The sequence below is a fragment of the Magnolia sinica genome, chromosome 18 (genome assembly GCF_029962835.1).
Source record: "Magnolia sinica isolate HGM2019 chromosome 18, MsV1, whole genome shotgun sequence".
Lineage (NCBI taxonomy): Eukaryota > Viridiplantae > Streptophyta > Magnoliopsida > Magnoliales > Magnoliaceae > Magnolia > Magnolia sinica.
The window spans coordinates 37,975,300-38,047,388 of NC_080590.1; the positions used below are offsets into that span (position 1 = coordinate 37,975,300).

General features: G+C 40.8%; 1 protein-coding gene across 5 annotated transcripts; it reads left to right on the forward strand.

Annotated features, from left to right (window-relative positions):
* Nucleotides 1–17,870: 17,870 nt before the first annotated feature.
* Nucleotides 17,871–48,445, forward strand: LOC131232552 (perakine reductase-like). Of its 5 annotated transcripts, none has more exons than XM_058228856.1 (9): nucleotides 17,871–18,017; nucleotides 21,853–22,020; nucleotides 25,879–26,082; nucleotides 27,924–28,096; nucleotides 29,833–29,929; nucleotides 30,102–30,255; nucleotides 44,672–44,861; nucleotides 47,209–47,284; nucleotides 47,388–47,711. In XM_058228856.1, exons 1-9 carry the CDS (start codon nucleotides 17,961–17,963, stop codon nucleotides 47,520–47,522), a joined length of 1,254 nt encoding a protein of 417 aa, XP_058084839.1. In that variant the 5' UTR covers nucleotides 17,871–17,960; the 3' UTR covers nucleotides 47,523–47,711. The 5 variants fall into 5 exon arrangements, with proteins under 5 accessions (XP_058084839.1, XP_058084840.1, XP_058084838.1 ...); XM_058228857.1 differs by lacking the exons at nucleotides 17,871–18,017; nucleotides 47,388–47,711 and adding exons at nucleotides 18,973–19,062; nucleotides 48,195–48,445; XM_058228855.1 differs by lacking the exon at nucleotides 17,871–18,017 and adding an exon at nucleotides 18,973–19,062.
* The last annotated feature ends 23,644 nt before the right edge of the window (nucleotides 48,446–72,089 follow it).

Genomic DNA, 72,089 nt, shown 5'->3' on the forward strand with positions numbered 1-72,089 from the left:
GCGAGGGCATCAGCCCACGAATTCTCTGTTCTCAGTATTTGATTAATAGTGCAGCTTTGAAGCTTCTCTATCAACTTTTTGGCCTCGGCCAAATAAGCTACCATCTTGGTCTCCTTGACTTCATATTCAGTTGAGATATGATTCACCACCAACTGAGAATCACATCTCACCTCGAGGGACTGGACTCCCAGACTGGCCACCAGTCTGAGCCTATCCAACAGGGCTTCGTATTCCGCCTCATTGTTAGAGGCCTTGAAGCCTAATCTGATTGCATACTAGATATGTATAGAGTCAGGCGCGTGTTGAGAGTCAAATATTGCATATCAGACCCAGTTATTACATAGATTTACAAGCATGATACCGTTTAATGGCCCGATTTAATCGTGTTTGTGATGCAGAGTGTATTTACGAGCACGGACTGGAAAGGATGCTAAAAGCATGGATTTAAAGCTCAGGCATCACCAAGACATTGGACGGGGCCCCATGGGACCACGATCGAGGATTTACACGTCAGAGATCAGAGAAAGTCCAGCCACTCATCTTAAACAGGCCTAAAAGACGTCCAGAATACAAGATCATAGGGTTCCCACCATCTGATCAGTTCGAAACTTCATACGTGGCCTGAGGACCATGAATTAACCGTACACATCAAATTTCAACCCTCGGATCCCAATAAAAGTGGCTCAACGGACAGATCAGTCACCAAAACAGTGATATGGGGCCCACCTGCTATCAGGATACGCTTTAAATTTGGTCCCCGCGGTTAAAATGAGATGGCAAAACGGATGGATGGATTGGATTTTGCATAAAACATCAAGGTGGGGCCCACTTTACATGGCCTGTGCACACGGCAGGCGTACGCCCGCTGTGCACTGGACCAGAGTCTCCCAGTCAACGACGGAGACCCGTCTCCCTCTCCTTCTCGAGCACGAACAACCAGCGGACGCACCAGCGTCCGCTGATCTCACGTAGTGGGGCCCACCTTTCATCCAGATCTTCCATCTGAACCGACCATTGAGTCCAGAGGGAGGGCGTGACCCTCCCCTAGGTGGAGTTTTTCCTGAAAAAAACGTGGATCGGATTTTAACAGTCCAAACGCAGGATGGACGGTAGGGAGAAAATTCTGTGGGCCACACCGAAATCAGCCCAAAACTGACCATTCCCAACCAATTTTTCGAGGGGAAATTAATGGACGGCGTAGATTTCTCCTCCAACACTGATCATGGGCCCACTGCACTTCACAGCGCAAGAAATTCGCAGGCCTGCGTCCGAGAAAATCAGCCGCTATTGGGCCGTTGTGCGATCGTGCTCATGGTCGGATATGTGATCCGGACCGTCCAGAAGAGACACAGGGAGGCCAATACCCTAGCCAAGATTTCAGAATTGATAGGTAGGTCGATATCATGTCGGAAATATACTCCAAACACAAGTCGTTTTGCGCTTTTTCTGCGCATACGAACTCAGCTGCATAAACTCAAGAGAAACCAACTCCAACTCAATGACGGACAGCAGCACACCTCTCCAGGGCCTGCTTACCTATAAGAAAAGGAAAGAAAGAAAGAAGAAGGGGTGGCTGAAACGTGAAGGAGAGGAGGACGTGAGCAACAGTTGGGCTGGGACGATTGCACAAGAGGAGTTTGGTATTTTTTTCTGTTTATTTCTTTTTCCTTTTATTTTATTTTACTTTGTTTAAGGGATCCAGCCGCATCATGCCTGTGTATGGCTGAACCTCTTAGCTAGGGCTAAGAGGTGAAGCCAGTAGCGAGATGGGAGATTATATTTTGTGCCTGTAATTTAAAATTCATAAACTGAATGTGATTTTAGTTGATTATTAAAGGAATATTTTTCTTAGTCTTTAATGGTCTGTTGTGACTGGAATTACAATGGGTTTGCAATGGCTTTGAGTATTTCTTTCCCCTTTTTTATGTTATGAAGTCAGGAAGCCCTGTTGTTCATCATTGTTCCATGGGCATGGTAGGATGACAGTACCCTTCCTGATCTTCATACATTGTTGGTTGGTTGGTAATTAGTTTAATTCTGTTGTTTACTTTGTCTCCTGGGCATGGTTTGGTGATGGAATCCATTCTAATTCATATACTTTTCATCTCTTGAAAACTAGATCAAATAAGTTCAGTTTAATTTCCATGATTCTTGATGCAGGCATAAGATCTCCTTGATCTCTAGAAGTGGATCCTCTGAATCCCTAGTTTCCTTCCTTTGAATTCCTTAAGTTATTAGATAATTACTCCACAATTACTCCGTAAATTCTATTTGGTTTAGATCACATCTTAATCTAGTTCCAGTTCTACTTGGTTTCAGATAACGTACAGGTATCAGTCCCTTGGGATTCGACCTCAGTCTTACCGAGTTTATTACTACATCACAACCCTATACTTGGGGAGTGAACAGCGCGACTAGGACTATCCCTGCTCCAGCACACTTGGAGTTGGACGACCCGTTCACGAAGAGGGTCCACTTTGGTTTCGACTCTACATTTTGATTAATTGGAGGAGCGGGCGCAGGAGTTGTTTCTACTTCGCTGCTCGTCCCCTTATATTTGGAGCAGTGAACTCTGCGATGAAATATGCTACAGCTTGACCCTTAATTGCGGTCCTCGGACGGAACTGAATATCGAACTCCCTAAGTTCGATCACCCACTTAGTTAGTTGACCTGACACCTCAGGCCTCTGGAGGACTTGCCTAAGGGTAGAGTCGGTCAAGACGATGATGGAGTGGGCCTGAAAGTACGGGCATAACCTCCGAGCCGAAACAATCAGGCAGAGTACCAACTTCTCCAGATGTGGGTACCTCGTCTCGACAGGTACCATTGCTTTACTCACATAATACACAGGGTGCTGCTTGGCCCTACCTCCCTGATCAACGCGAAGCTGACGGCCGAGGTCGAAACTTCCAGATACATGAACAAGGACTCGCCTTCTTCAGGCTTGGACAATAGGGGCGGCAAACCCAAATACTGCTTTAACTGATGGAAGGCTTGCTCACATTCCAACGTCCACTTGGCCTTCTTATGACATTTCAACTGCTGAAAGAAGGGGAGGCATTTGTTGGTGGATCTGGATATGAACCGTTCGAGCATTGCCACTCGTCCGGTGAGACATTGTGTAACGCCCTGAACTTTTCAATACCGAGTATTGAAAGTTCTCGAGCGTTACCTTAAGATTTAACCTATTATGTACATAAGTATAGTACCAATCTACCTAACCTAGCCTTACATCCTTGCCCTGACACTAACCTAACCGTTGTGGATGATTTCCATTCATAGATCAAGCCATCTAACCGTAAACTTCAAGGTAAGACTCTCCATCATGTGATCTAATGTACGTGGCTTCCCTTAAAGAAAATTGATGAATAACTTCCTATCTATAACAATTTAAATATACATTCTTGTGTAAGAATTTCTTAGAAATGGGCCTAAAACCATATGAAGCCATTAGATTTCACAAAACCCTCATATCAGCAATAATTATGAAAATGCCATTAACTTATACCCCTAAATTCTAGATCACTTGGTTCCTATGATCTACTTAATGAGAAATTTTATATCATGCTTATGTACCATAAATTAATCATATACGTCGAATTTCAGCCCTTAGATCGTTGTAAAAGTGACCCAATTGACAAATCAACCCTTTAATTGTAGATTTTGAGTAGAGAAACCTCGTGGGTAGTCGTAGTTCGATATTTTCCTTCATAAGAATGAATTAGATTGCCCATCACATGGACCAAGGGTGAAATATGAGGACCCACCTTGGTAGGCATTTCCTTAAGCGTGAAGTTATCTTTCGAGGCTTATCAACTCCTTATAAATCTAGATCTTCAGATTTAGCAACTTCTTGCCGTCCATCAAACCTCAAAATTGGACCACACCTTGGCCTCACATGACTACGATGTCATACAAAATTTGGACCCCGATCTATGATCCTACACCATTGGACGATGAAGCCAGTTCCTTCCTTTTAACATAAAATGTGATATTTCAAATCTAGCATTTTCCCACCATCGATTAACAACCAAGTTTCGTCCAACCATTCACCTATCTTGACTACACATTTTTCTCAAATTTGGGCCCTAATCATTGAACGTAGACCGTTAATTAAGATCAGGTACGTATTGGCATCCGTTAGAGAACTTTCAAGATAAGCCTCCAATCATCTACATATTCGTAACTACGACCTAACGTGACCCTATGAAACCTGTGGAGGGAGTGGATTTCCCAATAAATCATCACAAGTGTACCCACTTAATGCTACAGTAAGTCATGTCCTTCTAAGCCATCAACTCTTCTGCAGTTTGTGTTCAAATTCAAAACGGAACTACCTCCATTTCTTCCTCCTAGAGTAAGCACTTCAAGTGTATAAGAGTGAGCATCTTGAACATGTTCAAACCGTGTGGCCCATCTGGAACTCAGATCAGCCCCATATTTCATCTCTTGAGACAACTCGGCTTGGGAGAACTGATGAAGGGAACAGATCTCCCTAACAACCACTACAAGTGGGCCCCACTTGACCCAACGGACGGACCAATTGACCTTCTTCCATAGTCGCTATAACCACGGCCGAAAACAAGAATCCGTTAGTGAAAGGAATCCCACCATCGAAGTGTTTGGATTCGAAAATCTAAAGAAGAATCTGGACCGTCTAAACTCTATAAGGGAAAGGTTCGACTCCAGCCAAGAACACCAGAGAAACCGGAGAAGCTCCTGTGAATCCAAGAAAGAGGAATCCCTCTGCAATATGCACCCAACAGGAAGCTGTTTACTTGCAGGATGCTCCATGATTGAAACTAAGGAGAAAACTCCAATTTGAACCGTTCAAATCCAAGAAAAATGGATTCCGACCCTCTCGGAGAGGTCAGAATGGTCAGAACAGGGTTCTGTTTCACTGGAATTTCCGGATCATTCGAGCACCTGCGCAAATGGCGAGAAGTTCCTCCGCATCACAACATTGAAAAAAAATAAAAATAAAATAAAACACGACGTGAATCCTACATCTGAGATGTCCATCTTGTAGGACCCATGGACCTCTTAAAAACCTACCTGAATTCGACTAATCCCAACAGAAAAGAGAGAAGAGATCGCGGATTAAAGAACTCATTCGTAACCAACCTACACAACTGTGCAACCTATTCTTACAGGGCACGCCCCGCAAACGAGTTACGCAGGAACATTCCAGATTCACCAGGTAGTATAAAAGACCCATGCCAGATGCTAGGGAATACGCCAGCTAGAAAGAAATAAAGAATAGGGGAGAAAGGAGAAGGACAGAAGAGAAAGGAAAGAAAGAATAGAAAGAAAGAAAAGAAAGAAGGAAGAGAAGAAGAGCGCTGAGTCGACCCGCCGAGTGCTGGACTGAGTCAGGGCTGGGTTCGAGTCAGTTTGGGTCCTATAAGTGCTAAAAATCCTAGTGAGAAGTATTCACCAAGCAGAGTTATAGGATTTACTAGCTACGTTGAATAAGGTAAATTATGTAATTACCTAGCATCTTGATTCAAGTTCTACTTAAATAGTTAATTAGTTAATCCTAACCTTGTAAATCATGTGATATAAGATAAAATTGAATTTGAAGGAGTGTGGATGAGCCTCTAGCATCGGATGAGGACAATCCGACTTTAGATGTGAAGGTTTTATCCTTTAAGCTTACAATAAATTTAAGTCAATTTATTTATTCTGACTTCCACATGTATTTCTTGTTATCTTATCTGCCTTTTACATGCCTTGCCTTCATCCTGCCTTTCATGTCTTTAAGGATGTGAATTATTCTACCTTTCATGCTTATATGTAGTTATCCTTTCTATTGATTTAATTGACATCATCGATTACTTATCCTATGAAGATTTTGATGATACATGTGATATTTAGGAATTTATGTGAGGCCATGGATACAAGACTTGCCCTGCCTTACCAAATTTATTGAGTTGGCCCTTGCCAATCGTCTCTTTATTTGAGTTTGCCCTTGCCACTCTTTTTGTTATTGAGTTGGCCCTTACCACTCTTCTATCTATTGAGTTAGCCATTGCTACTCTTCTTTTGTTAAGTTGACCATTGTCACTCTTTTCTTTATTATTTTGGCCTCGTGCCGTCCATCTTTACGGCTTGGGCATGTGTCTTGCTATTCTAGAACCTCCATAATTCAGTTGATATTCTGTATGATTCAGATTCAGTTATATTCATTATGATTCACTTTATATTATTTATAAGTGCAAGTGATGTGTAAGATGTATCATGACTAGTGATTTAAATATTCTATCATGGATGTAATGCGCTCTGGGTAGAGACCCTCTTGAGGCACGTAAGTCCTTGAGCTTTCGGGTAGTGGTGCATAAATCGATGTATGTAATTCGCAAATGCAGTGTCACATCATTCCGGGATTAGATGTCGCAAATAGTCGCTCCATGAACAAATCGAGTCACGTAATTCACTTAGCCCATGTGTTGTGCGCTCTGAGGAGTTTTCGTAAATTCACGGTAGCGTTGGCCATGCCGGCGAATATCCGTATAGTGAGAGTGCGGGTCGAGCCGGTTATCTATAAATCGTATTCCACATTGTGCTGATCACTATGTATGATGAGCCCCACATACTTTGTTAGACATGCATCTCATGTAGGTTGTTTGCGCATGCTAATACCCTCGTGTTAGTGGAGCACGGGACGTATCAGACTCTTATTTTACCTGTTATGTATCTCTTGAATTATTGTTAATCTTAAAGGATAACCTTCACTATGAGTAGGGCATTAACCCTCTCCCAACCATACAGATTATACAGGTGACGTACAGGTTTAAAGACTTAGAGGGCCTGCTTCCTGTAAAAGACTACACTGAAAGAATTCGAAGCTAAATTATTTAATTAGATTTATACTTCCACTGCGAACTCGATGAATGTAATAAGCTTCTATTGGGAAGGCCTTGATTATTCCTTTTACTCTGATGATATATAATCAATACAGCTGATTTTATTGTTGTGAATGTTACCTTCATGAATGTATCTGGATATAAACAAACGAATAAAAAAATAGGGTGTGATTTCAGAGCATCCAGTTGTACATTATTAACACCCGGTTTCCTCGGGCACGAGTACATACTCTAGCCATGAAAATTCGAGATGTTACACATCGTATCTCTTTTGTCGTCCGAGGCGAGTTCATATCGAGGAGCACCTTAATCTTGTCGGGATTTGCTTCAATGCCCCGTTGACTAACCTGAAACCCGAGGAATTTGCCGGAGCCTACTTCGAAAGCACACTTCGTGGGATTCAGCTTCATACGGTATTCTCGGAGGATGAAAAAGGTCTCTTCAAGATTTGCTAGTTGATCAGATGCTCTTGACGAGCATGTCGTCAATGTAAACTTCCATGGTGCACCCTATCTGTTTGTTAAACGTCTGATTCATCAATCTTTGATACGTGGCCCGCGCATTCTTCAGGCCAAACGGCATGACCCAGTAATAGTAAAGTCCCTTGTCGGTGATGAAGATAATCTTCTACCTGTCTGGGAGATGCATCGCGATCTGGTTATACTCGAAATAGGCATCCAGGAAGAAGAGAAGTTCATGCCCAGTTGTACTGTCTACCAGTTGGTCGATCTGAGGTAGGGGGAAACTATCCTTGGGATAGGCCTTGTTTAGGTCCGAGTAATTAACACAGACCCGCCACTACCCGTTTGCCTTCTTGATGAGGACCACATTTGCGATCCAATCTGGATAGTGTACCTTTTCGATGAAGCCGATGCTGAGTAGTTTGGAGACCTCGTCGGCTATGGCTGCATATCGCTCGGCGTCGAACAATCTCTTCTGTTTTTACTGGCCTGTGATCTGGGTCCACAGTCAGCCTGTGGACCATAACATCGGGAGAGATTCCCGGCATGTCCTTATGTGACCATGCGAAGACGTCTCTGTGTTGCCGCAGGAAGGCCGAAATCTCATACCATTGCTCAGGATTCAATGACATTTCGAGCTGAACGGTTCTGCTCGGATCTGCTTCATTAAGCGGTACGGCCTCCAAGTCCTCCACGGATGAGTCCTCTGTACGTCCCTTGGGATCGAGGACATTGATGGTGAGGGCCTGCTTCACCGACCCTTTCTTTACCGCTATTGCATAACATTTCCGAGCCTCGTGCTGATCGCCTCGAAGATAGCATATTCCGCCCTCGTCGGGAAACTTCATCATCAGATGGTATGTGGACACGACCGCCCTCATTGCATTAAGGGAGGGTCTACCCAAGATGATATTGTGTACAGATGACACGTTAACAACAAGGAAGTCCAACAGAAGGGTGACTTGATGCATCCTTCTCCCACAATTATAGGGAGGGAGATGGGTCCTTTGCAGATCACCCTTTCTCCGGCAAAGTCATGCAGAAGGGTCTTCATAGGTCTGAGGCGTGACCTTGGAATCCCCATTCTTTCAAAGGCCTTCGAGTAGATGATATTAGCCAAGCTCCCGGTGTCGATCAGGATGCGGTACACCTTATGATTGGCTATGGTCATTGCACCACTAGGGCATCGTCATGCGGATGCTGAATTTCGTGCGCATCGTTTTTCGTAAAGGTCAAGCTACAAAGGCTGACTCGGAGCTCTTTCCTCGGCCTTTCGGTCATATGAACGTAGTGCTTCGGATCAGACCCCCGAGAGTAGGCCTTACGGGCCCTATTTAAATCTCATCCACCAGACGAACCACTAAAGATGGTATGGATTTCGACCGATTCTTCTGCAGCTTTGCTCGACTGCTCTTTTCTCTGAGTTGTTCTCTCTTCCTTAGTTTATCGGCACAGATGACCCTTACGAATGAGGGTTTCGATCTCGTCTTTGAGATCCACGCAGTCACTTGTATTGTGGTCGTGATCGTGATGGAATCAGAAATACATGCGCTTGTCCCGGTGTTTTAGGTCAACCTTCATACAAATGGGCCAATTCAGAAGCTTTTGACCTCTGATGTCTAGCAGTATTTGTTTTGTAGATGTGTTAAGGGGAGTATAGGCACAAAACTTGCCCTATGGCTTCCTGCTCGGCCGATGATCATAAGGAGCGTGGTTGTCCGATTTTTTACTGGATGACCGGGGTTCTTCGTTCCTCAGCCTCTTCCCTTTGGTTGGCGGCTCTGCCACTTGAACATTTTTGCGGGAGTTGGAGAACTCCTCGGTATCAGTGTATTTTTGAGCTCTGGTGACGAGCTCGGACAACGTCTTTGGCGGATCTTCCTAATGGAGAAGGTAAACTTCCCCTCTTTTAGACCGCTGAACATGGCAGAGAGCGTCATTTTGTCATCATAGTCTTTCACCTGCAATGCCTCCTCATTGAAGCGGGCGATAAAGTCCTTCAACGATTCTTTAGGCCCTTGCTTGATGGTGAATAGATGAGTAGTCGGCTTCTGACTCTTCTTACCACTTATGAATTGGGTAAGGAATAATCTGCTGAATTCTGCGAAGGAGCCGACTGAATTAGGCTTGAGTTGTTTATACCAACTTCGAACGGATCCACTAAGGGTGATCGAGAATCCCCTACACATCATTGTGTCTATGGTTGTCTGGATTTGCATCCACGAGTGATAAGCCTCCACATGTTTAGACGAGTCTCCAGACCCGGAGTACTGGATGACAAAAGGTATTTGGAACCTTTGCGGCATCACCTCGCTCATGATTGAGAGGTGAAGGGAGGTTCGGTCTCTTCCATCATCTCCTGAATGATGGAAGGAACAGATGAAGGTTGTTGATTCTGCTGTAACACTACAACTCGATTGTTAAATTCTGCAAATCGTGCCTCCCATGGATCTCTGTTTTCGACTAGTATCTCTCGTGGAGCCTCTACTTCAGGAGTCTTCCCCCCCCCCCCCTCTAGCTAGTGATGAAGATCCGTCGGTACCAGGGTGGAGGTGACTGAAGCATTCGTCGGAGCCCTGGTCGTCGTGTTCTGAGCCAGAACTTGGTTTTAAGTTGGAGGAGGATTCTCAACTGAAGCTGGAACCCGAGAGGATTGATGTTGTGACCCTTTGGGTCTCATACTTCGCAGCGCGGACTGGACTTCCACCACCGGTCCGACCGTTCCCTGAACGGAATGTGGCTGCTGCTCCTGTCGCTGTTTCATCTGATTAATTTCGTCGCGTAGGGCTTGTATCTCGGTTTGCATAGCTCGATACTTGCTCGCCAGGTTGCGAGAACGCTGTGAAGGTCCTAGAGCTGACTCAGCGTGAAGTAATGAGGAAGACTGAGTCTGATTATTCGACTCCTGTTCCACAGCTGCGGATTTCTTCTTTCCTCTTACCATTATACTAGAAAATAGAGAACTGACCTTTTGTATCAACTTCCCACAGACGGCGCCAAAAATGTTACTGACAAAATCTGGACTACCCTCCACTCGGATCTTTGAACTCCGAGCCGCGTATGAGTCCCGAACCTGCGCAACACTAGTGGGCAAAGGAGACCCTAGCTTACACAGGGGACCCTCCGATGCCTAAGTCAGGTCAGGGGAATTAGGGTCTAAGTTGAGTTGTAAAAGGAGAGTGCGAGAACTTGCGTACATGTTTTCTCCCCATAAGACGCTATTTATACCCTCACGCCTGGGACGGGCATATCCGCATAACTTGGCTTGTCTTGGGGCATTTGCCACATCCTGCGGATGATTCGGCCACCCAATCGTTATGTGATCGTGGGGACGTGGGCGGTTGAGTAACTGTTGTCAATCGTGCAGTAATGGGACACCTCATGGTTTCTCTCGTTGGTGGATTCCGATCTGAGTTCTGAATCAACCGCCTCGGCCTCAAATCGTTTCGAGCCGATAGCTTCGGCCTTCGATCATTCCAGGATACCGCTCTAAATTTCGAACGGACCAACTCGGCCCTAGATCATTCCGCCTGGGGCCTCAGAGCGAAGGCGTAAGGTTTGTCGAACTGGAGGTTCATCCCTCCCTAATACTCATAACTCCGAGTTTAGTCTCATATCTCATGTCGGCTTTGAATAACCTCGGACCTCGGAGTTGAGACGCATCCGATCTTCCCATAACACTAATGAAATGGGATCCAGCAACCCGATTAGGTACTTGACCCGGGCAACCTTTTAAAAGTCAATGGGGTCCATTCTGGCAAGGGTTTGATAAGTTAATGAAATGGCGCCTCAGCCCGATGTAACTCGGTGTTATCCAAAGCTTGATCAAATCTACTCCTTATATCATAGGATGTTAGGATAACAACGAGTTTCTTGAGACCTTAATGTGGTGTCATTTTAGTGGCGGCCGGACAAAATACTCTGACCCAGCAACCTTTTGAAAGTTGATGGTCCCTCTTCAACAACCCGATGGAGTCCGCCTACCTTTCGCCACGTGTCAACATGGGTAACACTAATGTGGTTCACTGACATCAGTACTATATTATGTTTCTAGAAAGCATCTTGACGCATCGCAGGTGGTGGATCGATTGCCAATGCCTTTCTCATGAGCTTCCTGTCGCAGAAGCAAGCTGTGGTCCACTGTGACGTTTGTGAGAAATTCACCCCGTCTATCCGTTTTGCCAGATAGTGTTGGGACCATAGCAAAAACTGAGGCTGATACAAAACTCTAGCGGACCTGTCCATCCGTTTTTCCAGATAATATTAGCAGGGGCGAAAAAAAAAAATGAGACAGGTACAAAACTCAAGTGCACCGCATTACATGAAGCAATAGGTAGGGAAACGCCTACTGTTGTACTCTTGGGGTCCTCTGTTATGTTTATATCCTATCCATACCGTTCATAAGATCATTCCAACTGAGATAACTAGAAACATGGAAAACATTAGTCTACTCTTAAACATCTATAGCCCCATGACCATTTCGGAAGCGGATTGGCTTGTGTACCGCACACGGCCAGTGTGGGTACCTGTCTGTGCAAAGACGAGCGTTGCAGCTCTGCAAGCTGCGAGTTGTGCGAATGGTTCAAAAGAGATCAAGTTACGTGCCCTTAAAATGATGTATTTATTATATCTATATTATTCATCCATCTTGTGAGATCATTTTAGAATGTGATACCAAAAATGATCTATATCCAAGCTTAAGTGGACCACACCAGAATAGCAGTGGGACTGATTTTCACTCTTAAAACATTTGTAGGGCCTGCCATAAAGTTTATTTTCCATCCAATCTGTTCATAATGTCACAGACCTGGCTGAAGAGGAAAAACAAATATAATATCGATCCAAAATTTTTGTGACTGGTAGACGTTCAATCCCCAACAGCTTTTTGCACTGTGGTCCACTTGATCTTTAGTTTGTCTTAATTTTTATTTCAAGCCTTAGGATGAGCCCGCCAAATGAAAGAACGGTTCGGATATAATACATATCTCATGATAGGACCAACAGAATTTGGTGACGTCAACACACCAGCCATAGCCATATGGCTGGTGTGCAGTACACCAGCCAATCCGCTTCTGAATATTTCAATGATGGACGTTCAATCCTCCCCGGTTTTTTTTTAATCGTGCAGCACACTTGAGTGTTGAACCTGCGTTATTTTTGCTCCATGTCCTAAGCATGATATATATATCACTGTGGGCCCTACCTGGCTTCCTGCAGAAGGACGCGGTGGATTTCTGAAAGCAAAGTTCCTGCACTAGGAATTTACTTGGGGCCCACCATGATGTTTGTGTGAAATTGATGTAGAGTGGGTTGCAGACAGTTTCATGGTTAAGATGGATCAGAAAAGGCTTGGTCGACGGCAGAAGTGATCCAAACCGTTAGACCTTAGATCGGGTGTATTTCATAGTCTGAAATGTGTCATCGGGCGTAAAATATATGATTTTGGAGTAGAACGAGCTACTTTAGCCACTCAACCTGGCTATGCTGGGTTATACAAGCCGGATTTGCGAAATATTCCCAGATCGACGGTAGTTTCCCTAGTTTAATTCCATTTTTTAGTAAGTTTTAGTTTGATTATAACTCTTCATCTGTTTGACTTTATGAGTTGCGTGCAACGCAAAAAGAGGTTAGAATAATTAAGAGAACAGCTTGGTGAAGCTAGATAGGACACTTACTTTTTTGGCCAAAAACCTTGCGCATAAACATCACAACCGTCTATAAATAGTAAGTTTACCATTTATAGTAAGTTGCGAATTGTAAGAGTTTTAGTTATAGTTTACTTCTGATTTCTCTCCCATTACTTGGTATTCCTATTTAAAGGGTTGTGAATTAGTTATTTTCATTTATCAATCAAATTACGAATTTATTAGAATTTATTTCTATTATTCTTTCTTTATTTCCTCGTGGATTCGATAAGTGTCTGTGAGAAGTCCAAAGAAACTCCGTCGATTCAGAGTAGTTATCCTTGAATAAGACGGTGATTAACCTCATCATGTTCATCCCTGCTTCAGAAATCCACTTTGTTCATTTGTTTTTTGAGACCATTTTAAAATATGCAACAAAAAATAAGCTGTATCTAAAGCCCAGGAAGGCCACATGAGAGGAAACAGTAAGCCGAAATATTTGCATGGCCCATAAGGGTTTTATCATGCTAAGATTTCTTTTTTTTCAATTCATATGGTTTGGACAGCATATAAACATCAAGGTTGATTCCAGGAAAATTTCAATAGTAGGCATTTCTTTCCTTGTTTTCCCTTTGGTGTGGCCCACTTAACTCTTGGATCAAAAACAAATTGGCTACTCGCCCTGCCACTAGCCAATGGCTAGTGGTCGGTGCTCTGTGGGCCCCACTATGATGTATGTGTTTCATCCATGCCGTCCACCTATTCTTTTAGATCATTTTATGTTATGAGCCCAAAAAGGAGGTTGATCCAAATCTCATGTGGACCACATAGTGTTGATTGAACACTCACCATTAAAAAATTCTTGGGGGCCATAAAAGTTTTGGATCAAGCTTATATATATTTTTTCCTTTCATCCAAGTCTGTATGAGCTAATCAACAGGTTAGATGTCAAATAACCATAAGAGTGGGCCGTAGGAGATTTTTAATGGTGGACATTCAATCAATATTGCTTTCCCATGGTGTGGTCCACCTGAGATTTAGATCTATCTCATTTTTTGGATCAAGATCTAAACTTATCTTTCAAAATGGATGGATGGCGTGGATAAAACACATACAATATGGTGGGGTTCACATAGCATCAACCACTAGCCAAACCGCGTCCCTTGGATCGAGCTTGTTTTTAGTTATGTCCTAACATGAGGTTGCAAAATGTACTCACAAGGTGGATTTCTCACCAACAAAATTGGATTGCTCACTGAGTTACTCAGTACGCTCTCATTGAACTAAGTAAACTCAGTTGGGCCCACCTTGAATGTATGTGGTCTATCCACATAGTCCATCCTTTTTTCCATCTAATTTAAGGTGCTGAGCCCAAAATCAAAACATATTCAAAGATCAAGTGAATCATACCATAGGAAATAGTGGAGATAGTGATTTGTACCATTGGAACCTTACTAGGCCCTATAATAATGTTTATTTGTCATTCAACCTGTTCATTAGATCATAAAAACATGGATGAAAGGAAAACACAAATATAAGCTTGATCCAAAACTACTGTGGCTCTCAAGAAAATTTCAATGGTAGACATTTAATTCAACTGTTTCTTGGGGTGTGGTCCATTTAAATATTGTATAAGCTTCATTTTCTTTGCTCAAGCCTTAAAATTATATGATAAAATGGATGCACGATGGTAGGCCACAGAGAGTTTTCTAGGCATGCTACGGGCAGTGAGTTACTCAGGACACAATCCAATACCCTCGCCAACAGAGTTTACTCAGTATGCGACGGCACAGTAACTTCTTGCGAAAAGCTTTGGCAGGAAACCATATCCCCGGAAAGTCTTGTGCAGGCAAATGCGTGTAATAAGAAACACCAGTCCTATAGCCGTTCAATTTGACTAATGTACGGCGATCCAAACCGTTTACTATGTAGGCTTTAGCGTTGACCGAGAATGCGCGATGAAGAAACTCACTAATCGGAACAATTTAGTACTTCCATTATTTAACATTTTTGTGTTGAATATGAACCGTCTCTTTCGCCGTTGCTTCGTGGACCATTGATTTGAAAGTGTAGGAAAACCACCTACTTCGTTTTATTCGTTCCCAGCAGTGGTTTGGTTCACTGAATCTAACACCAATGCATCAGATGCAGGCGAGCCGATTAGGTGTTAGTCGGGTAGCACCTTAGTGAGTGTTGCCCTGACCGTTGGGCTCACCTTTATGATTTGTAAGAGAATCCATGCCGCCATCTGTTTTTCCATCCCATTTTAAGGCTCGGTAGCGTGGGGCATCGCTACCGGGCATCGAGTTGAGTTGGACTGAGTTAGGGCTGACTTGACTCGATTTGGTTTTGTAATAAGCTTGACCCGAACTTGATCCGGCTCGATACCAAACCCAGCATGCCTTACTCGATCCGAGTCCAGTTTGCCTTCGACTAATTTGGACTGAGTTTTATCCGATTAGAAGTACGAAGTCGGGTCGAGTTGACATTGAGTCGGATTGAGAGATGAAGGAGGGAGAGACTGAGAGACTGGAGAGGAGGGAGATGAGGAGGAGGATGATGGTGATGGTGGTGGGTGATTGCCTAGCTTAGAAGATGAGGAGGATGAGGGAAGGAGAAAGAGAGAGCTCGGGCTTCGAAGATGAGGAGGATGAGGGAGGGAGAGAGAGTTTGGGATCAGGTCGGGATAGCGTGCGGCGGGTACGGTTAGATATATATAAAACCTGAGTCGAGTCTAACCGAATCTAATTCCGATTCGAGTTACTAGGTAACTCGAACTTGACTAAATTTAACTTCAGATGGGGTGAAGCTTACTTGGTTCAGACTGATTCAACTATTCAGTTCGAGTCGAGTCGGATCTCAACGAGTCAGACAAGTCAAGTTGTCCCATGCCCACCTCTAAGGCTTGGTTCCAAATATTAAGCAGAACTAAATCTTAGGTCAACCACACCATAGGAAACAATTGTGATTAGAGGTGTACACGAGTCGAGCCGAGCTAAGCTTTGCCCAGCTCGTGCTCAGCTCGGTCTACTTGAGCCCCAGCTCATACTCGGCTAGGCTCGGGCTTCGAGCTCAGAGCAACAGCTCGTGCTCGGCTCGGCCGAGTTCGAGTAGATTTCGAGCTGAGTAGCCGGTGATGTTGGTGAAGCCAATGGAGAGAGCCCCACCAGCGAGCTCTAAGCTTCCGAGCCTGCCTAGGCAGAGGATGAAAGAAATTCATAGCGGTGATTGGCAAAGCCATGCTCCAGAGATCTTGTAGCTCCTCTACAACCTGAAAATAGTGGAAATGGAAAACACCAAGATGAGATTTTCATGAGGTGATCATGACCATTGGTGAGGTGGACCATCACCCAGAATTCTTTATCAACTTTTCACTTGAAAATGGACAGTAACAGTACTGCTATTCTGACACCCGATGATAAATTGCATGTGCTCGTGTGGAATAAATTAGGGTTTTTAATGATTTTACAAGAGCCAGGGAAGGGTATTGTCGCATTGAATTGGGTTCTTTTTTTTTGCCATTGATGCAAGAAAGGGAAGAAAAGGCTCGAAAGGGAGAAGCAGGGTGGGATATGAAGAGATTTTCTAAAAGGTTTTAGAGGGAGAGAAGAAGACCCTCTGTCACTTTCAACGGCTTCTGTTGAGTATATCTTTTAAGATTTTATACCCTGTACCAAGTTACCGAGTTGAGTTGAGTTTGAGCAGTATTCGAGTTGAGTTGAGTTGAGCAGGGGCAAGCTCGAACTCGTTTCGATCTCCAAAAATCAGCTCGAACTCGGTTCGAGGCGAGCGAGTTTTGAGTTGAGCTTTTTTGAGCCGAGTTGAGCCGAGTTACCGAGCTTTGCCTGCTTGTGTGCAGCTCTAATGGTGATTGATCCCACACCATTAAAAACTTCATAAGGTTCAACCACATCTGGATGTAAGACAAATACTAAGATCAGCTTCGTCCAAAATTTTTGTGGCTCGCGGATAGTTTTTAATTGTCATTCACCACTGTTACCAGTGGTGTGGTCCAACTAGAAATAGAAATAAAGCTAAAATGAGCTTGAAAAACGGATGAACAGCGTGGATATGCAACACATTCATGGAGGTGGACCTCACACGATAAAGGTAACATCCTCTAACGTATTACCCGCGTAACACGTAATCCGCTCCTCAGATCAGGTACCGATACAATGGCCCCATTTACGTCAGCCGTGACGCGCGGCTAACAGGTCGAACGTGGTTTCGGCGGAAGTGGATTGCTCACTCTGCCGACGGAGATTGCGACTGATTGTGTAACCCAAGAGTAAAAGTAGATGCTTTTTATTTTTATTTTTATTAGGTTAGCTTGTTAGTGTACACCTATGTCAGTACACACACTCCACCGTTAGCCACCCCCACCAGGGATTGATACCAAGACCTCAAAGTGTTGAAACAAGGTATCTCCACTCAGTCTCAATGATAGATGCTTTTTTTTAAAAAAAATTTATTATTATTATTATTATTATTATTATTATTATTATTATTATTATTATTACAACACAGGGACACCACACCACCACACACTCACGCGGTAGTGGGATTTTACCATCTATGGGTACTTGAACTCTTGACCAGGTGTTGAAACTCCTGAGAGTCTACCACCGAAACAAGAGCTAGGACCGATAGTTTAAGATTCTACTCGAACTCTTGACCACGTGTTGAAACTCTAAATAATAGACGCTTGTTTCTGTAAAAGTACAATGAGAATTTCATTCTTAACCGTGCAACAAATGTCCACTAACCTATTATTTAGATTACCAAATGAGTGTAAATTTTTAGTAACCATAGTTTAGCTTGAATTACTTGTATGACACCGATGCAATTTCTAGGTAATATCTAAGTCCCTGTGCATCATCCATCAAACGCTGCCAGAGTATCAAAGATTTCCTTCTACCATAAAATTCCACTCTTGAGGGTAGCCGTTTCCCCCTCTTCCCTATCTTACTTTGCACACAGAGAGAGAGAGAGAGAGAGAGAGAGAGAGATGGCGGAGCCGAAAATTCAAATTCCGAGAGTGAAATTGGGAACTCAGGGACTAGAGGTATGCGAATTGAGATGTAATCACATAGAGCAGCTGCATGTGAACTTTCACATGCAGTCATTCCTGATCTGATTCATGGAAAAGGTGGGCCATACCATGTAGATCACCTTGTGCGAAAATCAGTATGATCGTAATGAGCTGATCTGATTCTCATATCATGTGATCATAATGGTAGGAATGGAACACCTTTTACACGCGTAAGATATTATAATTTCAAACTTCTTCTTCTTCTTCTTCTGCTTCTTCTTCTTCTTTTTTGGGTATGCTTATCCAGTACGGGATCATTTGTCAAATAACAATAGAGGGAGATGATAGAATTTAGTCGGGAGAACTGGAGTATGGTACAGTCATCCCTCCACAGCGAGATTGGAGTAGGCTAGGGATGTCAACGGGCCGGGCCGGGCCAAGCTCTGTCCAAGCTCGGCCCACATTGTTGAATGTATGTTCAAAGCGGACGCAGATTGCGTCTTAGTTCCTAATCCGCCGGTCTCTAGCCACGAATGGGCAGATGGGGGGCACCGTGATGTATCTGTTTATCCACGCCGTCCATCCCTTTTCTCATATCATTTTAAGGTATGAGACCAAAAAAGAGGCAGATCCAACGCTCAAGTGGACCACACCAAGTAGTAAGCTTGGTTTGCATTAAATGCACGAAGCATTAAGTGCAAGAGTCATCTGTGTGTGGTCCACTTGAGAGTTGGATCTACCTCATTTTTGGGCTCATACCTTCAAATGATATGAGAAAAGGGATGGACGCATGGATAAACAGATACATCACGGTGGGGCCCCACAGATCTGCCCATTCGTGGGTAGAGACGGGCGGGGTAGCACGCAATCCGTGTCCGTCCAAAGCCTGCTAAGGCTCATGACGGGCCAAAATAGTCCAGCCCCAAGTCCGTACTAACTTCTTTGCTGGCCCGAGCCCAAGTCCAGCCCGAGGCTGAGCCCGAACCAGGGAGATAGAGCAGCAATGGTGGGAGCTGAGAGAGGGGGGAGATGGGAGGCGTGGGTTGTTGAGCTGGGAGAGAGGGCGACACTATCTCAGGTGGGCCCCACCATGGTGTTTATGTGAAATCTACCCTGATCACCAGGTACGTCAATCCATGTTAGGCACAGGGCCCAAAAATCATCTCCATCCGTGATTCAAGTGCACCACACAATTAGAATACTTACCCTCCAAACTGTTTCCCTTGGTGTGGCCCACCTGAATCACATATGGCCCTGATTTTTGGGTCTCAAGCTTAAGTTTGGTATCGCATATAATAGTTGGAGTGGATTTTCTTTAATCCATAGTGGGTCCTGTAAAAATCAAGGGTGGACGTCTCTCCCAATTGTTTCATTTGTTGTGGCCCACCTTAATCACGGGTCAACCTGATTTTTTTGTTCCTACACTTATGATTTCACATCAAATGGTTAGAGCGTATTTTAGGGCTTGTTTGGATCCTCGTAGATGGGGCTAGTTATAGGTGATTTACAGGGAAATCATTTGCAGACTGTTTGGATGCTGATTTATGCCGTAAATCATTCACAGGCTGTAAATGATCTACAACTTTTACCCCCTTTTGATTTCCCAAAAAAAAAAGAGTTGGGATTTCATTTACATCCTCCTCATTTACAGCTTTTACTTCCTTTTGAATACCCACTTACAGGATATAGACAATTTACCGGCTATCCAAATACAAACATGCCAAACAGGATAGGGTGTAAATGATTTATGCCTGTAAATCATTTACAACTTAAACCATTTACAGGCATCCTAACGACCCCTTACATACACATCATGGTGGGACCCCAAAAAAATCGAGGGTGGGCATGGGTATCGGAGCTGTTGCCAGCTGCTTCCAGCTGATACATAAAAAGGAAAAAAGAAAAAAAAAAAAAAGGAAAAAGGAAAAGGAAGGTCTCAAGTCCAACCAGTTGGACTAGAAGTTACGGTCCACCTAGTAGATAACTTTCAACCTTTCATGTCCCTACTACATCCCACTCACTCAATACCAATAGGTTCTCCACATCACAAGGATTACCTTGATAAGAAGTTAGCTACATCCACTCATTGAGTGGACCACACTTGCATTTTACTATTTATCAATGGATATAATTAATTTTTTTGTGGTGTGGGTCACCTGATGAGTAGATTTGGTTAATTTTTGAATCAGGTGATCCTCACGGTGGGGCTAATCTATTGGAAGGATTGGAGTTTGCATTCACTTGTTAAGTTGTTAGTTATAAGTTGTGTTGTCAGTAGCTTGTGATCCAATTGGTAGTGGAAATTTACGTGACTCCGATCCTTCATTTTCGATGGGGCCCACCGGGAAGTTTATGTGAGATCCACTCTGACCATTAGATGTGTAATCCCACGTTTGGCTCGAGAAAAAAAATCAAGTCGATGTCTAATTAAGGTGGGGCAGACCAACAGAAACAGTTGGGAGAGAGACGTCTAGTACCCTTGATTTTTACAGGGCCCACCATGATGATTATATAAAGTCCACTCCAACCATTAGATGACACACCAAAACATAGGCCCTAAACTAAAAAATCAGGACCATATGTGATTCAGGTGGGCCGTTTGTAGGGTGAAAGTTGCTCTGCATATTGTTTCTAATTGTATGGTCCACCTGAATAGTGGATAGGGCATATTTTTAGATTCTGGACCTAACATAGGGTGACTCACCTAATGGTTGGGGTGGGATTTGATATAAACACCATAGTGGGCCCAATTTCCAAGTTGGTTGGGCATACTTGAGAGTTCCTTTCTATATTACAAAATTTCTGTTGCAAACAGTAATAGCAAAGGTTTGGCCGGATTCGGGCTGTGTTGTACACGGTCCAACCTTGGCTTGATTGAAAAATAGACTTAAATTTTAAGCTCGAGCATGACCTTTAGGCCTAATACTCATCCTAGGTTTGGCTTGAGGCCATGGTGTGCCGTAAAGGCCGTTACGTAAAGGTAATGGTGGCAACCGTTTCGCGTTTTGGGATCGTAATGGTCTTAATAACCGTTATGGAAAGAATGACCTATAACTGCCATTAACGGTTCGTTACGCCCCTTGTAAAGGTCGTAATAGCTCTATAATGGTTTGTTACGATGCAAAAATAGGTTTTTTGGTTGTTTTTTGTTTTTTTTTTGTTTTTTTTTTTTTTGTCAATGTTATAGGGCAGATACAAGTATTTGGCTTTTTTTTTTCAATAAAAAAGAGTCCGTAATGGCCGTTCTGACGTATATTGTAAATGTAATAGTGGTGGCCATTATGGCCACCATTACCGTTACGAAATACCTTGCTTGAGCCAGGCCGAGCCCGAAAGCTCGACGGGCCAGCCTTGCCTATTGATAGCCTTAGGCGTAGCAGGTGCATGGAGAAAAGAGGAGATCATTGTCTTTTTCCCTACAATACTCCTTGAATCCGCAAGGGCATAAATCTAAAACGAGAATCACAAAAGTAATATTATTGAATGAAGTGCTGCTTACAACATATCTAATGTGATTATACAAGTATAGAAGCCCTATACTCCTAATTTGACTAAAAGCATTTTTTGAATTTCTCTATGCAATGTTTATCCTCTATTCATGTCGCCTCTTAGTTATCCAATATTTGCCCCATATAGCATAGCCAATCTAATGGCATGCCAGCTTATGCACATAAGATATGTCACATCATAAGTGAAACTGAAGATCGAATTCCTTATACCACCCTTAAGTAACGATATCTCTACTGTTATATTCCTCTAGAGATTGTTTTTGATTGCCCCTTTTTATGTTCCAAGTGCTTTAGTTGTAGCTTTTTCTGTCTAATGTTTCTTGTTCATTTGCACCATTAATAATTTGTTTGCATTTTAGGTCTCCAAGTTAGGGTTTGGGTGTATGGGCCTTTCTGGAGTATACAATTCTCCTGTTACTGAAGAAGTTGGAATTTCAATCATCACGGATGCTTTCAAGAAAGGGATCACTTTCTTTGATACAGCAGATGTTTATGGAGCCAATGCCAATGAGATCCTGGTTGGGAAGGTATGGTTCTGATTATAGCTTCAAAAGGCATTTTTTGAATTTCTCTATGCAATATAATTTTATTATTCATGTTTTCTAACTGACGCATATAGCAACATAATTTTCTAGTACCTTTTGCTATCTTGATCTTCCATCTATTGCAGAAATTGTAGAAATCTGATAGTAAATTGATTATGTTGATGAAGAGTTAAATAATTCTCAGACTGGAGATCTTTCTTATAGTCAGGCACTGAGTCCAACAGATGCAGCTCAGTGGTTCGTTATAAATACAGTTGATAAAATGGGTGACACCGTGGATGGACCTTGCTTGAAAATCTCCCAGATTGGTTGATCCGAGCGTTCCAATCCTGGACTAGTTTTCTGTTGAATGCAGTGTTTAAGTTATCGGCGAAATGTCAATAATATCGACGATAATATCAATGTCGCCAGCGCTGCGACACCGAAATCCCCTTTTTTCGTTTCTTTGCCAGTTGTCGGCAAGAAATCGGAGATTTTTATTTATTTATTTATATGGGCAAGAAATCGGTGAGAAGTCGGAATATTCCATTTCTTACGGGCGATATTATCGGAATTGGGGAATTTTTTTTTTTCAATTTTCGTACCTGGTTAATCGGAAGTCAGAACAGAAGCTTCTTGATCGACAGAGCCGGTACGCGTATGGCAAAGGTAAGAAAAATCTCACCACCTCCCTCTTCGGTTTCAATTGAAAGCTCCACGGTGAGAAATCGGCGAGAAATTAGAGATTTGAGCGAGATTTACTTGCGATTTGGGATGATTTAGGGATTTCAAAGCTCCCGCAAAACTCCCGCAAAACCCCTCTCTAGGTTTTTTTTTCCCCCTCGAGCGAGAATCCCTCTCAGGCCTTTTCTCATGTTTTTGTGGGACGCGGATTAGATACTGAGAGGTCAGTAGCTAAATCGCTATACCAAGCTTTGTGGACCCCCCACGATGATGCATGTGTTGTATCCATACTGTCCATTAATTTGGAGAGATCGTTTTATGTCATGAGAACAAAAATGAGATAGATCTAAAGTTAAAGTGGACCCCACCATAGAAAACAGTGGGTACAGTGACATCCACCGTTCAAAACTTCTTAGGGGCCACAAAAGTTTCCGATCAAGTTGATCTTTTTTTTTTTTACTTCATATATCTCTATGTTAACTTATTAATAGGTTGGATCTGAAAAATACATCATGGTGGACCTTATAAATGTTTCAACGGTGAGTGTGACTGCTCCCGCGACTTTCTGTGGTGGGTCCACTTTAACTTTAGATCTATCTACTTCTTTTTCCTATGCCATAAAATGATCTCTCCAAATGGTTGGACGATATAGATGCAACACATGCATCATGATGGGTCCACAGAGCTTTTGACGTCACCGCGTCCCTGTTTGTGAAATCCGATTTGGCACCGACTTACTCAGTGCGCCCCTATCGTACTGACTAAATTCAGTTGGGCCCACCTTGAATGTATGTGGTCTATCTACACCGTCCATATGTTTTTCGATCTAATTTAAGGGGTTGAGCCCAAAATTGAAGAATATCCAAAGATCAAGTGGACCACACCATAGGAAGCAACGATGTTAAGGACTTCCACCGTTGAAACCTTCTTAGGGCCCACTGTATTGTTTATTTTACATCCAACCCCTTGATATGTTCATATACACCTGGATGGAGTGAAAAAACAAATATAATCTTGATCTAAAACTTCTGTGTCCCTAAGAATTTTTCAACGGTAGTAATTTAATTACCACCGTGTGGCCCATTTGAGATTTAGATCTTATAATTTTTTAGGGATAATGTTCTAAAATAATATGAAGAAATGAATGGACGGTATGGATAAATTTCATACATCACGGTGGCCCCTCAGTGGCCATCGGATCCTCCGCATTAATCTGCGCGTGGTAGGGGATACGGTGAGATCTCGTACTCAATGGAAGCGGATTGGCTGCTGTACCACACACCAGTGTGTTGACGTCACCAATTTTTGTGGGTCCATCATGAGATCATCGTAAGTCTTGATCCAAAAAATAAGACAGATCCAAAAATCAAGTGGACCACACTGTTAAAAGTAGCGGAGGATTGAACGCCCTGCCATTGAAACACGGGCGCGGATTAGCTACTAACACGTTGCGTAGCGAGACTAGTTACCGAAGTGACGTCAGCAAATTCCGCGGGCCCCACCATGATGTATGTTTTGTATCCACACCTTCCATCCATTTGGAGAGATCATTTTAGGGCAATATCCAAAGAACGAGTTAAATCCAAAGCTCCAGTGGACCCCAACACAAAAAATAGTGGGACAGTGACGCGCACCATTAAAAATTTCTAAAGGCCGCAAAAGTTTTAGATCAAGCTGATATTTATGTTTTACCTTATTTCATGTCTTTTTTAACTTTTGAACGGTTTGGATTTCAAATAAACATTATGATGGGCCTCAGGATAGTTTCAACGGTGGGAATCACTCTCCCCACTATTTTCTTTGGTGGGGTCCACTACAGATTTTTATTTGCCTCATTCTTTGGTTCATACCCTAAAATGATATCTAAAAATGGATGGACGGTGTGGATTTAACATATACATCATAGTGGGGCCCACAGAACTTGGTGACGTCACTTTAGTAGCCAACTCGCTACTCAACCAGTCAGTATCTAATCCGCGTCCCATTGAAACCCTCCTGGGGTTCACATAAATTACGTGGGTCCACCATGATATATTTTATCCACTCCGTCCATACATTTTAACAGATAATTTCATTAAGTGTGTACAAAATGGACGGTAAGATAGATTTTACTCTCACCGTACATTTTCGTTACATTAATATGACACCTTTGATCATCCAATGATGGTGATTTTTGGGACATAAGCAATCGAAGGGTCCCTCATTGTATCAGACGGTTGTTAATGGTCATAGGTGGGCCCACATGGGCTCTATAGACATGTTTTGCATTGGAATAATATGCATGAACACGCTTGCACTGCTGAGAATGATCCATGGATGGCGTGCATAACCCACACACATTTACAATGCATTTACTGGGTGATTGGAAAATCAATAACATATCTATTAATCGGATGGTTTGACTTCACCAAATTAATCGGATGGTACGACAACGCATGCCTTTTGGCCCCCATTAAATGAAAATTTATTATGTAATGCATTCTAATAATGATTTTTTCATTCCTGAATATGTAAATATGTGTATTCAGGCATGTACTGAAGTTTCACTGAAAAATTCCATCGTTTTTCCCATGTTTTCCTCTTTTTCCCCGCATTTCCGGTTATCAGCGATAACGATATTATATCTTTATCTCTGGCTAGCGAAATTTGTAGCGATACCGACAACTCGAACACTGGTTGAATGTGGATTCTGGTTGCATTTTTTCTTGAACTCCTATTTTCAGTTGCTGGGGTTCATGTTGCATGGTCCATTCACGGTTGGGCCCAACAAGCCAATGTTTGGATCATGAACAGTGTGGCCTACATATTGGAACTCAGAACCCAAAGATATTATATATCCTTCTTTGCTTAGGATGATTCAATTCTTCTTTGCTTAGGATATGCACTTGAATGGAGCCACTTTTTATTATTATTTTGAAGTGTGTTAATAATATGTTTAAGATTTGATTAATCGGTGCAAGTATATGAGGTAATTGAGCTAAGCTAGTAACTCATGATGATTTTGAACTGGGTTGATAATATTTGTAAGATTTGGTTAGTCAGCACAAAGTATTCGAGGTAATTGAGCTACACTAGTAACTCTTGGCTCCAACTAAACTTCAATTTTAACATTGGCTGATGGATATTGGGGTCTTTCAATTCCTCTTTGAAACTAAATGGGAAATTTGACACTTGCAGGCATTGAAGCAGTTGCCTCGAGAAAAAATCCAACTAGCGACGAAGTTTGGTATCACTGGGATAGAACCAACTAGATTGGTAGTTAAAGGTACCCCTGAATATGTGCGTACATGTTGTGAAGCCAGCCTTAAGCGTCTCTGTGTGGACTATATCGATCTCTATTACCAGCATCGGGTTGACACATCTGTACCAATAGAGGAAACTGTATGTTATTCACACTGTTCTTCCAATTGTAGATTTTCGGGGGATTTGAATGTTTGAACTTGGTTTTAACTTGGGCTTGTTTGGCATCTCTACTCTAATCCAATAAAAGCTTTTCAAATAACAACTACTCTAATAAGCTTCTTTTGTTCTAGCTCTTATTTTATAATAAGCTCGTTTGGTAAAATCATTTTTTCAAAACTGAAAAATCTGTTGGTTGAAATAAGTATGTTTGGTAAAACGTTCAAATAAGAGCTTTTTTTTAGTAGTAGTTGATGTCATTTAAAAAAAATTACAACTCCTCCATTATAAGAGTAATCTAGACGTTTGCTTTGGTGGATCTCACCATAGATGGACTGTGCCCCAAATGGCAAAAGAATGGATGGCTACAATCTTCGTGTTTTAAGACATTTGGGCCATCCATCATGTTGGACATTGGATATGAATCGTCCATCATATGGAGCCCACCTTTGATGTGGACCATCCATCGTGTGGGCCAAACCTTCAAAGTGGGCCATCCATTATGTGAGGTCCATCTTGGATGTGGACCATTCATCATTAGGGGGCTAACTCTTGATGTTGACTGTCCATTATGTTGGGCCCACCCTGATGTAAGTCATCTATCATGTGGGGCCGACCATCATTGCTAATTGTCCTTTTTGTGGGGCCTTCAATGTCCACTACTGATCACATGGAGTCCACATTTGATGTGTCCATCGTGTGGGTCCCAGCTTCGAAGCGGGTTGTCCATTATGTGGGTCCTACTTTTGATGTCCACCATCCATCGTGTGGGGCGCACCTTCTATGTGGATAATCCATCATGTTGGGCCACTTTGGATATGGGTCATCTATCATGCGAGATCTTGGATGTGGGCCGTCCATTAGATGGGGCCCACTTGATGTGGACTACTCATCATGAGTGGCCACACTTTGATGTGGGCCACCCATCATGTGAGGTTCACTCCGTCCACAATGTGGGCCCACCTTGATGTGGACCATTCATTATGTGGGGTCCACCTTCAATATGGGCTGTTCACCATGTGGGCCCACCTTTGATGTCAACTGTCCATCATGTGGATCTACCTTCAATGTCCACCATCCATCATGTGGGTCCCATCTTTGATGTGGACCGTCATTAGGTGGGGTCCACTTGATGTTGATGGTCCATCATGCTAACCAACTTTGATGTGGGCCATCTATCATGTGGGGCCCACTTTTAATGTGAACATGCAATATGTGGGCCCGCCTTGATGTGGACCATTCATCATGTGGGGCCCCACCTTCAATATGGGTTGTTCATTATGCGGATTTTGATGTGGGCCATCCATCATGTGGGACCCACCTTTGATATGAACCATGCATTATGTGGGCCTACCTTGATGATGCCAACCTTCCATCATTTGGTCCCACCTTCAATATGGGTCGTTCATCATGTTAGCCCACCTTAGAGAGATTGTAAAGAGAAGAAGAGGGCAAGATGGGAATTACTTAAAAAGTTTAAGGACAAACTTGTTCCAAAATTTATAAAAAATGTCCACCCAGTTAAATAAAATAAGCTCTTTAAAAAAAGTGACCTCTTCATCACTCATTTTTTAAGAACTTTTTTGCTAGTTTCTAAAAAAGTAAGTGGTAAAATTAGAGTTTCTAAAAAAATAAGTGGTAAAATTAGAGTTTTACCAAACAGTCTATTTTCGAAATAAGAGCTTAATTTTTTAGAATAAGCAAAGTTCTTATTGGTAGAGATGCCAAACGGCCCCTTAATCTCTCCTTGGCTTTTACATAAAACTCTAATGTTGATGGGAAATTTATAGTTGATCGGTGATTGAAGTTGAAATCTGATATAGATGGGAGAACTTAAGAAGTTAGTGGAAGAGGGGAAAGTAAAGTATATCGGGTTATCAGAAGCCAGTCCGGAGACAATAAGGCGTGCGCATGCAGTTCATCCCATTAGCGCATTACAAATGGAATGGTCTCTCTGGACCCGTGATATTGAGGAAGAGATAATCCCGGTTTGCAGGTTTGTTTGGCTCCAAATAAAACCTCCTACACCCGTTGTATGAAATAGTCTTTAATATTTGTAGTCACGTTTGGTCTTTTTGTGTAGCATACCTTTCGTTGATTGAAAATCATTCTTATAGGGTGGTGTCGTGGTGGTGAGGGATACCCCAAAAGTCTCACCAATTGGATCGTCCTAACCTCTCAGTCAGCCCCATATCCATCACTTGCAGACCATTGGTGGTAATTGTCCATTTTCATTGGATGGCTAGTAGCATTAACTACAGGTGTTGGGGCATGATCCATTCCATGTGGGTCTTACAATGCCCATTACTTATATTACTGAATTGTGGGACCCACCTGTGCCATTTCTTTAAAAAAAAAAAAGAAAAAGAAAGAAAGAAAAAAAATGGCTGTTGCTTTTGGTTGAGTATCATATAATACCTCTTGATTATTAAAGAACCATGGGAGTTTTTGTTTTCATATCAACTTCAACCAACATAGGGTGAGTCTGGATATATTTCTTGTGTCCTGTTTCTCGCACTGGTTTCATACTTCTTAGCTAACTAGTATAGCAACGTTGTAAAATGAGACATTTCATGCATCTGTTTCTCATTGTTTTCTGCATCCATTTTTTGGTCTGGTAACTATTATTTGGATGTTAGTAAGTTTGCATTAAGCAAGAGGGGGTTTTGCCCAAATGGCCATTCTGCTTGTTTCATCTATTAAAACAAACAAGGTCACTTGGCACTTTGGGCCGGTTTGATAGATTTTCTCTGTTCGTCTCTCTTTCTGCAAATAGGTTTGTCTTTTGGAATGCAATGGGTGGCATCAGTATTTATTTATTTTATGATATAGGTGGCATCAGTATTGCTTGGATTCTCATTTGAGCACATTTCCATATGGGGTGTTAATCTGTATTTCAAAATCAGGCCTTCATCTACCTAATTTACTGACAAAGACAGCTAGACAATTTAAGCGATGACTTGCTAACATTTGTATTGAGCAAAGCATGCAACCACAATCACTAGTTTTCTATATTAATTGGATGGTCATGGTTGTACATATTCTGTCCTCCCCAATATGCTGCTAGTGGCAGTTGAATGGCAAATGAGGAACTTATGCTGCGATCTTCTTCAATATTCTCCTTGAGATTTTTGTGTCTTGAAATACAAAGAAAAAAATATTCTGACAGTTAATTTGAAGTGGACCCTCCATCCAAAGGAAATGGAAATCTCAATTTTTTAGGGAAGCTCTTAGGCTATCCATCTAATTGGACTATTCAGAAATGCTTCTATCCATATTTATGTAGACACGTCCTTTTAGAGGTAATTGAAATCCAGTTTGCAGAAATGAATTCCTGAGTTTCTTTTTATTTTATTTTATTTATGATGATTTCAGAATTCACTATTTGATCATTTCATTCAAGGTATTCTGTATTGGTAACGGTGGCTGTAACGGTCACCACCGTTACCGATACAGGTATTGGTAGTAATGACCGATATGGGGGGTATAACGACCTTTACGACTCCTATAATGGTTCAAAAAAAATTTTTGCCTGAAAAAATTTGAAAAAATATCTTGAAAATTTAGAATACTATCCATAACATTTTACTGTTGTCTTACATCACTGGTGTCTTAATATTTCATTTTCTCGGGCATCTTTTTGCATGTTTTTACCCTTTCTATTCTTGTGGCTTCTTCTGAAATATGCATGTGATGTAATTTAGCATGCACATGGTACCTTTCGACACGCAGGGAACTCGGTATTGGAATAGTGCCTTACAGTCCCCTTGGTCGTGGGTTTTTTGGCGGAAAGGCTGTCATGGAAACTTTGCCTGCAAATAGTATGCTGGTATGGACATACACATCAGCCTTTCATTTCATTTTCATCATCATCTCCTTATTTTCATTTTTAGAGGATGCAGGCATTTCATTGTATGAACTTGGGAGTAAAGGACATCATCACCTTAGTTTCATATGAACTTGGATACTGTTCATTAATTTTCCGGGGTATTTTTTATTAGGTTACTCATCCCAGGTTCACTGGAGAAAACTTTGACAAGAACAAGATCCTGTACACACGCATCGTCACTTTGGCTGAAAAGCACAGCTGTACTCCAGCTCAGCTAGCTCTAGCATGGGTTCTCCATCAAGGAGATGACGTGGTTCCTATCCCTGGTGAGGGACCCTTTCAATTTTTCATTATCATTCAGCATCGATATTAACATGTGAAGAAATTACTGTTTATTATTTGAGAAAAACTTTGATACTCTGGCAGAGTATGATGGATGATATGCAGGCACTTGGAAAATACTTAGAAACTGCACACGTGGCATAAAAGTAGTCAAATTAACCTTCCAAATTATGGTATCCAGTGTAGATATATCATGAACCAAAAGTATAGCTTATTTGATCATTTGGCCATTGGATTGGTGGACATTTATTGGACAGTAGAAAATGAGAAATATCCAATGGTCCTATTTCCACAAACAAGTGTCCATGAATCAGAGGTTAGGATTGTTCAACCAATCTGGTCTTGGGATTGTGACTTGGCAACAGTGTGTTGCACAATCCAGTTGGTTTATTTGAGTTGAAATTGCCATGTGCTATTTCTAAGTGCCTGCTTATCAAGTGTCTATGCAGCCTGAGTATCATGTAACTCCTCTTATTGCTATTACCAGACCTTCAATATTTGATGAAACTATAATTACTCAAGAATCATGAGGTGCGAAAAAAGAATCTCAAGAAGAAAGAGCTATCTGAATATCCGACTTTGTAACTGGATTCCCTCAAGGTTGGGATACAGTTAATCTCCTTAGGGTTTTCCGAAAACCAGGCATTGTCATGGAGGTTGTTACACCACGAGATAGGTATACTAGAGCCTACTGGGGATTTGCATTCGTTCAGATGGGCGACTCAAAGGAAGTAGAGAGAGCGTTAGAGATGCTCAATGGTGTTGAGTTTTGTGGGTAACAAAATGTCGGTTCAGAAGGGCCGTTTTAGGCCAAAAGTTAAAAATAGGGAAGGGGTAATGGTGATGAAGATGGGGCAGAAGAAGCAGGGGGAGGAGCTCTCAGGGGGGAATGATAGAAGGAAATAGGGAGGGTAGAGAGGAAAGGATGGGTGGTTCTGAGGTAGGGGCTGTAGGTAGAGCTAAGGGGACAGGGATTGTTTCCTATAAGGAAGTTGTGATTGGGAAGAAGGGTAATCTTCCTGAAGAGGGTGGGGTAACTGGGGTAGAGGTTGGGGTAGCTGGGGTAAGGGTAACAAACATAGGGGATAGAAAGTGGATAATGAACAGAGGGGATTGGGGAAGGTCGGATAGTTTGAGTCAGGCCGGAGGCCATTAAGAGGGCTTGGTGCTCACTGCAATGGACGATTGTGGCCGTTAAGAAAAAAGGCACAACAATAAAGCATATTAGGAAATGGCTGGTTGAATCCCGTAACTTGGAAGTGCATCACTACTTGAGCAAACCCATAGAAGAGGAAGTAATGCAGGGGCATTTTCACACCGGGCTCGAGTGGGGTAGCCTATGGGATGCAGGGACATACTCGGGGTGGGTGACCCATTTGATTTGGGGCCCACGGGGGAGGTCTCGTGTTCGAGACTCCTCATCGGGGGTGATTAATGCGCATTTCACATCGGGTTCGAGTGGGGTAGCCTGTGGGATGCGGGGACACACTCGGGGTGGGCGACCCATGTGATTTGGGGCCCACGAGGGGGGTTCGGCCGAGGTCCTAACTCATCAGATGTGGGGCCTGGGCTATGAGATAAATGAATTAATTCGCCATACTCTAACAGTTAGAGCTTTTAGAGCAAATGGTTAATTGTCCTGCATCAAGAAGAGGCGTTGATTGAAGTGAATTCAGATATAAATATCGATCAACTTATATTTGCTGGAGCTTTGTGGAGAGATAGACCAGTTGAGTCGCTGAGAAGATGGTTGGAGCATTCATATTTTGGAAAGAAGACTCCTGGTTCTTGTTTCAGGGTATTCCTTTAGAAATCTGGTGTAGAGTGGTGTTCTTTATGTTAGCTTTGAGCTTCGGCGAGGTAATGGACATTGGCAAAGTGACAAACCTGGGGGGGGGGGGGGGGGAACGATGGCTGTCCCAGCTTTTGTTAAGATCGCGGTAGGATCGAAAGTGTTGGAGGTGAAGGTTGAGAGAGGAGAAAGGGGAGAAGTAGGAGATATCTGGAGAAGCTGTGAGAGCTGGATTTCACCTGGAAGCCACCTTTATTTGCCAAGTCGATGTGTTCGCAGCTTATATAAGGCGATAGGGTAGTTGAGGAAGTGGTGAATGAGAGTGCGATTTACAGCTCAGGGTGCCATGCAGGAGTTTTATTGGTCTCATGCTCCCACCCAAACCTAGCTCGGATGCTAGGTCTGGGTCCCAAATCTCTGCGAAATCCTGTAGATGGCAATCTTGGTTAGGCTTAGAGCTTAGTTCGGGACGTGCATTGCGGGGAGAGCAATTTCCTTTCCAATGACATCATTATTGAGGGAATTGTCGCTTCGGCTCTTGACATGTGGTAGAGCTTCGAAAGAAACGTGGAAGTAGATACTTCGTTTGAGTTGGTATGTGACAAGGTTCTCGTTCCTTCTTCGACACGTGCAGCGACACCGTTTGAGTTGGCATGTGACACAACTCTTGTTCCTTCTCTGGCACGTGCAAAGCTTTGATTTCCCGAGGCATGTGTGGAGTTATTTATTTATTTATTTTCCCTGGCACGCTTGTTAAGCAATTGCATGCGGGACACTATCCCTATTAGTTTTTAAAACTCAGAACAGGCTCTTGGTTGTCCTGAGCTAGATGACTAGAGGGGATTAGAGTCGGGGAGACCTTTCTCTTCCTATATGAATTTTCTTGTTCGCGGATTCTTCCAGCAGGCACCGATGAGAATGTAGACGAGGCAACGAGCGAGGGTAGTTTCCCTCAAGCAGATCAATGGGCTGTTTCAGAAGTTCTAGTTACAGAACAACCATAGGGAGCTTTGGAGGAGCTTATGGCGGGGGGTCCGAATATAGGGATATTTTTAGAAGATGCTGTCAACATCACTCCTCTTCGGGCCACTATTTCAATTGATGGAAGGGAATCAGATGCTCTGGTACAATATGCAATTTCTTCGGGGAGCCAAGAGCCACCTCTAGTAGATGCAGTAACAATAGAATAGTTCCAAACTTCCAATGGTCTAAAGACGTAAGGGTTGGGGGCTTGGTGGGGATGTCTCTCGGAGCGGACGGCGAGGACGTGGCCGAATTCTTTCAATTCGTTAAAAGTAGTGTCATGTCTCGAAATTCAGAACCCGAGTACGTTGACCTTGATCTCAAGTTCTAGGGTGTGAACTAATATTTCATGCATTCATTCATCACATTCTCATTCAAATCATCACGTTTCTAAACCAAACCATACTTTTTTTTTTTTTTTGAGAAGTAACAAACAATTTATCAGAAAGCTCGAATCAACGAGCAAAGAATACAACACTAGGAGGCGCAATCACACCCATCTATCTAAACACAAAGGCTATACAAATAACCTCCTCAGCCGTTGCTTGAACATTGTTGAAACAACAACGATTTCTTGCGCCCCAGATAGCCTAGAACACTACCATAATGAGGAGTCTACACCTAGCTTTACTGGACCTCCCAACATCTCCACCATGCCACGCCCAAAGAAGATCGTCCACCACCAACATCGGCATCACCCACGTTGACCAAAACAACAAAAAAAAGTGACTCCACACCTTAAAGGCAATGGGACAATGGATAAAGAGATGATTAATCATCTCCTCATTGCACATGCACATGCAACAAATATTTGGAAGAATCATCGCCCTCTTCTGCAAGTTATCTATCGTAAGGATTTGCTTTTGACAGACCGACCAAACGAAAATCGACACTCGAGCCTCCATAAAACTAATGATGAAACGGATGGCATGGGATACGATGTGTGGAATCTAAAACTACCTCGAATAACGATTTAACGGAGAACTTCTCGGAAGCATTTCTAGCCCACACCATAGAGTCTTCCTCAATAGGATTAATCTTGACATTTCTAAGAAAGTCTTGAAGGCTAGAGAATTCATCGATCTCTGTGACAAGGCAGCGTCCAAACCACCGCTTCCCCCATAACCAAGAAACAATCAGCTACCGAGATGAATCGGTCGGGGGTCAGCCTAGCAATTCTCTAAAACATAGCCTACAATTCCTAATCACCACACCACTTGTTAGCCCAAGAACAAATGCAAGACCCTTTTCCTAATGCGAAAGAGGTGCCCCTATGAACAAAATATTTAGTAGACGCCACCACTTTCCAAACGGTGGAGACCCGATAAAGCGAAGAGGATTTCATGAACCAACCGCTTTCTTGTGTCCCATATTTATTGGCCACTACTACTTTCCACAACTTTCCTTCCTTTGCTCCAAACCTCCAAACCCACTTTCCTAATAAAGCGGTGTTCATGTCCCCCAATGGTTTGATGCCTACCACTCCTTAATCGGCCTACACACCTCGGCCCACTTGAGGATATGAACTTTCTTCCCTTGACTATTGCCATTCCACATATATTGTCTTCTCAACTTTTCAAGCCTAGATAGAACCGACTTCAGGCATCGGAACAAGGACTGGAAATAGATGGGCATGTTTGAGAATGCTATCTTGATGAGGATTAGACGCTCCCCAAATGACATACAATGACCCTTCCAGCAAGCAAGCTTCCTTTCAACTCTCTCTATCACTCTGTCCTAAAGATGGATATGCAGTTTTCCCAAACAAAGTGGCAATCCAAGATAAGTGGACGGCCAGATTTGCACTTGAAAATATTTGCAAGATTTTGGAGTTGTTCCTCCCCTACATGAATGCCAAGAAACTCTGATTTTGTGACATGAACCTTCAGACCTGACACTGCCTCAAAGAAAATAGTCAGTTTACAGATATTGTCCATTGCACTTGCCTCTGCCTCACAGAATAGAAGTGTACCATCCGCATATTGAAGGTGAGAGATATGGGGTCCATTTCAAGCAGCCTTGAAGCCTTGGAATAATCCAAACTCCTCTCGTCTCTGCAACATAACACTAAAAGCTTCTCCCACGACTACAAACAAGTAGGGGGGTGAGGGATCCCCCTGCTCAAACCTCTAGAGGATTGAAAATAGCCCTTAGGCGACCCATTGATAAGAATGGAATAGGAGGGGGATTGGATGCAAGACTTAATCCAACTCATCCACTTCTGATCGTACCCCAACCTCATGAGCATGTAGTCCAAGAATTCTCAGTCCACATGGTCGCAAGCCTTTTCGATGTCAAGCTTATGCACTAACCCACTTTTATTTTTCCCAAATCTTACATCTATGCATTCATGAGCTATCAAAGCGTTGTCTAGAATCTGCCTATCTGCTACGAAGGCCCCTTGGTTGTTGGAAATCACATTAGAGAGCACTTCCTTGAATCTGGAAGCCAAAATCTTGTAAGGCGCTCCAATGAGACTAATCGGTCTGAAGTCTTTAAACTGTTCTACTCCTTCGATCTTAGGAATTGGCACAATGAAAGTAGCTCCCAATTCGGAAGATAAACGTCCCCGCTCAAAGAATTCCGACAAAAAATCCATCACATCCTTCCCAACAACACCTTAAAATTTCTGAAAAAACAAAATGGGGAAGCCATTCGGGCTCAGGGCTTTATCCCTACACATTGGCCGCACCATTGCAAGCACTTCCTCTTCGAGAATTGGTTTTTCTAGAGCCGCGATTGCTGTCTCATCATTTGCCTAAATCGAACACTGTCCATGTCGGTCTTCCCCACTTCTTGGCAGAAAGAAGATTCATGTAATAAGAAGTAAAAGAATAAGAGATCCTCTCCTTATCCGAGATAGTGGTGCAAAAGAATAAGAGATCCTCTCCTTATCTGAGATAGTGGCGCAAAAGAATAAGAGATCCTCTCCCAATTCGAGATAGTGGCGCCATCTAACAATAGGGACCCAATTCTGTTGTCCCTAGCCCTGGCACTTGCAAAACTGTGAAAGAAACGAGTGTTCTTGTCGCCCACTTTGAGCCAAATCGCCCTAGATCTCTGCTGCCACTTGATCTTCTTTTTGGTTTTTTGTGCATAAAAAGATGTCAATTCCATTATCTACTACTGAAAGGGCACCGCTTTTTTCTGCTAAATCTAGATCATGAATCTGATCAACCATCTTTTCGAATTCAACCTCCCTAGCCCCCACGACCTCTTTTTTTTTTTTTTCCCACCCATTGATCTTTTCTTTTAAGAGCTCGAGCTTCTTGCATATTTTGAACCCAACACAACCCTCCACCACAAAAGATTCCCACCAATCTGCCACGAACATACCAAATCCTTCCACTTCTAACCAAGCCGTTTCAAATCTAAAAGGTCTAAGTCCCCAATTGTCCTCTGATACTTGAAGGACAATTGGGTGATGCTCAGAAACCATTCTAGGCTGCCCACGTTGAACCGCAAGAGGGTATTTCTCAATCCAATCAACGGACACCAGAAATCTGTCGAGACGCCTCATAGTTGCACATTCCTGACCATTTGACAACGTAAATTTGGCTCCTTCCATAGGTAGATTCATCATCTGATGATGATTCACCCAATCAGAGAAGTTGGCCATATTGCTAATGATCCGCCCCCCCCGTTGGATTTCTCGAAGGAGAATCGGACGACATTAAAGTCACCGCCAATACACCAAAGGTATCCCCATCTATTTCTCACCGAGTCAAGCTCCTCTGAAGACAGACTGTGGGGATTTTTCGCACATGGGCCATACACAGATGCCATAATCGAATGGAAATCTGATGAAAGATCGCAAAGCAAAACTGAAACAGAAAAAGAACTGACAGAGGAGTCTATCTTTCAACATCTGTTGGTGTTCCACATGAGGATAATCCCTCCTGCAACGCCCACGTCATTAGCAGAAACCCAATCAAAATGCTTGACATTCCAGATAGACTCAATCGTACTTGGGGAAATGGACTGAAGCTTAGATTCCTGAATCATCACAATTGGCAATTGCTGCTTTCGAATTCTTGCACACCTTATTGACTTGAGTTGTCTTTACTTTGCATCCCAGGCCCCTTACGTTCCAAGACATAATTATCATTGATCACAACCCTTCCCTGGTCTTGACCTCTTGCCACCATTGATTTTAGCTGCAATATCGTAATTAATGGAGCACCCTAGACTCATCAGTTTTCTCATGCCTTTAGGTGATCTCTTACACCTCAGATTCTATTGTTCTTGCTGCTGTTGAGCTGCCTTCCCTTGCACGAACTTGAAGAAATCGTGAATGTCCTCGTCTTTGGCGTTGAATGATAGACTTGCTCGAACCCTCTCTCTTTCCAACACGTCTTTAGCCCATTGAAAATGCTTATCAGGAATGGAACTCCTAGAGCCTTCGACTGGATGTGCCACCCTAATCACTAAGAGGTCTGGGTTCTCCCAGTCAGCAGGATCCGAGCCTATCTCCAAGCAGAGAGGGGTGATAGACAAATGTGTTTCTAGGAGGTCTTCTACCGAGTAGCCAATGGACATCGTCATGTCAACTCCCATCCTCCCTTGAAGTGAAGGATCTTCAACTATTGCTAAGGTTCTGTCTGCCCTCGATTCATGAATGTAGAAGGATAAGTGACTGTCTAAATCTGCTGCAGGGGTGGAACTAGATGGAGAGCCATAGTAGAGAAGTCATCCATCCTCCTCTAGAGACTCAAGGTCTGAATCCCCATAACTCTCTAACAAGTTGAGAAGAGATTCCGAATTCCCTTCCGAAAAGTCCCCTGAACCATCAAATGAGTCCACGAAACACACTTGAGTTGGATTAAGGGCTTTGTCATGTGAGAACCTTAAGTCGGGTGTAAGAGTCAGAATCCACACGCCCTTCTTGCACAAGTTAACAAATGTCTCGAATCTGCACCATTGAGCTGAAAAATCTGCTCTCTCGTTCCTACACGCGTCAGCCGCAACCAATGTTGTCAAAATCATTATCGTATCGCAAATTGTAATAGGGGTTGAATCGTATTGAATGGCAACTCATATTGTAAATCGTAAGTTTATTTATTTACAAAAAATATATAGAAAAGAGATGAAAAGATACAAGTAAATCATAAAAGATTAAAAACGCATCAATCATCCATTTAACATCAACATGTACCAAAAAAGTAATACATATCATATTATTAATTGAGAAAATATATATGGTATACATATCATGATAGTAAATGATTCTTGTCTTTTTTCCTTTGTTTTCTTTTGAAAAATTTACCATAAAAAGCATACAAGAGCCCTTACAAATTTTGTTTTGTACCTTTCTAGAGTGTAGACATGTTAGAAAAAATGACATTCGATTCCATTGTGAATCAAAAGATATCTTGATTTCTTTGTTTTGGGTTTTTGAATATCAAAATTCCCAAATCTCCTCTTTGCTCTCTCTCTTTCTCTAAAGAAAAAATAAGACATTTTTAACAGGGGAGAGCATTTTTCATATTTTATGAACAAAATGGTACAAAGAAAAGGAAAAAATTGAATAAAAATAATAATAAATTAAATTTTAAGTATTTTTAGGCCCATTTTTGCACCTTATAATTATCTTACAATTCGATACGATATTCGTACGATGATTTATGATTTACAATTTGGGTGTATGATTCAAATTGTACACCCATATTATACTATATGAAACGTACGATATGAATCGTGAATCGTATGATTTTGATAACATTGGCCGCAACAGGTATCTCCTTTTTAAAAAGAGGTTCGGGCTCCCGAGGGAGAGATGAATCTTCTTGAAGAAGACATGTCCCTGGAATCAGTCGAGAGCATAGCACATGACTGCGAGACGAAAGGTGGGGCAAGGTTCGAGTTAGGCTTGACTCTGAACCTACTACTGAACCCAGTCTCAAAGCGGAGGAGCCGGATTCCTGTACTGCCTCAGAGAAGCTCCTGCCATGCGTCGACTGCCTATCGACTCCTTGGACCTCTTGCACCTCAGGGCGAACGAGGTCCTTGCACATGCTCTTTTCCTAAACCGCTACTCCGCTAGAACACCAAATCATAATTAAATAATCTAAACCATAATCAGTAATATTTAAACTTCAAATAAACTTCATGAATCCACAATCTAACTCCTCTACTACTATTAAATCCCTTACACGATTCTCTACTTTTAAGTTTATTAGAAGTTCTTAGATAAAAAAGTACTAAAATCTATTGAAAGTAGCCATCAAGGTATTCTTCATCTTCTGCCTCTCTCTTATCTTAAAAACCTGTAAGAGTTATCAAATATGGGTGAGCTAGAAGCCTAGTGAAATCATATCCACTACAGTTTGAAACAGACATGATGGAGGCAAGTAAACAACGATTCAATATGTGACAAGATGCAAAGCTTGGATGCATGAATCAATTTATAATGAAATAAGTATGATGTCATGATTCATGAATTATATAAGATATATAGTCAAGGGAACCCTCGCTCTAATATCTCACCGACGCATGAAATGTAAGTCATCCTTGAGATGATCCTCAAGGGAACCCTCGCTTGATAATCCCATCGATGAATGAAATGCAAGTCATCCTTGATATGATCTTCAAGGGCACCCTCGCTCGATAATTCCACCGAAATATGCAATCATCCTTGAGGTGCTCTCAAGGGTACCCCTGCTCGATAATCCCACCACAAATCATCCTTGCCATGTAGGTTAAGGGAACCCCGATTCGATAATCCCACCGAAATAGATCATCCTTGAGGTGCTCTCAAGGGAAGCCTCGCTTGTCCCATCAAATTAAATAATCCTTGTCATGTATACAAAGGGACCTTTGATTGACAATCCCATCGAAACAAATCATCCTTGCCATGTAGACAAGGGAACCCCCGCTTGATAATCCCATGATGAGGCAAGTAATTCAATAATCAACTACTCCATGATTTGAATGCAATTCATGCAATGACTCTATTGTTAACTTTTAGAGCAACTTGCTTTCGGTTGATGTTTAGAATAGGCTTCGGCTTGACTATTTGGTTATTGATAAGCTTCTAGAAGTGGAGGCTTCTTCTCTTGAAATGTCATTCTCAGTAGAAGAGGTTAAAGTTGTTATTGACTCAATGTGTGGAGACAAAAGCTCCTGGTCTTGACGGATTGCCTTCTTCTATATTTTTTTGGAATATTCTTAAAAAGGACGTCATGGATTTTGTTTTTGAATTTTATGACCGAAGTGGACTATCCGCCGATGTTGGGGCCTCTTTTATTGCTCTCATTCCGAAGCTTGAAAGAGTAGAACAACTGAAAGACTTTTGCCCTATGAGCCTTATGGGGGACCATATGTTAAGTTTTCAAGGAGTTTTATCTAAGATTATTGCTGAAAACTAAGGGGCCTTTGTCATGGATAGGCAGATCCTTGACACCCTTATTATTCATGAATGCATTGATTCAAGATACAGAAAGAGGAGAAGCGGTGTGGTTTGCAAGATGGATTTGGAAAAGGCCTACGATCACGTTGATTATAAGTTTTTGGAATTTATGGGAGTTTTTGGAGTATATGTTGGATTGAATGTTGCAGCCAAAAGTAGAGGGGTTGGATGCAGTCTTGCATTCAATCTGCCTGTTTTTCCATGTTGGTTAATGGATCGCCCAAGAGCTTTTTCGGGGCTGCTAGGGGTCTGAGGCAAGGGGACCCCCATTCTTCTCTCTCTCTCTCTCTCTCTCTCTCTCTCTCTCTCTCTCTCTCTCTCTCTCTCTCTTTGTGGTTGTTGGTGAGGCTCCTAGCAAGATGCTCTCTAGAGGGGAGGAGAGTGGTCTGGTTAATGGCTTCAAAGTTTCCGATGGTGGACCTCAAATCACTCACATCCAATATGCGGATGATACTCTTTTATTTTGTGATGTGGATGCAACTTCTATTGATAATCTTAGGAAAATTCTAGTATATTTCGAAGCAGTGTTGGGGTTGAAGATTAATGTGGCCAAGAGTGAGATGTTGGGGGTGCACCTAATGAGGCTTTTTTTGGAAAATGTATTTGGGTGCAAGGTCGGTCTATCTTCCTTTGTGTATCGGTAAGCCTGTGAAGTATTTGTGGGACAAGGTCATTGAAAGAATAGAAAGAAAATTGGCTAGCTGGAAATGTAGATATCTTTCTTTGGGAGGAAGGTTGCTTCTCATTAAAGTAGCTTTTTCGAACATGCTAGTGTATTTCATGTCTTTGTTCAAGTGCCCCAAGTCAGTCTTGAATAGGCTTGAAAAGTTGAGAAGGGACTTCTTATGGAGAGGGAATATGAATGGTTAGAAATTCCACCTTCTCCAATGGGAGGAGGTTTGTAAGCCATTGGCTCTCCTTGGGAAGTGGCACTGGAAATTTGACACTGAAGTAGGTAGGCTTTGGAGAGAAGTTATCGCTAGCAAGTATGGAGCCCAAGAGGGTGATTGGTTTGTTTAGAGATCCTCTCTTTATTGTGCCTCTAGCTTATGGAAAGCAATAGCGTCTATAGAACATCTAGTCCACAGGAAGATTGCTTTCGTTGTTGGTTCTGGGAATTGCATCCGTTTCTGGATGGATATTTGGTGTGGTGAAAGGGCGCTCCAAGACATCTTCCCAAGAATAGCTTCTCTTGCCCCTGATCGCTTCATTACAGTTTCTGGTTGTTTTCTACGTATGGCGATCTGATCATTTGGAATCCTCCTTGTCATAAGAGCCTTTCAGATGAAGAGGCTGTTGAGTATATTGATCTGCTGAATCATCTCAAGTAGGCTGATCCTTCAATCATTGTTTTAGGAAATTCTCCATTTGCTTTCTATTAACCTCTATAGCAGAATCAATTACTTTTTTTGGTCTTTCCCACCCGTTTCATCACTGGTTTTATGGTGCCCCTCCTCAAGTGGTGGCTTTTGTCTGGTTGGTGGGTGGAAAAAGAGTGTTGATGATTGATAATCTGCAACGGCGATGTCTTGTGCTCCCCTAATATTTGTTTGATGTGCATGTCGGACATGGAGTCTATCGACCATTTATTTATCCACTGTAGTTTCGCTGGGAGAGTGGGGGATTATTTTTTGGCCGTGGATCAAGTGGCTTGGTTCGTGTCAGAATTGGTGGAAGAACTTCTTTCGGCATGGCATGGTGGTGGAATGGGAAAGTTGGAAATATTGTTTGGTGGCTTCTCATTTTGGCCATTTTTTGGCTATCTGGAAGGAAAGGAACGAGGGATGTTTCAGAAACAGGACTTTGGTTGATGGAGTGATATGTATAGTTAAAGGTTCTGTAAAGGGTTGGGCTCCTTTTGTTAATGCAGCTATGGCTGCTTCTGTTTCTTCTCGTTTGGGGTGTTAGCGTTGTGTCGTGTTCTTTTCCTGCCTCATGGCGGGCATTCTAATAAATTTCAGTTAATCATAACAACAACAACAACAACAACAACAACAACAACAACAAAACTCAAGATCAACCATATTGGTGACAGTTTAAGAAAACTAACAGAACTTATAATTAGATAAAACTACTGAACTTTAGAACTTTAAATATTAGAAAGTTTGCTGCACTATCTATCAAAGTTAACTTCTCTTGGAGATCGATTGTCTTTAATCTGAGTTGGCGTATTCAGGGTTGGGCTTCCATACTCCCGATGATTTTCTTAGCTGTTATCTTGTGTTGTACTCTGGGAGACTCCATTCCAGATGCCTTCCATGATTGAGGTAAATCTACAACTTGTGGCAATGGAATTAGAAGCATGGTTAAAGACTCGGAGAGTCTGATACAACTTGTCTGATTGGCTTTGGTGTGGCAGTACCCGATCAAATTCAATTCCCCGAGTCACGGCTGACTCGGGCTAGTTGGAGACAATTCAGCCCCGACTTGGGCGAGTTCCTACTTGACTCAGGGCTGAATTAATCGGTCTGATTTCCTGAGTCTTTTAACCATGGTTGAAATGGTCGGCTAGGAACTGGTAGTATCAAGTTGAGGTGGATGTGAGACATAGCAGGCTCCTTACTATGACTGCTTGGAAGGAGATGAAGGTGAGATTTCTGTCCTTGGACCATGAGGAGATTCCATTTAGGGATCTTCTATCATGGCAATAGAGTAGTTTCATTGTTGAGGAATAATAATCATCCAAGCCTTATCCGAACTAATTGGGGTTGGCTACGTGAATCCTATTCTGCTATTCCACTCTATCAAGGGACAAATATATATATATATATATATATATAGAGATAGAGAGAGAGAGAGAGAGAGAGAGAGAGAGAGAGAGAGAGAGAGAGAGAGAGAGAGATTTTCGCTGTTTGTACTGTAAAGAGATTTTCGCTGTTTGTACTGTAAAAAAATTGCTGTGGAAATTGACTATTGTGATTACATTTTCCTTTCTGCTGTTTTCCATGTTGACCGATTTCCATGAGAGTTCAAGGGAAAACTCACCTTATGCCTCAGATCTTGAATCAATTGCTTCAATTCATTGCAACACACCCTGCAAAGTTAGTTATGTATTCTGACATGATGAAATATGTAGAAGGCTAGAAGCAGAGTCAATAATGAGAAACTTTTATTATGAGCATTGTTGATGCAAAAATCTGGTTCACCCTCGCCGAGCTCCAAGCACTCGCACCGAGCCCTATAAGCTTGCACAAGAGAAGGACAAAGGAGACCCTGACTAGAGTAGGGGACTCTCTGATGCCAAAGTCAGGCTAGGAATCTGGGTCTAAGTAGTGTAGCTGGGGCTTAGGGGGTGAGATATTGCATACCTTTCACTGTAGATAGGTCCTCTATTTATAGGGCAAGAGTTGATTACGTGGGTGGAGACGTTTCCTGAATTATAGGCATGCGTTTAGTGGACGTTTCACACGATCTTTGGTGAAGATAAGATCAAGTGTCGAATCCTGAGAAAGTCATGGCCGAGCTAACCTGTTGAGGCCGAGTTAATCTGTCGAGGCCGAGCTGACCTGTCGAGGTCGACCTGACCTGTTAAGGCCGAGCTGACCTGTCCTGTTAAGGCCGAGCTGAGCTGCCGAGGCCAAGCTAAGCTGCTGAGGCTGAGCTGAGCTGACCTGACCTGTTGAGGCCGAGCTGACCTGTTGAGGTCGAGCTGAGATGCTGAGGCCGAGTTGATCTGTTAAGGCTGAGCTGAGCTGCCGAGGCCGATGTGGTTTTGGCTGACCTCTCTTCCTTGGCCATTGAGGAGCTCATTGGTTATGATCGGCGTTGGCCGACCTCGTGTCCTGCTGAGATGTCCGAGCTGACTTCTCTTTAGTCAGTTCATTTTTACCCATAACAACCATATCATTAGATGTTTGACTAGGGCCCATTTGGGTAGGGATCACACAGTATTTGGATTTAACCTTAATCTTGATTTTGGCAGGCCCCACATGCTCCACGTCAAATTTACAAGCACGGAGTGACATTTTTTCCCTGATTGATCATAATTCTTGATCTTTTTAGTTTTAAAAAACTTTAAAAATTGTGTTTAAGCGAAGCTTTGCTTCCATGTGAAGGAATCTAACATGGAGGTTATGGGCCCTCCAAAATTGGGATCAAGGCCCTTATCCAAACAGACCCTCAGAGATTTTGTAAGTTGATAAGCTAACTTTTTAGTTTGTTGCTTGAATTTCTCTAGGGACAACTAAGGTCAAGAACCTAGATGATAACATTGGTTCCTTGGAGGTGAAGCTTACAGAAGCAGACTTGAAAGAAATTTCAGATGCGGTGCCAGTGGACGAGGTTGCAGGCCTTAGCATCTATGAAGGCTTTATCAAAAGCTCGTGGAAGTTTGTTAATACACCTGCAAAAGTTAGCCAGACCCAGGCGTAAGTTGTTATCAAGCAATTTCTATGAACTGAATAATGTCACATGAATTTTCATTATCCACTCTTTACTACTAAGGGAGTGTATGGGTTATTAGGTTGTTATGAAACGTGGAAGCTTACACCTTTTACTACCAATAATGATTAAATGTGCCCTAGGATTCATATGTAGAATACAATCAAAATTTAGAATATACAAACGAATGGTAGAGATCATACCTTGATGTAAATTGTAGATCATGATGTGGACAGTACGGTTGCTGATCCTCCAAAGTAGACTGATATATGCATCCTCTCTGGTATAGGATGTATATATCAGGAGACGGTGTGAGGAGATGCACCAATTATGATACACATCAACTCTTCAGACCTCTGTATGCCCTACTATGTCAGAAGTCTGTGATCCTGCTTATCCATGTACCCAAATTAACTCAATCCCTCTACTAACAACAACCTTCCACCCTCAATCCAATACCCAAGCAAATCACGTAATAAGATTTTAACCATTAGATAGTTATCAAGCATTATTAAAGCCTTTTTAGCGATTAGAAAAAAAATCAACAGTTGAAAACATTTAAAATCATCCTAGTTCTGGGCCTAGCTAAAACACAACTTGATGGATGGCAGATCATTAGGATTTATGCAATAAAAGTGTTCCTAGGCAACCAATCCTTGTTGGGTCAGATGGATCTCAACTATATCCTAATGCATACACCCAACTGCACCCACATATGGAGCCACTAAAGTGACAATGTGAGGAAGGTTAATGAACTTGAACTCCCCCATATATCCTTAGGCTTAAGGATTAGTCAAAGTGGTATACACGCAAGTCAATTCGCACTGGACATGATGGGCCTCCCGATCCAGAGACATGAAGCAATGCTGTAACTATCCAAAGGGTCTCATAACAAGAACTCATACCCATCTTAAAAGAAAAAAGAACTCATACAGATGAACTCTTACACTCCTATATGAGGCACCAATTCATTGTCAAGCCCGATGGTGGAGACTTTACATCCAAACTCTTTATTAATCCCCTTACATAGGATGACCATGTAAGAATAACTACTGGTTCATCCTAAAACCTACTAGGTGGTGATGGAATAACAAGGTATTGAGTTCTATGGAGAACAACTCTCCCTTGGCCAATGGCTGTTGTGCCCATATTCAAGTTCCTAAGGACAGCAGAGGAAACCTTCTCCTTTAACCCATGAATACATGTACGGTCAAGGTAATCCACATATTAATTACATGTCCACAGAGGATCCATGTCATCATAATTAACTGTCAAGATCAATCATTGACTTTCCAGGGCGCACAAAACTAACACCTAGGGCCACAAAGAAGAGACATACTGAGAATTGCACTTGACATGAAGAAAATGCTATGTAAAAACTAACTGAAATAACAATAATGACATTCATTGCCACAATCCCTTCAATGCATTCATTTGAACCATCCCCAACTGTGCTTGGAGGTGTACAAGCTTAGTTTACAGAAGCTCCTTAGTCCTTAGTCATGATATCAATAATTTTCCCATCTTTAGCTGTCTAAACAGTCTACCTCACCACTCAAGACATCTTGTGAAACTGTTTCAGATCTCCATGTGTTTGCTAAAATTTGAAGCCAACAAAATTGAGCTCATTTTATCACAATGAATTCCTAATGGGTTGTTTGGGAAGGATTACTTATGAAATCATTTTATTATTATTACAGATATGGTGTCTTTTGCCATTTGTAATGTAAAAGTAGTTGTGGAAATTGACTCTTGTGGTTACACTTTTCCTTGGAAAGGTAGCTTTTTAGGTTTCCTCTCAAAAAGCTAATTCATTGGCATTTCCATGATAATGTGAGACACCTCTCATTGTTGACCATTGACTTTGGGTTCATTGCATTGGAAATCAACCTGAAAAACAAACAACGTAAATCAACTTGTCCTCCTTTCATTTCCACTGTTTTCCATGTTCATCGATTTCCGTGGGAGTTCGAGGGAAAATCCACCCAATGCCTCAGATCTTGAATCAATTGCTTCAATTCACTGCTACACACCCTGCAAAGGTAGTGAGTGATGTATTATGACCAGATGAAATATGTAGAAGCTGAGTCAATAATAAGGAATTTTTATTATGAGCATAAAGTTAGATGTTTGACTAGGGCCCATTTGGGTATGGGTCACACAGAATCTAGATTAAATGTTAATCTTGATTTTGGCGGGCCCCAGGTGCTCCACATCAGGTTTCTAAGTGTGGAGTGGCACTTTTCCCCAATTAATCATAATTCTCGATCTTTTTAGTTTTCAAAAACTTTGCATAATTATTGTGTTTAAGCAAAGCTCTGCTTGCATGTGAAGGAATCTGACATGGAGGGTATGTGGCCCTCCGAAATCGGGATCAAGGCCCCTGCCCAAACAGACCCTTGGAGATTTTGTTAGTTGCTAATCTAACTTTAGTCCTGCTTGTTGCTTCAATTTCTCTAGGGACAACTGAGGTCAACAACCTATACAATAACATTGGCTCCTTGGAGGTGAAGCTTACAGAAGTAGACTTGAAAGAAATATCAGGTGCAGTGCCTGTGGATGAGGTTGCGGGCCCTCGAATCAATTACAAACTTTACAAAAGCTCATGGAAGTTTGCTAATGCGCCTCCAAAAGTCAGCCAGACCTAGGCGTAAGGTGTAATCTAGCAGTTTCAATGAACTAAACAAATGTAACATGTATTTCTATCAGCCACTCCAAACTACTGAGGGTGTTTGGGTGCCACCCGAAAATGAGTAAATCAGATGCTGATAACCAGCAATGTCTGTCTCTATTAGAACACAACGCTTATGATTAAGGTTGTGTCCATGATTGTGGTCTACTGGTCTGGGTTTTTTAGGAGTGGCTTTTTCTTATCATGGCATTTCCTGTCGACGGTATGTTTATCAGGCACATGGAACACATTCAAATGTGTGGAAGGTGATAAATCACTTCCCCAAGCTGTTTTTCCAGAAAGCAAGGGGATGGTGGTTTTCCCAGCAACTTTGCCAGTGTGATGTATATTTAAAATTAAATGATTTTAAGGTGGCAGCCAAACAGGCCCTAATATGATATAATAGATTGGTGAAAGTTTAGGCTGATTTTGAAACTTTATTTGGTTAGAAGTTCATCAACAAAGTGATTACTTATCAACAATTAGACCTTCGTCAAGGCAAACATGTTTTCAGCATTTCAAATGTTTGAAGATATAAGAAGCTTTATATATATATATATATGCTTTTGCTAATGTCTAACTTCTCCCAAGCTTTTAAATGGTACATGACATGACCTATCTTTGATGTGAAACGGTTTCATTAATACAGCTAGGAGCAAGCCGTGATGCAAAAATGATGCCAATATGATGATCCCAAGCATCCAATCAATAGCATGGAAAATGGACATTCAAGATTGAGCAGAGGCAAAATAAGTTCAATCATCATCTTGAAATATCTACCACATAGATCCCACTTTGTATCGCTTATGAGAGATTTGATAGACCATAAGATATGGTGTCATGATATTCACCTTATGCAAAAATCAGCTATATCCACTCAACTAAACTTGTATTTTGCCATTGATTTCTGTTGTGTGGGCCACACTTGCCTTGGTGACCCTTGAGCCCTCTACGAGGACGGTTTTTTGGTGTTAGAACCTGCCACCACTATTCAGCCATTATATTCTTCGACGTTCCATTTAATTCTCCGGCGATCCATTATCCTACATTATTTTTCATGAAAAAACTAGGGTTATGGTCTTCTCTATTCCATCTAATTACTCATCGGCCTTCCATTTACAATATCGACATAAAAAATATGAAGGTATATGAAGGTAGGTAGGTGTAACTCGTATTATTGAAGTAAGAAAATGGAGTTGCACAGCATTCACAACGGTGACCCATTGAAAATCACAACAGTGGCCTGTTGGAGATGTGTGGACGCTGGAGGGCAGAGTTTCAGCGGGGGTATCGGAGATCAACCCTTCTTTCTACTGGTTGCCTCCAGCTTTTGAAAATAAATTCTATTTCTATTTAAGAACAACTTCTTGCTCATAAGAATTGCTTCTTTCTCTCTTTATTTTTTGGACAATTATTGGGTGTGATGGATGATCTAGGTCAATGTGGGCCACACCTTTGATCCACAATCATAGGTGGGCCCCTCAAGATGGTTAGTCTAGTTTTTGTCATTGATTTGTCTGAATGGGCCAATATTAAAAATCAATAGCCCAATAGGAATAATATTGAAGTTAAAGGTCCGATTGGACGGATACTAAAGATGAATGGTCAATTTAGACATATATCAAAGAAGAATGTTCTAATTCGTCCAACATTGAAGATCAACTGTCCGATTGGAGCAATTGAAGATGAACGGTTTTGATTGTTGAAATGGAGATAGATGTGGATGATGAACAGTCTGAGATTGAAGATGAACGGTTCGATTGGATCCAATCAAGTGTTCATTTTCATTATTAAGCTATTGATCATCAATATTGGCCCAAAAACACCGTTGATCATTGGTTCAACCAGGTTATTCGTCTCAAATTTCGCCCTAAGCATATCATTCATCTTTGAAAGCTTCCAATCTAATAATTGATCTTCAATATCGACCCAATTGGACCGTTGATTTTCAACATCACAGCATTGGAGCAATCAGATCATTCATTTACAATTTTAACCGAAATACACTTTGTATCTTCAATAACCATCCATTTAGATCGTTCATCTTCAATATCAGTCCAATGGAACTATTAATCTTTAATTTTAAACTAATCGGATTGCCGCCTGATTGCCATCTGTGATGTTAATCCATTCCAGCGGTTCATATATAATATTGTCCGAATTGGACCACTTTTCTTTGAAATCGGCCCAATCAGTTTGTTGATTTTTAATATCAGTCTAATTGGATCATCCATCTCTAATTTCAACATAAACTGACCGTTCGTATTCAATATAGGCCCATTTGGACCTTTGATCTTTAGTTCTAGACTAATTGGGTAATTCATATTTGATGGTCCAATCAGATCGTTTATCTTTATTATTGATCGAGCTTGACCATTCAAATCCAACATTTGTCCAATCAGGCCGTTGATTATAATATTGGCCTAATCAACCATTCATCTCCAATTTCATCACAATTGGACCGTTCATCTTTGATATCAGTGCGATTGGACTGTTGACACTCAATTTAAACTAACCGAACCGTTAATGATTTAAAACGGTCCAATCCAATCCATGATGAACGGCCATTTCTCATTGGAAATATTTCATGGGAAGTAGGTTCCCTCTACTTCTTATGGAAGCACTTGTAGCCTACTTTAAGGTTCTTAAGCACTTCTGGCCATTTATATGCAGTTAAAAAAATTATAATTTACAGAAGATAAGTAGAAAAATTATAGAGAAATGATAAGGTGAAGGATACTTTATTTTTATTTTTATTTTTATTAATTTTTTTTTAAAACCGCCCAACATTATCGGTGCAGATGAAGATGAGGCAATGATGGGAACTGACCTCTCCTGATCTTTGAAATGATGCATTTTGGTAAAATCTCTGAAGTAGAACAAGTGGTTCATGAGATTCTATGAGAGGATGAGAGTAAAGATCAGCACACGTGGTCAGAGAATTGGCCAATCATCTAATGAAATTGTCTACTCATTTGAAGAAATTCAACAAAGTGTTTAGAATAATGGACACTTCAATCTTCCATTGTCAAAAGACGCGGCATAAAAGAAACTGGCATCTAGAATATGGAATTGTAGATGTGGTTGGTATCACATCTACATGGCATGTGAGCCAGTGAAAGCTATATTGTCCATTTCTCAAGCTTGTTATGCGTTGACTTTGAAGTAATTTGCATTGATGTTTGGGGGCCCAATGAAATGTTCCAATGCTTTATATATATATATATATATATATATATATATATATATAAAATGCTCACATATACTCATACGAACTTTGAGAACCCATCATACTTGATGTGGATTCAAAATTTGAACCGTTCATGTGAAGCACCTCGTGAAACCCCATGGGCCCAAGTTTTACTTTGATCTAAAACTTTGATGGGCATGAAAAATGAAAGTTTCCTCTCCTGATTTGCATTTCTCTTTGCTATGGCCAACCGAATTTTAGATCGGGTGAAAATTTGTCCCTAGAGGTTTCATGGGATTCCGCATCACATGGACCGTTCAGATTAGATACCCATGACACGTGTGCAAAGGTGCGCACGTGCGTAGGTGTGCATGTGAGCATGACTCTATATGTGTGTGTGTGTGTGTGTGTGGTGTGTGTGTGTGTGACGAATGATTGAACTCTTATAATTGTGGTAGTTCAATCAGACACCAAGACGATATGTGTTAACGAATGATTTATATTTAGACAAACAGATGCGGTTAAGATAGCACTAAGTATGCCAAAGTCGTATTTGACTCGAATTGATTGAACGCTTATAACCTCAGGTGCCAAATCAGCCATAGGGTCATACTTGTCAAGTTTGACCCAATTATTCAACCACTAATGTGTAACGATGAAGCAATTTGGAAGGAGATGGTTAGTCCTTTCGATTAGGATCTTTTTACCTTGAGCTAATGACTTTTCTTTTAAAAGTGATCGTTGTTATCAGGTTTCTTAGTAACACAATAATGGATGATTAAAATAAAAAGATAAAGGCTGAATCGTTGATTTTATTGATTCAGAATTAAGTTAAGTACAATCAACTATAGTAAAATAAAATAAGTAGAGAAGCATAAAAGATAAATTACTTATGATTGTCTGTACAAGCAAACAATCAAGGTGAATGGCTAGTAGGATTTAATTGGTGTAATCTTCAAAGTAGGGATTCAGTTGATCGGGGATCCAACAATGATGGTCATAGATACTTACACTGCTCCTAAATGTATTGTAACGATGATACTAGACAGTAATGGATCTAATCTATGCTAAAATCTGAACTTGTTGGGGTAAGGGCTCAATAGAAGTGGATGACCTAAGTTTAAAATTAAGATAGAACATTGTTGTGTTCTGAGAGAGATTGTGTGATGGTTCGGTAAGTACCTTAAATTTCTCATCAATTGTTACTTTTATAGGTTTAAAGAGGTGGTGGCTAAGCATAAGATTTCGTATCGCGAGAGATTTGGATAGTTGGCCATGCAAATATCTTTAATTCACCATGTAAGTGTAGCCAATTGCGTAATACCATGTGTACAAAAATCGAATATGCCTCTTGCTATTCCAGTCACATGTAGAAAGGTTTACTGGAGTCACGCGTTAGGACTTTTGCATTTGTAGAAGTTGTTTTTTATGGACTCTGTTAGGCGCTGAAATTCATTAATGGGCACGGAAGCAACCTTAGACAGAATCAAACACGCAATAGAGAACGAAAAAGAACTAGCAACCACAAAGAACACAAAATATTTTTTTGTGGAAAATCCTTGCGGGAAAAAACTATGGCACAGAGCGACGATCAATCCACTATATAAGGAGAATTACAAGAGATAGAATAACTTACAAATGGAAAACCCTATGCCGCCCTTCAAACCCTCTCTTTGTACTATTCTCTCTCATTTTCATCATAATCGCATAATTATACACTTCCGTACGTAATTAGAAACAAAACCCGCACTTACGCAGAACTTGTGTCCACTATCAATCAGACTGTTAATCAAACAACATGACTCGACAAACCATCAATCAAATTGACACGATTGTGGATCGAATCAACAACGCCCAAAAATGTCCAGCGAGCAAACATGAATTTCTAGAAATATTTTGATTGAATTGACAACCTATTGATCGAATCAAGAACTCTGCCTTTTGGCACTAGATTGAAGGCGCTCAATCAACAATCTCCATTGTGGTTTCAATCATCCATCTCCACTACTTTAGGCCGTTATCACTATCTCTGATCTTCAATAGTAACACCGTCATAATTGTTTCTCATGCACACTTTGTTTTTATCTCTTCTTTGCCAAGCCTAGAGAAGTCAAGTAAAACTTGAACTTCTCTGCAGGAACAACCTTCGTAAGCACGTCCGTCGGATTCTCATTGGTGTGAATCTTCTCAAGGGTAACACAACCTTACTCTAGCATTTGCCAGATAAAATGATGACGCACATCAATGTGTTTTGTCCGGGAATGATACATTGAGTTATTTGCCAAATTTATAGTATACTCATTGTCATAATGCACAAGCATGATTTTCTATTGAAGCCCCAACTCATTCATCATTCCTTTCAACCAAACAATTTCCTTGAATGCTTCCGTGCCATACATTTAGCTTCGGTTGTAGAAAGAGCAATAATAGACTGAAGCTTCGACATTTAATTGATAGCTCTACCCGTTAATATAAAAGTGTAATCGAAAGTCAACATTTTATTGTCCATGTTCCCTGCATAATCCGAATCCACATATCCTACAAGTTTTTCGTAGAATTTCCAAATGTTAAGATGTAGTTTATCGTACCTTGTATGTAGAGCTAGGCATCGGACCGAGTCAGATCAGATTGGGTCTAACTCGATTCGGTCCGAAATCTACGTGGGCTGACCCGAACTCGATCCAATCTGGGACTGAGTCTGGGACATCTGACTCGAACCGATCCGATGCACGGTTGGCCTGACCCAAACTGAGTCCGACTCGGTCAAGGAAACCGAGTTGGATCGGGTTGGGTACGGTTCAGATCGGGTTGGGTCTGTGGGTCATTTTTTTTTTCAAATGCTCTAAAATGATCATGAAAAATGGATAAACGGTATGGATATAATAAATATATCATTGTGGGGCCCATGTAATTTTGATCTCATTTGAGCCGTTCGTACAACTCGGAGCTCGAGGCACGTCTCCGCTCATCTTTGCGCGACATGTGTTTACACAGTTGTAAGCTGCTGTGTTGACGTGCTGTGCACGACACGTATCTACACAGTTGTACGCTCTTATCGTACCGAGTAAACTCAGTTGGGCCCACCGTGAATGTATGTGGTCTATCCACGCCGTCCATCCATTTTTACACCTCATTTAAGGGGTTGGGCCCAAAATTGAAGCATGTAAAAGGCTTAAGTGTATCATACCACAAGAAACAGTGGGAATAATGGTTTCCACAGTTGAAACCCTGTTAGGCCCCACAGTGATGTTTATTTATCATCTAACCTATTCATAAGATCATACTAACATGGATGAAGGGAAAATAAAAATATAGGCTTGATCCAAAACTTCTGTGGCCCCCAAGAATTTTTCAATGGTAGACTTTCAATTCACACTGTTTCCCACGGTGTGGTTCATTTGAGATTTGGATATGCTTCATTTTTGGGCTTAAGCCCTAAAATTATCTTATAAAATGGATGGAAGGAGTGGATAAAATATATAAATCACGGTGGACCCCATAGAGTTTACTTAGTATGCTTAGCGTAGTGAGTTACTTAGTACGCAATCTGCTTTCCACGAAATTGCATTGTGGGCTCTTATCGTACTGAGTAAACTGTGTTGGGGCCCACTGTGAATGCATGTGGTTTATCCACGCCGTCCATTCATTTTTCAGATCATTTAGTGGTTGAACCTAAAATTGATGCATATCCAAAGCTCAAGTGGACTATACCACAGGAAAAAAAGTAGAAGTATTGATTTCCACCATTGAAAAATTTATAAGGCCCCAGTGATGTTTATTTGTCATCCAACCTTTTCATAAGATAAATATATGTAATAAATATCCATATATTACATTCGGATCGGATCGGATCCATTCGGTTTAGATTGGTCCGGATTGACCACGATTCGAACTCGATCCGAAAAACTGTCAGATCTGAATGACCCTACTCGATCTCTACCAATCCAGGCCGTCGGTTCGGTTTGGATCAGGTTAGATCTAGTCGGATCCACCGGATCGGGTCAGACATGCCCAGCTCTACTTATATGTAACAAAGTAACCATTTGATTGCTTCCGAGTGTTTCTTGCTAGAGTTTGACATGTATCTACTCACGACACCTACTATATGTGAAATATTCATTTTAGTACAGGCCATGTCATGTATAAAACTGCCAACCATGCTAAAGTAGGGCACACGAGACATATATCGCTTTAAAAAAAAATCTAATGTAGGACATTGCTCTGAAGAAAGCCAAAAGTGAGCAGCATGTGGTGTGTTAACCAGTTTAACATTTTTCAGTCCAAACTTGATCAAGACCTTCTTAAGATAGTTCTCCTCAGATAACTATAACTTGCTCTTTTCCATGTCTCTATGTATATCGATGCCGAGAATCCTTTTTGCAGCTCACAAATCTTTCATTTCAAATGTCCTAAATAATCGAGCCTTTAATATGTTGATTTCAGACATGCTATGGTTGACGATAAACATATCATCAACATACAACACCAGAATAGTGATGAATTTTCCATTACTCATTGATATAAAATAGATACAATTCACTTCTAATAGACCATTGACTTAACATGAAAGAATCAAACTTCTTATACAATTGTCCAAACATCTGTTTCAGGTTATACAACAATCTTTTTAACCTGTAAACCATATTCTACTTTCCCTGCACCTCGAACTCTTCAGGTTGCTTCATGTATATCTATTTTTCTAGTTTCCCATGTAGAAACCCAGTCCTCACATTTAACTGTTCTAGTTCTAAATTATATTGGGCAAATAACAACAATATAAATTTAATAGATACTTTTTTGACCACAGACGCGAATATCTCACCAAATTCGACATTCTCCTTTTGAGTATAACCCTTCACTACTAATCTGACCTTATACTTTTTCAGTTTCTTCTAGAAAATCCACTTGTACCCAATTGCTTTATGCTCAACGGGCATCTTTACACCAATTTCCATGTTTTATTCATGTACAGAGAGTCCATCTCATCATGCATTACTTCCATCATCTTCTTCGCATCTCTGTCTTCTAGAGCTTCCTGAAAAGTAGACAGATCCTCCTTATTTGTGATGAGAGCAAACACAATATTTGAATCATCCCTGTATCTCAACGGTACCCTGTGATCTCTTGTTAGATTTCTCCTCACAAGTAGTGCAACCACCTCTTCCTATACCTCTTTTTGTGGCTTAACTTCTTTAAGTGTTTCACCTTTGTCTATTTCAATATCAATCATTGATTTTTTTCTTTTCCTTGTGCTCATCCTTTCGAAATAAGGAACCTTAATCAAACTTGACGTCCCGACTAAATATGATTTTTTGTGAAATCCAGTTATATAATCTGTATCATTTTACCCTATCACCATAGCCAAAAAAAGTATACTTCTTCACCATTTGGTCTAGCTTACATCTCTCAATTGATTGTACATGAGAGTAAACATTATAACCAAATATGTGTAGCCCCGAGTAATTAACTTCCCGACTACTTTATACTTTCTTTGAATTTTTTTAATCAATAGGTGTAGATGGATATCAATTCACTAAATAGTAAGTCGTATTGATGGCCTTAACCCATAGTTCTTTGTCCAACCTAGCATTACTCAACATACTTTGAGTACTTTCTAAAAGAGTCCGCTTCATACGTTTAGATACACCATTTTTCTCTGGTGTATGTCTCACTGTATTATATCTCACTATCTCTTAATTCTTACAATATTGGTTAAACTCTTTAGAAATAAATTCTCCATCGTTATTTGTCTTGAGAAATTTCACCTTCCACCTTGTTTGTTTTTCAACAATCGCTTTTCATATCTTGAAAGTGATAAAAATATCAGATTTATGTTTCATAAAATAAACCCACACATTTGTAGAGAAATCACTAATAAATGTAATAAAGAATGACGACCTTCATCCAGAAACAACGGGCGACGACCCTCACACATCCAAATGCACATAGTCAAGTTGAGCTTTACTAATATGTTTTTCGATTTTAAATGATAACCTTAATTATTTTCCATATATGCAATGTTCATATATATATAAATCAAAACTTTTAAAATGAGGAATTAATTGACGATCACGAAGTATCTTTATACTGCACTCGCTTATGTGGCCTAGGCACGCATGCCATAAATGTGCTAACGTGGATTCCACTACAGATGTTGTAGCTCCACCTGATATAGTATTTTCGATCAACCTACAAAGATTTTAGCTCATTTGTGCCTTCATAACAATGAATGACCATTTTGAAACTTTTAGGATACCTTTATAATTGACGAACTTGCACCCGAGTGCATCTACAGCTCCTAGAGATATCATATTCTTTTTCAAATCTAAAATGTGCCTCATATCGGTCAGACTACGCTGCACCCCATCAAATATCTTGATGCGAATTGAATCAATTCCTATTATCTTGCAGTCATGATCATTGCCCATAAGAACCAGTTTACCATCATACTTGTTATATGTGTTGAATCAACTCTGATTAAGACACATGATATGATGCTACCATATATAAAATCCACTTATGATACAAGTGATCGACCTTGGACACTGACAACACGCCATAACCACTCATCCTTTCACCAGATTTCGTTGAATTAGTTTCCTTCGATGAATTATCTGATTTCTCCACCTGAATTTTGGAATTTCGACAGTCATTCTTTACATGTCCTATTCTTTCACAGCTCCAACACTTCAACTTACCTTGGCCTTTCGACTTGGATCTCGATCATGACTTCCAATTCTCTTGCTCAGATGATCTTCTCTTAGCAAACAATGTATCTGTAAAAGTACCTTTGCCTCCGCTCTTCATTCTCAATTGCTTCTAATATAACTCTAGCATTTAATGCTTCCATACGTGTGCGTCTTTAATTTTTCCTTTACAAGTTCATTTACACCACATGTGCGCACAACTGTCACAAGGCATCTTTTGGACCGTTTAATCTGGTTGTGATCGGTCAGGTGTATATATACAATAACATATACATTTATAGGTTTATATATATTTTCTCTAATGAATTTATATTATTATTATTGTTATTTTTAAATAGAAATTTTGAATTTAAAACTGAATATATGTTTGATAGGAAAATCAAGACTCCCAAATGATATGATGATTGTTGCCTGCCATTTCTAGCCATTGATATTGTTATGAAATTTAGGACGTGATGTTTGGTTGTAATACAGATGATGTAGCTTTCAATTATGAGATAAGCCTTTGGTTCGTTCATCATGTTGGGCCCTACTGTTGATCATCGAACGGTGAAAAACAAGTAGGTGGGGGCAATTGGAAATAAAACATGATCAGTGGTCCATATTCAATTGGAAATTCTATCAGTCAAAAGGCTAGATCATCCAGTCACTGCAGGTATTTTTTTCTTTTCCGTATCATTTGTGTGTTGACTCCAGCAGTCTTTATAGACTTTCATCGTTGGCCACCAAAGTCAGTTTGATGAACAGTGGGGATTGACTAACTATATAGCCGAGGTAGACTCAAATGTTTTGGGAAACTAGTGACTGAAAGTCAAGGAACCCACGTGCACTTCACTAGCTAATTTAGAAGGGAAAATGATCCAGTGGTCTTCACACCAAGGTAATTTACCATGATCTCTGGTTATTGTTGGGTCACATGGTCTCTTCAGAGCATGCAACTCATCCAATGTTCAACAGGTATGCATTATTATGACATGCACTTGGCATAAAAATCACACAATTTAAATCATTAGGTAGGCCGCACCATAGAACATAATGTATAACTGCTAGAAAACTCAAGATTCAAAGAGATGGGCCCCGCGTTGCATGTGTATGGCATCCAGCCCGTCCAATAGTGTTGTCATAACATAATGATCGGCCGGATGCCCATAAAATCAGGCCAGCCCCTTGAATTGCGAATTTTGGCCACTTTTTCATTGTTTGCTATAGTACGGCCCAAATGATTGGTTGGATCGGTCGAATTTTTGTAGGATTTATCTATGATGGTGGGCAAACTTATTTGATGGATTGGATGTTGTTGAAACAGATATGGGAAATAATTTCAATAAAAGAATAAAACACTGCATTAGAACCTTAGGCTTGTTTAAAAAGCTGCAAAAAAGGAAGAAGAGTTCTTTATTTCCTGCTAGGGTGAGGGGCGGACACAGTCGCTGTTTTTTGAAATAGTTCATACCCTTTGGTTGGTTTGACCAGTGCATTAAGCTCTGGACATGCTATTTTTGGTATACAATGCCTGGCGTATAGATTCTTTCGACGCGCACGGGTGGGCCACTCGAAATCCCAACACCCAAGAAAAAAATATGCTAAGAAACATTAATTTGTACGCTTAGGAAGAGAGAAGGCCGTGAAAATAGAATTGTATGGTGTCAAAGACCTGGGTGTAAGACGTTTTGTTTATTTATTTATTACAATGATGGCCAAGTTAGAATGAAACACGTTTCTCACAATGAGAATAGTGAGGAATAGGCCCCTAAATGATTCCCCTTTACATGCTAGTATTTGGGTGTATATGTCTGATTAACAGATTTCTAGGCCAATTTTTCTATCGGGCGAGACTCGATCATGCATTACCTGCACATAGTAATATATCAACTTAATTACAAAGGTATAAATGAAGAATGTTTTATAAGCACTTCCCATTTATATTCCATTTATAATATGTTTTTTTTTTTTTTAAATTATTATTATTATTTTTTAAAAATATTTTTGATAAATGCCATAAACATTCCACATGGGCCCACAACAACTAGAGACCAAAGGATAATTTTCCTTAAAGAAGAAAGATGAAATGGTAATCATTTTCATGCACATTAGCTTAAGTTGATGAATGCCACTGCCGTTAGCACCTCTAACATTTAAATAGAAGTAAATCAGCTTTTTAAAATGTGATTCATGGGAAGGGGGAAAAACACATTCAAACAAACGTATTTTGTTTTAAATAATATTTTAAAAATCAAATAGCACAATAAAATTGTAAATAGTCACATTAGGTTGGATGGTAAATGTAAAATAATTGTTTAAAATTTTTAGACCTCATAAAAATATAAAATACTATCTAGTAAAAAATAACAAATGACCAGATTTTTTTTTTCCTTCTATGGAAGGTGGGACAACAGGCCTGAAATGCATTGATAAGGTGATTCAAAATACATCAACAAAGGGAGATGCAACCTTAGAAAAATAAACATAAATCCAAGAAACATCTAAAGGAGAGGGGACCAGATCAAATGTAAGATAAGCCCGTGGAATAAAAAAGAAACTGATTTAACTGAATGGGGTGAGCTCCTACCGATACCAGTAACACCAAAAGCTTATGATGGTGTTGGGCAGATGTGGGGCTTAGGATTTATATGCATCACATCCAACCTATCCATCATTAATGCATCTCCTCAGGTTACCTCACGGCCTGGAAATCCACTTAAACCGAGAGTCCGGTGGGCCACAGTAGAGGGAACAATATGGGAGGGAATCCTCATCCTTGATTATCACAATGGACAGCTTGGATTCTGTGTACAGAACATATTGTCCCCCTATGTAGATCAAGAGTAGGTGTATCCTCTTTACTTGTCCTATTCTTCTTTGGTCTAAGTGAGTTTTTGTTTTGGCTGACTTTTGGACCTTGGGGTAATATTAGGTCTTGGATTCTGTGTACAGAACATGTTGTCCCCCTATATAGATCAAGAGTAGGTGTATCCTCTTTACTTGTCCCTATTCTTCTTTGGTCTAAGTGAGTTTTTTGTTTTGGCTGACTTTTGGACCTTGGGGGTAATATTAGGTCCATCTTATGGACCGATTGAATTTCATGAATACATCATGTGGGTCACCACCCGCCATAGCTTCCTTTTTATTTATTTATTATTATTATTTTTTTAACACACGCACACACACCCCCACACACTCACGCTAGTGGAATTTCACCACCTATGGATACTCGAACCCTTGACTGGATGTTGAAACTCCTGAGAGTCTACCACCCAAGCAAGAGTAAGGATCCACTACCGGCCATAGCTTATGGTGGGGCCGGCACCACCCAGCGTGGCCCTTACCACTCACATCGTAGAGAGCATTTGTGGAAGAATTCTAGCATTCCACATCATAATAGACTCCTATGATAGCTAACTACCATTTAAAACAAAAATGGTGGTGATTTTTCCATAGTACAAATAGGATGGCTGTACCTCAATCCATAATATAGAAATCACTTAACACAATGTTAGATGGATCATAACCCAAAAATTACATGGAGCAGATGAGTATAACCATCTGATTTTACCCTTGGAAATTGATTTACTATTTTATATCTAACCATCCATTTAATAACTGTTAATTGAACAGTTGGGATTGCTTGATCAGCGTAATTTTTTATATATGCACCATGCACAACATGCCTACAATTTCAATTTCAATGATCTGGGGTACCAGTACAAGTGCCAAATATGAGTGTTGTATGTGACCTAGAATTAAATTTCATCTTCAATTCCTTTAATTATTTATGCTTTCCTTTTTAAAGAGAAGCATTAGTGTTGCAGGTCTACTTTTCAGAATTTCAAAAAGACCCTTGTATTTTTTACTTTTTCTCTATCAACTCCAAAAGTAATTAAGCTAATGAGATTCCAAAAGTAACCTTGCATATACCTAAGCACTTATAAGCATTAGATGTTAATCTTTTTAAGCATTAGATGTTAATCTTTTTAAATAATGTTTACCATTCATTCCGAAATGGCCATCCATTGTATTTGAGAATATGCGAGTCTATTTCTAACATTCATTCCCAGCAAGTTTGCTGAGCCCACACGCGTGCCCATCCATACACATCCACGTCAGCCAACATGGCACACGTGTGAGTGATCCAAGGTTTTCATCAGGTGGGCCACAAAGATTAGATCTTCTTAACTTGAAACCTGGCCATTTTGATTACTTCTCTGTAAAAGACAAATGGATGGCTAGAAAAATAGACCATCTTAGCCATCAGTTAGATTTCTACACTGTGGCCCACATTAGGAGTTAAAATGGTCTGATCATTGAGCTAAAAGATCAAAACAATGGGGCCAATCTCATGGAAATCTCGGATCTGGCATAAGTGTAAGATATAGTAGATGTGAGAGCGTGTGGATGGGCAGTGCTCCCACATGCGTGTGGGATTAAAGAAAGATAAAAAAAGAAGAAGAAGGGATGGACACTTTGGTCTTTTTGAAATGATTAGTGGGAGTGTGCATGCAATCCGTAGGGGTTGGCGATCCAAGGCATGGGAATTTGCAGTAGGAAAAGCTTACAAAAGCAAAGTGTTTGGTAATAATGAGGGGAAGGAAGAAAGAGGAAAGGAGAAGGAAGTGTGAGATTCCTGATGGATAGACAGATATATGGAATAGCTCAAAAAACCAAGTCGGGAAGAGAGAGAAGGCCCAAACACGAGAGATAAAGAGAAGCTTTTGTGGTTTGTCTCTTCGTGCAGAACGCCAAGGAAAGTGTCTTTTTTAGGAGGCAAATGGCATGTATTGTACCTTAAGCCTGCCACTACAAATACATATACTTTCTAAAAGCTGAATATCCCATAAATCCTCCTCCTCCTCTCTCTTTCCCTGACTTTTCTTAGTAAATTTGAAATACATATGCCTAGAGAGAGAATCTTGTTTCCCTTCCTGTTAAGAAATTTGATGTATATGATACTTTGATGAATGTACGGTTTATCATATATATGATAACATCCATCCGGAAGTGGATTGGGTCCTGCCTCCACCTGGACGGACTTAGTGTGCCTCTGTGGAGCCCATTGTGATGTATGGGTTTTATCCACGCCGTCCATTCAGTTTTTCAGCTCATTTTTGTGCAAGGGCCCAAAACTGAGGCAGATCCAAGGCTCAAGTAAACCACACTACAGGAAGTAGTGGTGATATTACGCCCACTGTTGAAACCTTTTTAGGGCCCACCGCGATTTTTATTTGCCATTCAACCTATTCACAAGGTCAAATAGACCTGGATGAAGCGAAAACATGATTATTAACTTTAGATAATAAGGTCGATTAAACGATTGATTGATTTCATGAATCGTAAACATATTCATGTTAACAAATTACGCCATAATTTTATAGTTTTATGGAGGTGACGTTATCTTAGAGACTCGGACGCTTTTTAGTCGATTAGATATTTAAAAAAGAGAGATGGAAACCTTGAGGAGTAAGAAGAGAGGGCTTATGCAGATGGAGTGCTTCTTGAGGATTGAGATGAAGGCTGGAACTATGCAAATGAATGAGTGTCTTTTAAGGAATTTGCCATTGGATTACTTGATGGATCTATGGATGAATCAATTGCTCTAGATGCGTATCAACATGTGTTATAACACAGAGGAATCCATGATTGGAATCTTTGATGGATCCATGGATGGATAGACAGCCTGTCTATAAAAAGTTTCGATTGAGTTGAACATTAGTTGATAAATGACCCAATAAATACGATTGATGGATCGGATTGATAGTTATGGATGAATCAATTGCAACGGAGGCCGATAGTGATGACTACAAATGTGGCGAGTTGAAGTTAATCGAGGGCGATCAAATGCAAATTCATTGTTACAAAAGAAGTGGAAGTTAAGGATGCAAATAAAAAAAAAATGTGATGTTTCATATTCTACAGTTGCATCATAAATATAAAATTCCAATTGACATATAGGCCTCCATCGCCAGTTATTACTAAAAACAAATAAGGCATGTTACAAGGGTGGGTTATCACAATACGTTATTACCATTCTAAACTCGGGACAAGTTTTTTTTTTTTAAGTGAGTCTGATATAGGACAAAGTCAAGGACAATCTCATGAATGGCTAGGATAAAAAAGAAACTCAATGTAAAGAGTTTGATCCTAGTGTCTAGCACACATTATAGCTACTAATGACCATAACTTTGTGACCAATAATCCATTTAGTGAGTATAATATATTTTTGGAAAGCTATAAAAAATTTCTACATTATATATACTCACTAGTAGGTGCAAATGAGTTTGTTGGATCAGGTCAAGGAAAGCCCTGGACCCATCCTATTCTCCAATTGGGTCAACAGTTTGGACCTAATTAACCTAACTCATTAAAATTTGGATCAGATTTGGGTCAAAGTAAAAAATAGCTGACCCATTAATTTAATGTGTTGGGGTTAGGTTGAGTTAGGCTTGGGTATAGAAATTACAATGGATTTTTTTCACACAAATAACATTTTATGCCATCCAATTGATAATGGCTATCAATTGTGATGGTAAAAAAACAGAAGAAAAAAGAAAAAAAAAGATAAAGATAAAGAAAAGAATAAAAAAAAAGTAGGCCAACAGTCCCAATTCAACTGGTAAAATCCAGTGATTGCATTAGTTCAATTAGTGACATTTTGGTATACTCTTCATCTTTCACAGTTTGAATTGACTTAAGCAGTGGATCAAAAACCGTGTCTTAGGAAAAAAGGTGTTGAGGTATTACTATAATATAGCTCAAAAGAAAACAAAAACCGATGTGCATAATTAACTATTTTTTCTTAGGTTCAGATTGGGTTTTGGTCTGCGTCGGGTCCATTTAATTATGATCCAATTCAAACTGGGTCAAGGTTTGATTAGGTTTAGCTGATATGGAGAGGACCCAGATCCAACCCATTTAGTAATTTACGTTGAACTTCTGAACTCACACCTATCCCATGGGTCAACTTTGGATATAAACCCACTAGTTTTCATGTTGGGCTAATGACCCATTGAGTTGACCTGACTCATTTGCACTTGTAGGAATGACGCCTTAGACTCTTAGGGCGAGTTTGGTCTGTAGAATTAAATGGTATTGAATTTTATTAGATGAGATCAACACTATTATTGCATAATGATTGCATGTCTTGAAATACTATGGTCTTTTAGCCATCCGATCCTATGTTTGGTATAAAATTCTTAACACAAGAAAACACTGAATTAAGCAAAATCCTGTTTGGTGGACCATGGAATTGTAATCAATGAATCAAATTTACAATGAATGTTATTTACTTGTACACATATATAACCAGAATGTCATGTGTAAAGGGTGTATAGGGATGGACGGTATGGATAAACACATGCATCAATGTGAGGCCCACATGTATAATGGATTTAAAAATCCATGAAAATCCGGCATAAGACCAAATGCTCCATGGGACCTAATGCAATTCCATCCCACTTGATCCCATCTTCCCCAAATGTTGGATGGAATTTGCATGGGACCAAATGCAATTATATCCTACCTAATCCCATCTAATACCATATGCCAAATGTCCCCTTAATAGGATTCAAATAGGCAACTTTCCAAAATAGTAAAGTTTTTCAAAATAATAAGTTTACTAAAAAGTAAAATGACATCAAATCTCGATGCAATTTTTATTGCAATTGAACATATTCACATGAGAAAAAAAGGAGATGGATTCTCTAGGTGAACTGTGTTTGTGGGGCCACTTTAGTTTTCTTAAGGAATCCAACCCGTCCAGCTTCACCAAGCAAGTACGATGTCCAAAAAATAAGGCTGATCCAATCATCTCCTGGGCCACCACGTGATTTTGAAGTTTTTTAGTGGATGTCCATTAGCTTCTATTGCATGGACCACCTCATGATTGTATAGACATGAATTTTAGTTTATTCCATTATCATGGTGGGGCCCACTTGATACGCGAGTTGGATGTTTTACACACAATACAGTGGACCCCACACAGATGTTTGAATAACATTTAGACGTGGATGCATGAATAAGTTTCACTCACGTTAAGAACTTTTACGCGCATGTGAATAAAAGTTGTTATTTATTTATTTCTTTTTATTACTCAGAACACATCCATGTATTGTAATAAGATACTTCATGACTCTAGACGCTGATTTGTACTTTTCTTCAATGATCCACACCGTTTATGTAATAACGCTCATCTTGGTTGGTATATGGTAGAAAAACCTCTTAGATTGAATAATCCAACCATTCGATCATACAGAGGCTACCGAGGCCGTCCATATCCAAAACAAAGATCCTAATTATCAGAGGGGTGAGATAATCTAACTGAAAGCATTTATTTGTCATCTATCCACCGTACAAAGCTAGAAACCTTCATTTAAACGGTTTGGATCATTATAAGATGACCGAGATTCAAAGGCTAAGGCCCCATGTATGTAAAGGGTTTGGATCACCGTGCAGACATTCCACCTGAGCATCGTATTTTTTTTATTACTAGTCAAAACAAAAGGGTCCAGATTCACTGGCCGATTGATTGATTTGGACGGTCCATTCGGCCGAATGACACGTTTATGAGCTGTCATGCAAAAATCATACTGATCAATGCTTCTAGATCACATCTGATGAATAGCCTCCAAAACGGACAGTCAAGATCATTTTTATAAAATCGATCCAATCCAACAATTTGAGCCGTAGTTTGTGGTATCCCATCATAGAAGTTTTATAATTTCAAAGAATCAATTCCACCAGGCAATCCTATCCATCCAATCTATGGCTAAACAAAAAGAAGCAAAATCTACAAATGGATTTTTTTTTTTTTTCAAAAGAAACATAACTTTCATTGATTAACAGAGTATACAAAACCTTTGGGTGTGGACCAACAAAAAGGGCGAGCCCCACCTATCATATGCAACAACAGATCGAAACAACCATGAAAACATGAGCTACCTCAAAAACCTTTTTCTAGTTACCCCAAGCCCCACCCTATTGAGGAACAAGCGGCCCCTAACTTCCCGGGGGAGGTCAGGAACAAGGAAGACCCTTCATTGATGTTGCCAAGGTTTGCTAAACTATCCGCTAGCCTGTTACCTTCTCTTAAGACATGACAAAACCTTACCTGGCAGTGGGTAGTGAGGGTCCGCATTCTGTCAATCCAGTACTTCCACCGCTACCCCGCTTGAGAAGGTGGCAGTAGTGCCCACTCAGTCCTCGGACGGTGAGGATTAGCTTATGCTATCAGTGTCATCATTTCATTGTAAACCATAAAATCAGTTCTCGAGATAATGGCAGTCCCAAAAGATGAGTTGGACTGTCCAAATGTCTCAATCCAATGGACCACTACAACAGATAATGCTCCAGACAATTAAAAGGTGGCAGTAGTGCCCACTCAGTCCTTGGACGGTCAGGATAGTCCAATTGTTGGAATGGCCCACGAAGGATAATCTAGTAATTTGGGAATGTGGTTTCGGTCCCAGCAACTGTGCCCGTGAATGCACGGAATTTAAGAAAGTAGAGAGGAGAAAAAGACGCGTGCGGTATTCTAATTCAAAGCTCTCTCTTGCTTGAGCATCTTTTGTGAGCCGTTGACATTTTATCCTCTTCTTCTTTTCTTCCTTTAATTCTCTTTTTCTTTATGATTTTGGTATATACAACTCAGAGCCGGACCACCAAAACACAGTCTACTTGCCCATCTTTTATTCAGGCTATAAAAGTTCTAATTTATTTTAGTAATTTATTTTCTTTCTACAAAATTTAAAAATAAAAATAAAAATGATATTGAGTTGAAAAGGTGGGCCACAACCCATTAACCATTTTAACTAGAATTTATATTTTAATGGGTGAGATTATATATATACTTCTCGGATTGTATGGTAATTACTTTACTTTTGAGCTGTGTGGGACCCACCCACCATGATATATGAGTGTCATCCAAACCGTCCATCAGACGTGTCTCCTAATGTTAATAAGCCTAAATACTGTAGTCCATCCTGATCCATAACTCAAGTGAGCCATGCTGTGGAGGATCATTTTCTGCCCCATGATGCTTGGAGTTCTATCCAGAGGGTGGGGTGTGTCTAGATTAGGTCTTGTTTGTGAGGTTTTTACAGTGGCTGAGGTTTGTCGTGGCGGCTGGCATTGGCTGCTGCTCAGGTTTTTAGGGGTTTTGGGGTTGCCACGATAATAATAATTATTTTTATTTATTTATTATTATTATTATTATTTTTTTCTGGATACTGTTGTGGATAATTTTTTTTAATTTTTAATTTTTAATTTTACACACATGCACATCCCCACACACTCACCCTGTAGTGGGCTTTCACCACCTATGGATACTCGAACCCTTGACCGGGTGTTGAAACTCCCAAGAGTCTACTACCCGAGCAAGAGCATGGATCCAACGTTGTGGATACATATAACATGTGAGGGCCGTTTGTTTGTACGGTGCCCACCTTAAAATTTGTACAACTACTTTTCATATAATAAAGTTATAGGTGGTGAGTTCTCTTCTTTTGAAAAAATGAAAAAAAAGCAAAAAACTCAATTGATCTACACCATAGGTAATGATGAGGGCCATAGGGGAGGGTGATGCCAACCATGGAAGATTCCTAATGAAATGTGAGATCCAGTGTTGTTTATATGTCATCCGAGCCACTAATTACCTGCGGCCCGGCCCACCAACATGAAGGAACACACAAAAAATCAAACAGTTTTAAATTTTAGGTGGATGACGTACGAGTCATGAATATATAGATTTTAGGCTAGATTGTACAATGCTCTGTATTGTATACCACCTGAGTTTCCAATAGGTATGATCCATCGGATTCATGCATGGTGAGCATGAGTAAGCTCACCATGCATGGTTTGGATTCCATGTACACATCATGGGTAGCCCTACATATATTATGCATGTCATCGTTCTCCTTTTAATTAATCTAGACCATTGATGATGCAGGCAAGGACGTGATGAGGTCGATCACCTTTTCCTTGGGGATAAATAATCTGAATTCGTAAAGCTCTTTGAGATCCTCACAGAAAATTTCTCAAATCCACCATGGATAAAAGAGAAATAATTTCTAATTAAATTGAAAATAAATTGATCGATGATGATGAAAAAATTTACAATCCTTTAAATAATCCTAAACCTAGGATGAAGTTTTAGACTTAAATTCTAACTCAAACTTCCTAAAAACGTGACTTACTATCAATGGTAAACTTACGATCTGCAGACGATCATGATTCCTACTAGATTTCATGGTTTTCGACCTAAACTATTAAGTGTCCAATTCGTTTGGCATAACATCTATAACTCAAATGATCAAAAGTTATGAACAAATTAAAATTTACTATTTATAATAAAAATGAAAATAAAATAGACTTTTGATTACTGAACTAATGAAATCTCGCAAATCCAGTATAGGCAACCCAGCATAGTGGGGTTGGCCGCAAACTCATATATGATATGTCAAAAAACCCATTTTAGTTTGTAAGATATGAATATTTTAAGGTTCTGATGGTCCAAATCGCTTTCACCTCCATTCCAACCTTCTCTGGTCTATGGTCTATCTTGGCCGTGAAAGTGTCTGTGACTCGCTTTACATCAATTGATCTAAGTAATCTATACCGTTGATCCATCGATCTCTCTTACATATGGGCTTTCATGCTAATCGCGTGCAAACACACGCACACACAAAAACCTCATTCGGAAGATATCCAGATTGCTGCTATGCTTGCTTTATAACACCATGCAGATCATGCCAAGGATCTTTTCCTAGTATTCATTAAAGAGTCTGAGCATAAAATTAGTAGGCCGGAAATGAACAATTTAAGAAAGATACAAGAATCCACGTCTCAGGAAACCAGAAAATTGAAATTGTTAATCCATTTTGGCCCATTATTGACGGCCCATGTTGCAAAATCGTGAGAAGGGGCCCTAATTGATAGTTAGTGCGGAAGAGTGAGCCCTGAAGATCTTACGGTCTACACGATATGGAATCTCTACAAAGCTGAAGATGAACGGTTCAGATCTAGTGGTCCGTTTAACCACTACTAGAGCAGATGAGTCTAATCACCCCTCTGATTCTACGGTATAGATGATCCTAGATTACGATCTATGACTTGTATCATCCTAAGAACAAGCTAAACAGACAAATTTCTATATGCTACTAATTCTATTTTTACTTTCGTTATTCCTTAATATCTTTCACAAGAGTGAGCCTTATCCTATTTATAGGAAATGATGAGGAGTTTGGATGAGACCAGGGTCTTATTCCTATCTCCTCATCTAAATCCAAATTCAAATTTGAATTTGAAATCCATCTGCTAACTGAAGAGGTCTAAACTCACGGGACCCTACTAATGATTGCCCACTACGGTGCCCAACTGGCATATGTCCGACACTAATGAGAAATTCTACCACTCTATACAAGTTAGAGTACACTCGAGAAAATGCGTTCATAAATTATTGGAGTAAAAACGTGGATGATTCGATCTGAGAGGCAGCAGTCAAGCTTTAGTTTTGTACAAGTGCTGTTTACGTTTGGGCTATCCACACCATTGTTCTTAAGTGGCCCACATCTGCAAATCTCCCAAATTGGATCTTAACCATCAATCTTGGGCTTTTCTCTTCTGGTGAATGTAAACCGTTTGATGTATTTTCTCTTGGTACCATCTGAGACATGGTCCAAGATAACCTTAAATGTCGAAAGTTAGCCAAGTTTCCAAGTTTTCTAACGACCGTCTATTCAGAGAGTTGTGATTGGATGATTAAATTGAGAGTTGTGATTAAGTGAAGGACCAAATCTTGGAGCTTGCTGCACACGTGTCAATGATCCAGGCCATTCATCAGGTAGGCCACACTGTGACGCACTGTGAACATGTCATATAACTAACAATTATGGTAGCACACTCATCAAGTGAGACACATATCTATGTTGATTTTAGACCGTTGGACTTTTTACGGACTGCCCCACCTGTCTGATCAGCACACCAACATTACTTTTGGTTCATGGCATGCTCAAAGTGTACCCTACCTGATGAATGGCCTGGATTTTTCACACATGTGCCTCTAACACGGGTTCCACCCACCCATTCCCGTGAGGGGGCCTCATGCAGAGGCTAGAATATGTCAGACACCTGAGTCAACCATGCAGGGTAGCAGGGATATGTATGAATTGTGACCATCAATCGACTGTATCTCAACGCTGGTAGTCTATAGTTTAAAAACTACATCGATCAGATGATCATCGCCATCCAATCAGTAACCTTAACACGGATAAACGGCCCACATTCAAAGAGAAGCCGCACAGAAAAAGGATAACAAGGATCATCATATTTTTGTCATTTATGGTTTAAAACAGTGACCGTGACTGAATTTTGCATGGGAATCATTTGGTACGGTGCCACTATCATTTCACATCATAAGTTTTCAGTTCTGACAGTGGAGTGCATGGTTCCACAATCGTGACCGTTGGTTATAGTGGCTCAAATAACACCAAATTCAACCCAGCCCAATCTGTGATTTTTTAAGCATTCTCCATCAAGATTGGGAATAGACAGATCAATGGTCTGGATTACAGAGATTTAGATCAGTGGGCTCTCTGTCGAGGCATTCTGGGAAGCGGTATTTTTGTAATTTCGGAAAGTAGCGTGAGTGGGGCCCGAAAATGACCGACATGTGGGTCCTTCCACTATCGTTCCTATTCCGGAATATACTGAGTGCTGTCTCTTTATCTTGTTGGCTTTGAGAGTGAGAGAGAGAGAGAGAGAGAGAGAGACCATGTATTCATGGATGCATGGCTTGCCATGCATGCTACGTTGAGGGAGAATCTTTCTTTATCTTTTCCTTTTAATTTTTTACTTTTACTTACGTTCGGTTTGAGGCAGAGCGGATTAGCTGCGGCACAACCTAATCCAACACGGTGCGGCCCTGAACGTGGGGTCTACATTGATATGTGTATTGTATATCCACGCCGTCCATCCGTTTTTTCAGCTCATTTTACTTTATGAGTGAAGTGGATTAAATTTTAGGTGGACCATGCCATAGGAAATAGTGGCGATTTATATTTACCATTAAAAACTTGTTGTAGGCTACAAAAGTTTTGGATCAAGCTTATATTTGTTTTTATTTCTTCATCCAGGTATGTGTGACCTTATCAAGAGGTTCTATGTAAAATAAACATTACGGTGAGCCCTAGAAAGTTTTTAATGGTAGGCATTCAGTCACTATTGTTTCTTATGGTGTGGTCCATCTGAGATTTGGATTCACTTTATTTTGGGTTCATGCTATAAAATAAGCTGGAAAAACGGATGGACTGCATGGATATAAAATACATGTATCAAGGTGGGCTCCATTGTTGGGGCTGCACGGTGTTTGGTGAGGTCCGACCTACACCTAATCCACTCCCATATTGTTTGAGTGCGTATTCGGCCGACAAACTACAGTTGAAGATGAGAAAAATGTCATGGCCGGACAGATGATGATCATTCATATGCATGCACGAAGCGCCTGTACACGTGGCTATAAGTGCATCACACGAAATCATGTAGGTTGTATAGAAAATCCTAGCCATTGGTTAGTACAAATTTATTATTGAGTTCGAACGTTTCGGGTTTTGTCATCCTGACCGTTCATTTGACCGCCGATGATATGATAATATCATCTATG

Bases quoted from the DNA above. Each gene is read 5' to 3' on its own strand.
- LOC131232552 (XM_058228855.1), top strand. From the start codon at position 18,988: ATGGTGGGAGCTGAGAGAGGGGGGAGATGGGAGGCGTGGGTTGTTGAG. The intron at 22,021-25,878 runs GTATGGTTCTGA...TGACACTTGCAG, and splicing joins ATGAGATCCTGGTTGGGAAG to GCATTGAAGCAGTTGCCTCG. The intron at 28,097-29,832 runs GTTTGTTTGGCT...TTCGACACGCAG, and splicing joins GAGATAATCCCGGTTTGCAG to GGAACTCGGTATTGGAATAG.